Here is a 69,847-nt window from a genome sequence, read left to right as displayed (position 1 = left end):
GGATTCCTGCCCTGACCAAGAGAGTAATGGATCTATGGGTCCCTGGGCTCTTCCCACTTTGAATGCAGGTTAGGATTGCTTGAGAAGAAAGGGAATCCCAGGGATTATCATTTGCCCTTCCTTCTTGCATTTGTCCATGAAGATAATCTTGGCTGCAACTCACAGGTTTCAGCATTTAAACCTCTCCCTCCCTCCAATGTCACTCTGATGCTTCTTTCTTTCTTTCTTTCTTTCTTTCTTTCTTTCTTTCTTTCTTTCTTTCTTTCTTTCTTTCTTTCTTCTTCTTTCTTTTTTTCCTTCTTTCTTTTTTTCCTTCTTTCTTTCTTCTTTTTTTCTCTCTCACTCACTCACTCATTCATTCATTCATTTATTTCACATGCTCTGTACCCAAAAAGACGCTTACAATGGCATTTGGGGAGGGGCATTTGCACCTTGTGCATTTTGTGGCTGTGAATATTACTGTCTACTTGCTTTGCCTAACCCACAAGGAGAATTTGGAAACGAGCATCATTTTACTACCACGGATACAATAGTTCTCATTTAAGGTCTGTCTCATTTAGTGACCGTTTGTAGTTACAATAGCAATGAAAAATAAAATTGCAACCAGTCCTCCCCCACCTTTACAATCTTTGCAGGTCTATAAAGCAAAGAAAAACTGAAGTCAGGTGGTAAGCATACTTGTAGTTCCGCTTAGCAACTGCTTCACTTAATAGCTGAGTTGCTAGCTCCAATTATGATTACTAAATGAGGACTGATTGAAGGAATCTTATTTCAGAACAAAACATAGAAATGACTTGCCCCATCTCCACACCCAGAAGGCAACATGAATAATAAGTCTGTGCCAGGTGAACAGGGTTTTTGCTCCTCCACAGAACTGTCTGTTCTTCCTCACATGGCGCGTGTGGCCCGTGGTGTAGGGGGCAGGAGAGGACTGGGGCGTGTGAAAGTAATGGAAAAGCAGTGGGGAGATGTGGTGAGGTACTTAGTCGGAAACCTTGTCTCAAGCTCCATGAGCAATCCATGGCGATTCCATGAACAGCCGCAAGCAGCCATCTTGTTCGCTTGAGTCGTGTATCAGTGGAGTGCCACAGGGATTTTATTCAAAAACACCTTAACAAAAACAACAAGAGCAGAAGCCTTCCTTTAAGTCCCAGGAAAGAAGAGAACGTTAGGAAGAAATTTAGGCCGGCTCCTCCCTGAGTTACAGGGTATCAAAAGGATGGATAGAAAATCTATTAACAAAGTCTACCTTAATCAAGCTTAGGTCTAAGCTTCTTGGGGAGTTTATTTCTTGTTAAGACAATCTTGAAGGGAGCAACTCACCAGTCATCTCATAAAGATACCATTCATCTAGCACAGGGGTCAGCAACCTGCGGCTCTGGAGCCGCATGTGGCTCTTTCATCCCTCTGCGGCGGCTCTCTGTCACTCAAAATATGCGTCACAACCGCCAACGTGCAACACCCACTGGCACATGATTTATTGAGCTTTTCAACTCCTGGTAGGCCAACCATGGATAAATCCAAGAAAAGAAAAATGTCAGAAGAAAACAGAATGTTTAATTCAACTACATATGCTAATTTTGTGGCTGCTCAGGAAATAGTCAGGCACGGGAAGGGTTTTGTGGCTCCCGGTGTTTTATTTTCTGTGGCGCGCATTCACCTTGTGACCTACTAGAACAGCCACAACTTTTTTGCATTAGAACAAATCCAGATCTCCCCATTCCTAACTGTATGCATGAATGTGTACGTGTACACATTCATACACATATACACAAGTCAGGACTTGATATTTCTGCTGCTAAATTTCATTCTGGATTGAGTGTTTTTCTGTTTCGTTAGTTTGTTTTGTTTGGGAGGGAGGTCCCAGTGTAAAATATGTATAGATCTTTTTGAAATGTATTTTTCTCCCTAAACTGTTAGCCTGAGTTTTGAGTCATCTGTAAATTTGATAATCGTCCTTTCAACCCATTCATCCAGATCATTAATAGAAAGGTTGAACAGCATAGGGCCCAGGACAGAGTCCTGCAGTACTTCACCTGAGCCAGCTGAAGTGGCACCATTAACAAGCACTCTTTGGGTGCAGCTGATCGCATCTAACTGAAGCTTCATCTAGCCCAGATGTTACCACGTTATTAATGATGTTGTCTACAGTAAACTGCCTTTGTCAACTTATGCAGAGTGGAAGTATGGAGGAGATTATGCCAGCAGGCCTTTGGGACTTACCTGAAATCCATTTAGAGAGGGTCTGGGACAGTCAATCATCACCCAACTCCTCCTCAAATCTGTTGGATGGGGATTTGCCCAATATGTCTGACTCCCCTAAAGAGATAAGAGGTGAGAAATGAAGGTGTGTCTTGATTTTTTTCCCCCCTGTTTCTGTTGTCATGACAGACTAGCCCAAAAACATGGTCCTGATATCATTGATGATGACAGCAAAGACAACATAACCATCTTCACACGCATCCTGGATCGTCTGTTAGATGGCTATGATAACCGACTGAGACCTGGTCTCGGAGGTAAATCCACTTTACCTGTATTTTCTTGTGGTTTCTTGACATCCATAAACTAAAAAACTATTTCAAGCTTCTTTGCACTCTTTGTACATGAGATGTTTCTGTTATTTGAATTTAGATACAACCAATTCTTGGTGACTTACTTTGTTCTGTGCTCATGAGCAGCTGTTCCTGCCTGGGGGGAGGAGAGGCGCTGAAGCCTTCAGCAACACAACCTGTGGGTACAGTGCTGGCCATGTGGGGCATTCACTCTCTACTTCCTCAAGTCGCATCTGCACTTATCTGGGCAGGTGTTCTGGCGCCCTCTGATCGTGGGTGAGAAGTCCCTCCTTGAAGAACTGGGAACAAGGCATCTCCCTTCTTGATGGTCTGTGAAGCTTGGAGAGCTCAGGGGTCACTGTGGTTATCTCACCTGCTCTTTCTTGTCTATAAGGTGCAACCCAAGTCACTGGCAGGACCAGCAAAACCACTACCAAGCTTTGATTCTCCAAGTCATCTTGACACAAAATTGGTTTGTGCTTAATTTTGAATTGATGGGGATTTACATTCACCCAGTTGTGGCTGGGATGTATGCTCTTCATCTCTTTTATGTTCTTAATCTATTTCTGAAATATAGAACATTATCCTTCTTTCTTTCCAGCTGAAACAGGGCTGCAAGTTCTCTGGATCTTAAAATTAAGCAGGCTTAATTTTAGAGAATCTGTCTTTCAAAAAAACCTTTTCCCACATTGATTTGGGCTTTATAAGCCATGGCTGGTGTTTTATAGTGAGTCTGTCCAATATTCAGTGGAAAGATGTAGGGCAAGGAAGCACAAGGTCTTCTTAACTGGTTAGCTATCTCTTGTAAAGCATGTTCCACTGTTTAAATAGCATCAAGCTGTAAAATATGTGTTATCACAGTGCAGTCCAACACTGGAAGGGAGAGTAAAGCTGGCCCATGTTATTAGTTATGCAGCTAGCCTTTTGGCCACCACTAAGCACTATTCTCATTCAAGAGAAAACTATCGAGCTAGTGTGACTCTACAAAGACAAGGATAAACATGGCCAAAAAATGTGGGCTTTCCCCCCAACACTCCACCAGATCAAGTGCTCTTCTCAGTGCTGATCCTTCTCCTGCCTCGGTTGCATTTGTTCCCAGTTGCCAATGGAGCTTGATTTTCCTCCAAGGTGACAAAGCCTAACAGACTTTATGTAACTTGAGTTTGCCCTTGGATGTGGCAGAGTAAGGGGAAAACATTGTTTTAATGCCAGTGCAATGAAGAATGACTTAAACTTCTCTCACGGATGGGCTGGGCACCTAGTACTGCTCAAGGCATGCATGACTCCATAGTTGTATGGTATATTTAGCATAGCCCATCCCTTTCTCATCCCTGACAGTGCCCTCCCATCTCTCGGGAAGGAAAGGCTGGGTTTTCCGTTCTTTTCTTACCCTGGGCATCATGTCCAGGGATGACCAAGGCTTGTTACCCTTTTCTGCATTGCCACTAATTGAGCTCAGATATACACACACACCACTCAGGGGATTTCTATTTTCCTGTCTCCAGAAGAATACATGGATCTGTCTGGCTTCCTCAATTCTGGCCTGAGGATGGTGTCATGGCAACATAACTGCTCACTCGAGAGAAATCCTGAGAATTAATGGACAAGGTTGGCCTACCCTCACAACATGGGAAAAGGCTTATGTGGAGCCACAGGGGGAGCACATTGATTGGTAGGCCTTGCTCACCTTCTAAGGTGCATCCAGCTTTCTAAACCTTTGCCTATGCACAGAGGTGGGTTTCAGCAAGTTCTGACCAGTTCTGGAGAACCGGTTGCAGAAATTTTGAGTAGTTCGGAGAACACCTCTGACTGGCCCCACCCCCATCTATTCTCTGCCTCCCAAGTTCCAGCTGATCGGGAGGAAATGGGGATTTTGCAGTAACCTTCCCCTGGAGTGGGGAAAGAATGGAGATTTTACAGTAACTTTCCCCTGCCATGTCCACCAAGCCACGCCCATCAAGCCATGCCTTGCCCACCAAGCCACACCCACAGAACCGGTAGTAAAACAATTTGAAACCCACCACTGCCTATGCAGTGAGGAGGGGCTTGGTATCTTTGAGCAAGAGCGCTCGCAAGTCCACCCTCCATAGTACAAGCTCCCAGTCTCACTCCACATCCTTGTCAAGATACCCCTTTGTGCAAACCTCCATTCCTTTCTGTCCCAGAGAGAATGTCTAGGGAAAAACTGTAACCTTGGGTGCCTTCTATCTGGGGAATTGTGCAGCTCACTTGGCTGTTACTAAAATAAAGAAAGTGTAATTACCTGACTGGAAGTTGTAGGCCATATGCTAGAAAGGAAGTAGGGGTGCAGGAGAAGGAGGACACTCCTCCCAGGTTTGGCCAGGACTACAGAGGGCAGCTTGGCTTGTGCTCAAACCCCTTCCTACTCATCCTCCCTCCCTTGCCTTCTGGATAAACTCCTCTCTTCAATGAGAGATCCTTTGGTTTCCACCCACCTATTGTGGAAGGGCTGCAAAAGAATGGCAGAGCAGAATTGGAGCAAAGCAGAAGCTGTGGGCAAGGGGGATCGCCTGAGCTGCCTGACTATGCTGCAGAATAAGCCAGAGTCATTGGCTGACCTGGCAAGATGGCCAGCAGGAGGACTGGCAAACCAGTGAGGCCAAATAAATTGATCTTGAACTGATTTGTACCAGGTTCAAAGCTGGATCAGTGGAGTTTGCTCTCCATGGCCCCAAGCAAGAAACAGGGAGCCTGCATGAAGTCGTCATAAGAGTATGGGCTAGAGGGGCTCTGTGTGTCAGAGGCAGATACTACAAACATAATAAGGAAGAAAATAAAATGAGTAAATGCATCTCTGCCTGTCTAGCAGGGGTGAAATCCAGCAGGTTCTGACAGGTTCTGGAGAACCGGTAGCGGAAATTTAGAGCAGTTCGGAGAACCAGCAAATACCACCTCTGACTGGCCCCAGAATGGGGTGGGAATAGAGATTTTGCAGTATCCTTCCCCCAGGAGTGGGGAGGGAATGGGGATTTTGCAGTATCTTCCCCCTGCCATGCCCACCAAGCCACACCCACCAAGCCACCCCACGCCCACCAAGCCACGCCCACAGAACCAGTAGTAAAAAAAAAATGGAATTCACCACTGCTGTTTAGGTTACCTGTCTAGGAATCTCTAAACTGCCCAAGAGGCAGCACTGAGAGAGGAAACCAAAATATCTTGCCCCAGTGCTTGGAATTAAAACATGTGGTGCTTTCAGGGGCGGGGGGGAATGGTTAGACTGGACTTGGGGAAAGTAAGTTCTCTGTGCCACAAATTTCTCTATGAAAGTGGCACAAAGTAGGGAAGGTACCTCTTCAAGAGGTCCGATACTTATCACTGGGATGACTTGGATTCAAAAGGAATGGGAGAAAAAAGACCTAAGCTGCCCATTTCACTATATATTTTAGTCTCACCAGGCATAACAAGCCTTTTATGGCTGCTTTGATATATTGTCAGAATGCAAGTAGTTGCCAAACCTTTGGATGCTGCAGGTTGAGGGAGATATTTAACTGAAAAGATGATTGGCCTCTTTCCAAGGGAACGACTCTTCTTGTAGCAAGGTTATATGCTTGGAGGGCAAAAACCTGAAGGGGTGTCCATGTAGAAAAGCCCTTGGCTTGAAGTACTGAATAGGGAGGCATTAATGGGTAGCTTCATGGCCTGCCTTGGTGGGGTGGAAAGTCCCAGTCCAGGTCTGCAGGCCCCGGATCTTGTTGGGGCAGGACTGCAGCCCATCCCATTGCCTGGCTCAAATATTGAATTAATTAATCAAGTTTGCAAACCAGTCTTCAGCAGCAGCCCCATGTGAAGTGTCTGCTTTAAGCAATATGTAGCCTGTGCCATTTAATGGAATTTGAAAACATTATTCTTGGCTGAATGCTGATGGCATGACAGGAGATCCATGGGTCACTTCATGTGTGTATATATATATATATCCTATTAAATTAACAAACATAAAAATGCATTTTTCTGTTTGAATTAAATTCTATCTCTAATTTACTTTCAAGTCATGGGGTTATTTTAGACATCAAAGGATCCCCCAAAGCATGGACATTTCAAACAAAACCCAAGATGCTAATTTTATATCGAGATATGTTTGCTATGTAAATACAACTTGTTTTCAATAGCTATCATGTTTTATGTTGTTTCAGATACAGTAACTGAAGTCAAAACCAACATCTATGTGACAAGTTTTGGCCCTGTCTCAGACACTGACATGGTAGGTGATGCTTTGTTACATCCAAGCTTCCTGAGGGTAAGGGATGCTCTCAGCTAGCAGAGTAGCATTGCCTTAAAAAATATTTTGGTATTATGGCCTCTCCTGCAGTTGGATTTTAGAGGGAGGGCTGGGGAGCGATAGTGGGGTGATTTCTAGCAGGAGCCCATCAGGTTCTGAGGACTGTTCTGAAGGATGAGTAGGTGTTGACGGGCTTGGTAGGACCAGGGGGAATGGCTTCCCATGGCCAATGGAAGAATCCTCCAAGTCCCTGGAGCTAGACTATCAATTCAACTTCTGACCCAGAAGAGCAGGTTGGTAAAGGTTGCCCCTGGAAGTGCTATCATTGGTTGGCAGCAAAGAGGTCTGTGGGGCTGCAGACTCTAGTGGGGAAAGGAAGGGAAAGGAAGGGAAGGGAAGGGAAGGGAAGGGAAGGGAAGGGAAGGGAAGGGAAGGGAAGGGAAGGGAAGGGAAGGGAAGGGAAGGGAAGGGAAGGGAAGGGAAGGGAAGGGAACTGGATAGCCCTTGAGTGGAAATAGGAATGAGATAGCTGAAATCTGAACAATCTCCACTATAAATAAATACAGCCAGGAAATAAAATCCCATTCATGTGAAGAAAACAGAATTAGTTTTCCATTCCCTCTATGTTGGGGAATTCTTCCTGGGATTCTCTGGCTAATACAGACTGAGCCTGCTGGCAGACTGGAATTCTCTGGTTTGTTTGGGTTGCAAGTCTGACTTCCTCTGCCCCAGAGAGAAGCTCTTGGCGGAGACAGCTGGCTCATCGGTACCTATTTGCTGGGATCTGAACCTGCCTCCTTCCTGAGTCCAGGGAACAGAATTTGCCTCCCTCAGGCAAATTCCACCTGGGCCTGTGGGATGGGACATTTGAGTCCCTCTGAAGTCATCAGCCCTGCTCAGTCTGTCTGTGGCCTTCAGCAGCATAGTAGGTTTAACAGGCTTTCTCCAGGCCAGCATAATTGCTCTGCTTCTACAATTGTAAATAAAGCAGGAAGGAGTCTCTGCTGCTGCTCTGCCAAATGGTTGACTCACAGCACCTGATCTATAAGGTGGTCATGAAGGTGCTAAAGCATCCAGTTACCCCAGGTATGTCAATCAGGCACTGCAAACCAATGGTATGGTGCAGGGGAAGAGATGCTGGGTAGATTCAGGGTTACCCTGGCTTAAAAGCAAATGCTTCACTTTGACACCCCATCAGGAAGCTCCAAAATCTGGACAGCTGCCACCCTTGCAAAGAAAGTTAACTCCATTTCATTTGGGACTGCGCTCTCTCTCACTCTCTCGCTCTGTCTTTCTCCCTCCCTCCCTCTCCCTTTCTCCCTCTCCTTCCCTCTCTATCTCCCTCTCCCTCCCTCCCTCCCTCCCTCTCCCTTTCTCTCTCCCTCTCCCCCTCCCTCCCTCTCTCCCTATCTCTCTATCTCCCTCCCTTTCTCCCTCCCTCCCTTTCTCTCTCCCTCTCTCTCTCTCCCCTCCTTCTCTCCCTTTCTCTCTCCCTCTCTCTCTCCCCCCTCCTTCTCTCCCTCTCCCTCCCTCTCTCCCTCCCTCTCCCTCCCTCTCTCTCTCCCTCCCTCTCTCTCTCTCTCCCTCTCCCTCCCTCCCCCCCTCTCTCTCCCTTTCTCTCTGTCCCTCCCTCCCTCCCTCCCTCTCTCTGCCTTATTGTTGCACAATAAGCCAAGAACCTTAATATATTCAATCATTCCACCTTCAGGGAGTACCTTGTCATTACTATAAAGTTAAGCATATTTGATTAAGTGAGCATGTATAATGAACTGTGAAGAAAGGAGAAATCAAAAGAGTTGAAAATAAATTGCATTTTCTACTGCTACGTGATCTTACAAAATTTACTCAGCGGAAGATGGATAAAGTCGAATGTGAAGTGGTTGCTTCACTTCTGCACAAATCCTCCTCCTTAGCCAGCGCATCTCATCCATCGACCTTTTTTTGGCGGCCCCTTTGTCCTCCCCTCCCTCAGGGGACCGCCCAGGGGCAGGAGCTGGCTGGAGAGGGAACAGCCTTTCCCTTCCACAGGGCTATGGGCCAAGGACCCTGGGGGCTAGCTAAGCTTTTCTGGGGGAAGGGGAGAGCAACTGCTGCTGTAGCTGGCAGCGCTCTGCATCCATTATCATTAGTGCTCCTTGCCACATGATTGTTGCTATGGCAACTGCTGGGAGGGGGTCTGTTTTTCTGCACTTGTTGCTGGGCCTTTTCTCCTTATTATGATGGGGAGGGGGCTTGGAAACACCCAGAGAACAGCACATCCTCCTGAGCCTACATAGTCCTGCTGCCCAGCCCAGAGTGAGGGTTCAGAAGGAGAAGGTTTGATGATTGCCTCCCTCCCCTGTAAACTGGCTTCTGGAAAGAGCAGCTGATGTTCTGTCAGGTTCCTGCAATCTCTTCTTCCAGCTGCCTCCACACTTAGGGCAAAATCCCACACAGACCCTTTCGTGCTCTGAGAGGAACCCAGCAACTGGGCATCTCCTGAGAGCTCTCACCATTTTGCTGCTCCTGCCAGTTAGTTTTTCTTCCCAAGAAGGTTTGAAAACTCAGCACCCACAGCCTTCGCTGCACTTGAGCTGCTTCTAGAGACAAGAGCGTAACTAGGGCGCCCCTGAGTGACCTTGGATTTCTTTAGCCACCCCATGTCCGGCCACAGGCCAAATCAATCATGTGAGGGCATCACAGAGACAGCAAGACAGTTACAGTAGCAGAAGCCGCCTGCAGCAAACAGGGCAGAAGTGACCAGGGTGGGGGGCAGAAAGGCAGGATCATGAGTGATCTCAGGGTGCAGGACATGTGGACCGCATTGTATGATGCTGGGGTGGTGGCCTCTTTGGATTCTTCACTCTGTGGGGTTCTGAGGTGCCAATTCTGGTGTGAACAGCCAAGACCGAGGCAGGCATTGAACAGAGGCCCTCGAGGCGTGTGCCATGGTTTCCCCTTGTGAAGTCTGTTGGGTCCAGGATTCTTCTTTATTGTGAGCAGCCTCGTCTTCAGCTCTTTTCTTCTCTGGCAGGAGTACACTATTGATGTCTTCTTCCGGCAATCCTGGAGAGATGAGCGGTTGAAATTTGATGGTCCAATGAAGATTTTGCCCTTGAATAACTTGCTAGCCAGTAAGATCTGGACCCCAGACACCTTTTTCCACAATGGAAAAAAATCAGTGGCCCACAACATGACCACACCAAACAAATTGCTTCGACTGGTAGATAATGGCACTCTCCTCTACACCATGAGGTGAGTTGGGGTCTCTGGGGTAGGGCGTTCTTTGGGTTGTGGCATGGGTTGCCCTGCCAGGAACCTCTTGGCCTTGATGAACCGTTGCTGTGACTCTGGAAGCAGCAGGAGGCAACCTCAGATTGGCCACTGAGAGGTCAGATGGAGGGACTGAATTAACCACACCTTACAATGGAGCTTCCCTCTCAACACCGCTTGCGGAATGTGACAATGGACTTTTGCACACTCCATTGCACAATGCGGTGCATCTTAGTGGAATAGCAGTATAGGGCTATCGAGGCAGTTTTAAAAGCATACATTTTATGAGTCAACGCCGTCTCTGGTGGAAAGACAAATTGTGATAGCTGAGAAAGAAACCGATCAAAGGGTTTGCCATAGGTCTCGGAGCTAAGCCCCAGGAGTCTCCTGCTTGACAGTGGGTCCTCTCCTTTGCAGATTGACTATTCACGCAGAGTGCCCCATGCATCTGGAGGATTTCCCCATGGATGTACATGCCTGCCCACTGAAGTTTGGGAGCTGTAAGTACTTCATTGTTCTTTAGCTTGAAGGGAAGGGAGGCTTTTGCCTGCTTAAACTCGCATAGGTTGTGGTGACATTACGGTCTGCATCTACAGATGGAGGTGGAAACTAGCCTGCTTCCACTTCTTCTGATTTAAGAGCTGAAGTTATGTACATGACTGCATTTCCACTCACACTAGTAATACTATTACTAAATTTGCAGCTGATACAACAGTGATGGGACTGATCTCCGGGGGGGCGGGGATGAGTGTGCCTATCAAGATGAAGTGGAATGGTGGGTTTCATGGTGTGGAGACAATAATAATAAGACCAAGGAGGTTATATAGAAGGAATAGATCAGGCATTCAGCCCTTGCTTATCAATGGAGACCAAGTGGAGCAAATGGCCAGTTTTAAGTTTCTTGGTGTTATCATAAAAGAGGACTTGACCTGGGGCACTCACATTGCAGCACTGATCAAAAGGGACCAGCAGAGATTATACTACCTGAGACTTCTCAGGAAACAACAACTGAATGAAACACTGCTAGTGGCCTTCTACCGCTGCACCATAGAGAGTATTTTAACTTACTGCATCTGTGTATGGTTTGTAAATTGCACAATGGCAGATAGGATAGCACTCCAGAGGGTGCTATCATTGCCCAGAGGATCATTGGTTGCCCTCTCCCCTCTTTGGAAGAGCTTTATAGTTCCCACAGCCTTAAGAAAGTTCAAAACATCCTTAAAGATCCATCTCATCGTGGGCACCCTTTTTTTGAACTATTACCATCTGGCAGACGGTACAAGACAATAAAAACAAGGACAAATAGGCTGAAAAACAGCTTCTATCCCAAGGCAATATTGAATTCTATGGTATAGTGCAATATCGGATTTTCAATTTCAATTATATAGAATGTAAAGGATTTATGTTTGTGTTTTTATTTTTATAGTTATAATGTACACTGAAGATGGCATTTAATTTTGTTGTACCATGTGCAATGACACTAAACTAAACAACTAAACTAAACTAAGCTAAACTAAACTAAACTAAACTAAACTAAACTAAACTAAACTAAACTAAACTAAACAAGCTTCTTGGATGAGAAGCGAAATGTTTTCTGTCAGAGAATTGAGCAGCAGCAACTGACCACATGAAGTTGGAGACACTGACACAAACTTGTAGTTTTATATAAATAAATATACTTACATTTATACTCACAGCAGACAAGAGAATCAAGAACATCATGAGGTAAATCATTAGACAGTATGCAGAGCAAACACACACACACACAAAAAAAAAAAGGCGGGAAGAAAAGGAAACTCCCCCTTATACCCACAGCAACCAATCACAGCGCAGATTGCCTCATGAAGGAGCCAGCACTTTCCGACCAATCAACTACAACTGTGTGCTCTGGCCATTGTACACTTTACTGTTCCAGCTACTAAATTTAATATCCTAAGAAAAACCCAAGAAAGTCCGGTTGCCTTTTGGAAAAAGCAGCTCTGGGACTTCATCTTTAGTTTGCTCAGTGTCCCAATGGGGAAGGCAATCTTGCAGATACCCTGAGTTGTATGGGGCTTTGTAGGTCACGAGCAGCAGCCTCTCATATCCAGCATTCGTGTTCCAATGGCAGTAATGGGACATAAGTACTATATAGAGACCGCTGCATTTTGCAGCATTTATTGAAAATGTCTATACACCACTCTTATAACCAACTCAGGGAGGCTCCCAATCAAAAGGTTTGTAGGTGATCATCAAGTAGAGCCCCATCTATAATGAATTGCGGCAAGCCGAAGACATCTTCTTTAGTGCAAACCAGTGGTGGGTTTCAAATTTTTTTACTACCGGTTCTGTGGTTGTGGCTTGGTGGGCGTGGCATGACTTGGTGGGCATGGCTTGGTGGGCGTGGCAGGGGAAGGATACTGTAAAATCTCCATTCCCTCCCCAATCCAGGGGAAGGTTACTGCAAAATCCCCATTTCCTCCCGATCAGCTGGGACTCGGGAGGCAGAGAATAGATGGGGGCGGGACCAGTCAGAGGTGGTATTTACTGGTTTTCCAAACTACTCAAAATTTCCGCTAACGGTTCTCCAGAACTGGTCAGAACCTGCTGAAACCCACCTCTGGTGCAAACCCCTCTGGATGAGGTTGCCACTAGCCCAACCAACCAAAGCTGGGCAAAGGCTTTCTGGCCGTATCTTTCATCTGTTCTGTAATTTTTCCTTCATAGATGCCTACACCACAACAGAAGTCATCTACACTTGGACTCTGGGAAAAGTAGAGGTGGCTGAAGGTGGCTCCCGCCTCAATCAATATGACCTCCTTGGCCATAATGTTGGCAGAGACTCAATTGAGTCTAGCACAGGTAATTCGGGTGGCTGAAGGCACCAAGAAGCAGAGGTGATGCAGGCTGCAGGAATAGAGATCACTTTTATAGAGGGTTAAATGAGTGGGATAGTTTTGGAGAATGGCCCTTACTATTGGATGATCCCCTGAAAAGCATGTTTGATTTCCATAGGGAGAATAGAATAGAATAGAATAGAATAGAATAGAATAGAATAGAATAGAATAGAATAGAATAGAATAGAATAGAATAGAATAGAATAGAGCCTTGATAGTACAGGGGTTTAGTGCACCCTGTTATTAACACAGCTGCCTGCAATTTCTGCTGGTTCGAATCTTTCCAAGGCTCAAGGTTGACTCAGCCTTCCATCCTTTCTAAGGTAGGTGAAATGAGGACCCAGTTTGTGGGGGCAATAAGCTGACTTTGTATAAAAATATACAAAAGAATGAAGGCTATTGCTTAATGCATTGTAAGCCGCCCTGAGTCTCCGGAGAAGGGCGGCATATAAATCAAATTAAAAAAAAAAAATTGAATTGAATTGAATTGAATTGAATTGAATTGAATTGAATTGAATTTTTTATTGGCCAAGTGTGATTGGACACACAAGGAATTTGTCTTGGTGCATAAGCTCTCAGTGTACATAAAAGAAAAGATACGTTCATCAAGAATCATAAGGTACAACACTTAATGATAGTCATAAGGTACAAATAAACAATCAGGAAACAATATCAATACAACAATATTTGTAACACATGGTCCTTCTTGTGGCAAGAAGAAGAAGAAAACCCCTTTCCTCCTGTACATCTAAGCTCAGGGGCTGTGTGGACTGTCACTGTCAGAAGAAGGCAGGACCAGGCAAGGAAATTTGTACCAGTCTCTTAGGGCAGTGATGGCAAACCTTTTCAGCACCGAGTGCCCAAACTGGATGATCTGTCCCCGTCCACACACACACACAAACACAGCCAGCCGAGGGTTAAGGAAGCACTTGGCACACACCCAGTTCTTTATCTCCAACTTGGCAGCGATATACACACCGTCTGCCAAGTGCTTTTATTGCCACAGAAACAGAAAGATAATATACTCAGCGAACAAGAGTCCAATAGAAACAATATTCCTCTCGGCAGCTTCGGACGAGGCTCTAGTGACTATCCAGGGTTTGTTTTTGTTCGTCACAGGGATCACTGGCCACCATCCTCTATTATATAGTCTCTGGGGTGTGGTCCAGTGACTCAGTTCTAATCCCTAGCACGCCTCCTTAGCTGCTGCAATCGTTTATCACGCCTTCGTTGGCGTGCGTCCAGGAATGACGTCTCTCCTTCACTCTCATCCGAGACACCTGTCTCCCGGCTAATCTCCTCTCCCTCGGCCGGCACCTGAGACAGTGCCAGAGGGGAGGGGCCTGGAGAGGGAGGCCTGGCTGACTCCTCTTCCTCATGCTCGGAGCTTTCTTCCTCCGATGGGATAGGCTCAGAGGGCGGGGCCACAACACTGGAATGCATGTGCCAGAGTGCCAGAAACCCAAAGACCAGTTGGCCGGTGCGCATGGGCTCACCGGCCAGATGGCGTTTGGGTTTCCGGCATGTGCAGGCATGCCGGAGAGCTGGTGTTCGCATGCACTGGAGCACCAGAAACCCGAAAACCAGCTGGCGACGGCACGTGTGCCCACAGACAGGGCTCTGTGTGCCACCTCTGGCATGTGTGCCATAGGTGTTGTGACCCAGGTCGAAGTAGGTATTATCAGACGCAATCAGTTCAAAAACAAACAGACTTTATTAGAACAGCTGAGAATTAACTCATTCTCAGCGTAGTCCAAACTAATTCAAAATGAATTCTTCATAACACAATTCTTCAGCCTTATCTCCAACCTTGGTCTAATTAGGCAACCTGCCAAATGCTTTTCTTGGCAAAAGTTCAGAAGCAGAAGATGCCGACAAGAAATAAATGCAGCACAAGAAACAAATCTATCAATGTTGTTTTCCGACAAAGAGCCCAAGAGCCGTTGCTGGTCTTTTAAGCCTTTTGGGAGGGGCCAATCATCTCTTGGCCCTACTCCCAAGTCATCCTTTTTGCTTTAGCTACTCTTGCCTTCTGGCAGTTCTTCTCATGCGTGCACTAGGAACAGGCTCCTCCTGTTCCTTTGCCTCTCTGCTGTCATCCTCTGGAGGCTCCAGAATCTGCACATCACTCGCAGATGGCCCTCGCCCCATCTCTGCCTTCGACGCAGAGCCCTCATCTGTGCCTTCCTCAGCCTCCAGGACTGGCCCATGTTCTTCATCTGCCTCCTCACTGTCTGACTCCACTGCCAGTTCCGCAGGCTGCTGGCGGACCACAACAATAGGTTCACCTTCACAATCTTAGGGCAATAATTCAAGTAATTTAAGTATGTGAACCAATTCACTGAGTGGACTTGACAACTCCATCCGGTTTCATGAAAGGAGAATGTAGAAGACCCTGAGAAGGGCATTGCCAGCTATTTCATTTCCCTAGATCGATGGCATCACATGAGACCAAAAGACCATTTTTACAAAACAATTACAGATGTAGTATGTGAAAGGCAGATTTTTAAATTGTGAAGATACAGATTTAGGTGCACCACAATTGTTAACTGTGATTGGTCACTCCAGTGAGCAGTTTTCCTGCACATTTATAAGGAGGGCAGCTGAACTAACACATTGCTGTCTGGATTGTCCACAAGATATTAGTATCACTGTATTGTGGCCTTTTTCTTTCCAGGAACCTACATTGTGATGACCACTTACTTCCATCTCAAGCGCAAGATCGGATACTTTGTGATCCAGACTTACTTGCCCTGCATCATGACAGTCATTCTCTCCCAGGTTTCCTTCTGGCTCAACAGGGAGAGTGTCCCAGCCCGAACAGTGTTCGGTGAGTGTGTCCTTGAGCAGGCTGCAGGGAGAAGAGAGCCAGCAGGCACTCACAGCCTGGGCCTTTCTGTCTTACTTGCCTGGACACTGCCGCTCCTCCACCTCCTCCTTCCTCCTCCTCCTCTTTCAAGGTGAAAAGATAATCACAAGAAAAACGTATTACAAGAACAGGAAAAGCCAGGGTCAAAATTCACCCCATATAAGTGCATAGGCTGCCTTGGGAAGTATAGAGATCCTTATTATGTGTAAGTATGTAAATCTATCAGACACTTATCGTGTGGGGTTCTCTAGGATTCGGATCTCTCTCTCTCCTATTTAGCATTTTCATGAAGTTGCTGGTGGAAGTCATCGGTTTTATTGTTTTTAAATTGTATGGGGTTTTTAATTGTTATTGTGTTGGACACCACCCCGAATCATGTGCCTGTGAGATGAGCAGCTACTGTGTATGAGTATGCTAATTAATTAATTAATTAACAAAATACTCTATTACACCAGCATTATAGATTCTTATTCAAAATGGTAAGGATCATTAACATAGCAGATAAACAGTGCCTGAATTTGTCATTCATTATAGAGGTTTTCAAACCTCATTGATGCTGTATTTTGAAAGATTGCTGAGTGATTTCCCAACTTAAGGGGGGGAAAAAACAAGACAAAAGAAAATCCTGCTAGCCTGGACAGAAGAGAGCCTGAGGATGGGAAGCCTGCCTTCTTCAGCTGCCTCTGATCTGTTCTTCCTTTCACAGGTGTCACTACAGTGCTGACCATGACCACCCTGAGCATCAGCGCACGGAATTCCCTCCCCAAGGTAGCCTACGCAACGGCTATGGACTGGTTTATGGCGGTGTGTTATGCCTTCGTCTTTTCTGCACTGATTGAATTTGCTGCTGTCAATTATTTCACTAAGCGCAGCTGGGCCTGGGAAGGCAAGAAGGTGCTGGAGGCTCAGGAGATGAAGGTGAGAAGGGAGAGGCAGAGGGGAAGGGAAGGGAAGGGAAGGCAGTTGGGCTCTTTTTGTCATGGTACTTTAAAGAGCAGAGTAGGCACCAAAGTTCTCACATTTGCATCAGAAAACACCACCAAGAGAGGGTCCCCTATTCTAAAAATTAGAAGTTCATTTCTGAAGCGCCTGGGTTCCAGGAGGTACTCAGTTCCAAAAGGTTGTGCCCTTCTGGCCCTTTCTCTTCCAGAATGGAGATCCGTGTTAGGGTCAAATCAGAGCAGCAGCAGCAGCAGCCCTTTTTCTTAGATTTCGATTCCCAGAGGCAAATATCTTTGGATGCATCAATACCATTGGGCCATTAGCTCACCGTCTTTGCTTCTCCTCTCAGAAGAAAGAGCCAGCCACATTGGCTAAGAAAACCAACAACACCTACAACATTGTGGGGACCACGTACGCTCTCAATATCACCAAGGAGCCTACCCTCCCAACCATTGCCAAGAGTGCGGCTGCTCCCACAGCCACACCTGCTGCCGTGGTGGTCCCTGCCGTCAAGGTGCCCCGATTGGAAGAGAAGCCTCTGGAGAACAGGAAGACCTACAACAGTGTCAGCAAGGTAGACAAAATGTCTCGCATTGTCTTTCCGGTCTTATTTGCCATTTTCAACATGGTGTACTGGGCAACGTATGTCAACCGGGAGTCAGCCATCAAGGATATGATCCCCAAGGATTGAAACTAGCTGTGCACCCTCCATATGTCCATGCAATTCCGGACAGAGGAGCCCTGGGGGGGGGTGCTTTGGTCCCCCTGCTGATACTATAATCATTTTTACCTTTTATTATGATTAATATTATTCAGCTGACTTCCTTCCTCTCCTTTGTGAATCAAACTTTGATTTTAAAAAAGAAAACAAAACAAAATCAAGAATGTTATTGGATGTATTACATTTACTGTTTGGGGCAGGGGATGTCCCTGAGAGACCCACGGGGGGAAAGTGTGTCTATCTTAGAGTCTGACATCCCTTTGCTCCAATCTTGTTGACTCCTCTCCAACTTGCCAGGAGCCAGTTTCCTATCTTGCTCATCTTGTGTGAGACATACCGAGGGGCTCCTGATGCCCATGGCCTCTGGGGAGCTGAAGGGAGGGGCCTTTCTCACTGGAGTGCCTGGGGTTTCACTGAGAAAGATGTCCCTCATTTGGAGAACAAGTTAGGTCCTCTTGGGGCGACTTGGCTGTTCGGAAAATGTGATGAGAGCAGAAGGGGTAACTTTGCCTAGCAGGCATATGAAGGACAGCCACTCACAGAGTCCAGGCAGGTCCTGGACTCAATACTTGCACGTTCTCACAAAAGCTGTTAGGATATAACAGGAACAGCAGGTGTCAATACTGAACAGGTGTCTGTTTCAGGAACTTTGCAGTTTTATCATGACAGACTTTGTCCTCCATGGGTTATTTTTCTGAATTTTTCACTGGATCTATGGTTCAGAATTATTTGTTTCCGGTCCTATAGCAGTACTCTATATAGCAGATTTTATTATCTGTTGTTATCTAAATTGGATTTTGAAAATTTTTAAATATTAAGTAAGCATAATTAGCCGATGCAGCATTTCTCTGTTCTTTCAGAGAGATTATTTTTTCATTTCCTTCATTAAGTCATGTGCATGGATAAATGTGCACATTAAAACATAGTGCACAGTGGTTTCTTGAGAATGCATTTGTGGAATGAATTAATCAACATACGCATTTCAATTTTATTTCACCATCGATATACACATGCAATAAATGTGCATTTATAGTCTTTTGAAATATTGCCAGTACACAAAAAGCACTCGAGCTTATTGGAAGCATTTCCTGCGAAAATGAGCAGATCGACTGCAAGCCTGAATTGCTTCCTTTTGAGGAGAAGAGAAAGAAGCTGATCTACCTTTCAGTTTAAAGAATAGTTTAAATCAAAAGGAGTGCAGGCACTTTTCCATCTTCTGGCCCTCCAGCCAGCAGGAAAATCAGAAACTATCCTTGACTTGGAAGTGATCAAGCAAAAAGGGGAGAAACCTATCCACATACTCTGTGGATCCCCACAGGCTTCTTCTGCAGACCTGGCCTCTTGGCCAATATTTTGAAAGGGAGCCCAAGTTCATTCCAGATTCAACCACAGCTGGAGGAAAGGGAGCTGCTTAAATCTCTATGGAGCCACCCCCACAGCAGGACAAGGTGTGCAATTGCACGCTCCTGCACATTGCACCGTACCCGTATTGAAAGATGAGGATTATTTCAGGGTTGAGGTTTCTGCAGCCTCCTTATTATAGGCTACTTGTGAAGACAGAAGGTGTACAAATAGAAACAAGCTGCACTGAACAGTAGTTGCAAATTTTAAAACATGTGAAATTGGTAAAGATAAGAACAAAACACAGTACGAAACCAAATTGCAAAGAATAACCAAGAAAAACATGGTAAGAAAATGGTGGAATTTCTGATATGCCTAAAAATAATAATTACCACTGAACAAGTAAAAAGGAAACTAAATACAAAATAGAAGGATGAAAATATAAAGAATGGCCAAATGCCTTTCCCAGTCTTTTGGCCAGAAGAGGAACTCCTCCCTGTCTACTCTCCATTTGATGGCTGGGGAGCCCTTCTGCTTGACTCTTGTTCTTTGGCATCTGGCAGCCTTTCTCTGTTTCTCACGGAACAATTTTCTTGAGAAGGCTTGGGGCTTGATATTTAAGTTTTGAACATATGGGCATAAAATATGTAATTCTTCATTTCCCTTAATTGTCACAATGGTCTGGATTTAAATTGTTCTGTTTTGTATACGCACATGTTGAAGCATTTCCATTTGAACCCTTAACCAAAAGCCCACTTTTAAAGACATCTCTTCATTCTCAGCCCCTTTAATAGTGCATCCAGCACTTGCTATCCTGAGTCTTGCCCTTCTGTCTCTCCTGCTTGGCTCTCCAAAGCCTCTTCGGGGATGGAGGTACAAGAAGGAAGCCCCAAGAGCTCAGCTGAGCATCTGCCTTGCCTGAAAAGCCTTTTCCTGCTCCTGGAACTCTTCACCTGGAGAATCTGAGGCTGGAACATTGGGAGCAGCCATCGGTGGGGAGGGAGGGAGTTGATTAGATAACTTCCATGAAGCTTGCAAAAACCTACATAAAAACAATCATCCAAATATGCTTAAAAATAAGAAATATTAAATATTGAAGCATTCCAACCATAAGCATTTGAACACAAAAAAAGCCTGGTTATAAGATCCTAGCTCCACTCTACCGCAAAGTGTAATAAGGGGGAAAATTCCCCCGTGCAGGATTCAAAGGAAAGTCCTTCCAAGGGCAGCTCCTCTGGCCAACCAACCGCAGTGGAGCTGACTTCACCCTGCTGCTTTGGTCCTGCTCCTTCTCGCCTGCCCCTCTGCATTCCTGGCCAGGGACAGTTGCTGGATCCTCTTTAAGGACTGGCCATATTGCAATAGCTGGAATGTGAACCAGTGTCTGTCTACGGAGAATCTCAATCAACCAAGTCATGGTTGTCCCAAAGATGCTTTTCAAAAGGCAACTGGTAAAGTCCAAGAACGTCCAGTTGCCTTTTGAAAAACACCTTTGGGATCTACCGATGAACGGCTTGTCAATGGGCACATTGCTTCTGATGTTCTGTGGCCACACAGACCCAGGAAGAAAAGCAGATGGCAACCTTCTTCTCCTTTTGTGAGAGAGCAACCAGATGTGCTACTGCATAGTAGGATAAAGACAACGGACCAGAGATTTGCTGCTGGGGTGGAAAAGCATCTAAACACATGAGCCACATCCTCTGTTACAGCCAGTAGACAGCACAAAAAGGAAGTCTAGTCTGAGAGCGCCAGGACAAAGTTGTAAAAGGTTTTAAAATAGTCCTTTCCTCACTTATGTAGAAGTCCCTCTGGTAATGAAGAAAGCAGAGCAATGGCTGGCAAAGAAAAGTCATTCCCAAACCAATCATGAAAAAAATTAGGTATCATACATCGTTTGAAAAAGCTTTGCCAAACTTCAACCAATGGCTTGTTGCTCAGCAGTATCTCAGACCATTGAGTGAGAGTTTTAGAGAGTTTTTGTATTACCTGGCTACCATTTTGCAATTGTCCAGAGTTCTGCATTCAAGATATGATCGTCCTACTGTGGGATCAGCCATGCTGGCTTATTCAGGAGAGGCTTTGCCCCTCATCTCTCAGTGCTCAAGAAGCCCAAATGAAGCCACACTGAGTCTGGTGTGAGGAATTGGGGCACCTTCACCCATAGAAAAATCCATTCTCTTTTGGTGGGGAAGAATTGAAGCCATGAAGTGGGTGGGGATGAACTTGCCATAGTTTCATTCTTCAGCTCCTAAAAAATATATTTCCTAGAATTATTTCCCAAATATTATTGAGGTTCAGATTCACTAGCTTTAGTAACTTCAAACATTTTGTTTTCAACTTAGTTAGTTAGTTCATTCATATTTGTTGTTGGATTTGTTATCTATTGAATCTGCCGTTAATCACTACAGTCTGGATTTGCTAAATGCAAACAAATGTTGTCTTAGAGGTTATTTTTTAAAATCATCTTCAAGGCAATTATACAAAATATCCCAAACTCAGTAGATATGCAGCATCTTTTTCTTTTCATAAAAATCTCTCATTGGGTTGTAAATATAATTGTGAATGTTTAGAAAAAATAAAACAGGGATTGGTGGTCCAAATCTCTTTCTGATCAGCCTTTTTGTGTATAATTGTTATCTGCCTGAGAGGCACCCACCTTGAAAGACTGCTTGTTGGGGCAGGGGGCATCAATGCTTTGGAATGCCCCCCCCCCAAAGTGGAGGAGCTCCTACAAGTTAGCAAGTTTCAAAGTCCTCTAGAAGACCATCAAGATATCACTGTTTACCACTGTTACCTTATGGTGTGAACTGTTACTTTTGTTTCTGTTTTTGTAGGATTGCATTGTATTATGATGTTGGGAGTTCGATTTCTTGCTATATGTTATTGTCTTTATGTTAATATTCTTACTACAGATATATGTTATTATAATTTTATACCGTAAGGCTCCGTGAGACTTGATAATTTGGAATGCTCCTCCTACTCCTCCTATAATAATAATATCCAAGAGGGTAGCCAGAGATCATCAGGAGGTTCCAGTTGTCCCCAGGGAATTGAATCATAGAGATGAACTGATGATCCTGGCTATCACAAAAAATAAGCCCAGGAACGGGAAATTTTGCTTGAGAACAAGACGTGAGGAAGAAAAAACATAATTCCAGACATGTCCCAAACTCTGACTCAAATGAAAGACCAGAGAAAGCACTGGTTGAATTAGATAGAAGGAGGCCTACACAGCCTATTTTTAACAAATAGGGAAACTCAGAAACAGGGACTAGTTGTGCAATTGAGTCAAAGTTGACACAGTCTTCCATCCTTCCGAGGTTGGTAAAATGAGGGCCCAGATTGTTTGGGGTGGGGGGAGGCAAGAGGCAGACTCTGTAAAGCTGTAAAGCACTGTGAAGTGGTATATAAGTCTTAAGTGCTAATTGGCAAAATGGGAAGGGGAAGCAAGAGAAGAAAAGAGGAAGAGAAAAAGATGTGATTGCTGAGAATGTCTCCAGTGGAGAAAAAAAGCAGGAGTGCCAGGAGCAAGGCAGAAGAGAGAGCAGCAGAAGGCAAAAGGGAGGTGGGAGCCATGCAAGCATCATTGGGCAGACTCTAAGCACCTCCACAGAAGCTGAGAGAGCAGCAAGCTGGAGAAGGCAGGGCCTGGTTTCTCTGGAGAACTTCTAAGCTAGTGGTGGACTTCTGGACCCATCTGCCTCCCACCTCCAAGCCTTTACAATGCCCCCCAAAGTCAAGGCAACCCTTGTTGTATATGCAAGGTGAAACTATGAACTGCCATGCTGTCTAAGGTGGACAGCCAGAAAATAGATTTAGCATTTGACCCCATTATCGTTTTGGCAGCAAGATGCTACCAGGAGTCTACTTTTAACATCTTTAGCTTCAGAGCATGAGAACCAGTTTGATATAGTGATTAAGAACATTTAGGTACAACCTGTGAGACCCCAAATTCTAGCCCATCTTGGACACAAAACCAGCTGAATGACCTTAGGCCAGTCACTCTCTCTATCAGCCCTAAGAAAGAATGGCAAACCACTTCTGAAATACCTTGCCAAGAAAATTTTAGGGATTTGTCCAGGCAGTCTCTGAGAACTGAAATGATGGAATGGAAAGAAGGGGAAAAACTTCAGGGAACTAAGAAAAGGTTACAGCTGCTATAATGATGCTTGGAAAATCTGCCAAATAGGAAATTAAAGTAAGGGCATGGCATGTGCATTGTCCCAATGTGCCTTTGGCCCGGATTGATCATGACGGCCATTGCTGGTATTATTGTTTATACTATTGTCCTGTTCTCTTTTATTGTTTCTATCCTGTTTGCTCCCCAGAGGCCCTTTGGATTGGACTGGATTATAAATATTGTTAAATAAATAAATAAATAAACAAATAAATAAATAAACAAATAAGAATAGCTGTTCCTTTCAGCATCAAAAAAAAAAAACTCCTTGGGAGAGATATAGTTGTCTTTTCCACCAAAGGACACAGGGCTGCCAAGACCAAATTCATGGCTAAGGGAAGACGGATTTCAACTGACGTCACCTTTCCATTTATGATAGGCACAAAATTTAGGTTCTTCTGGAAAAATTGTGTCACTTTCAGAACATTTACAAACTGAGCAAAGGACCTGTCTACTAAAACCTGAAGTCAAATGGTGGCACATGAGGCACTCGTCTGCAATCTCACATTAGCAAAAACTAGCTAGAAAGCCTGCTTTTGCCTTGTTCTGCTATGTTACTTATCCTGGCATCTCTGTAGTGCTCACAGATCAGAGGGCATGACTGACTATTGGGCACAGATGGAGCCCTCCATTAATCAAGGCAGGTGGAGGAGTGCCAAGCACTATTTTCACTCTTTGTGACTGAAAAAATTTGTTGCCAGGATAAGGAAAAGAAGTGCTCCCATTTCTGTTTCTTGTCATGTGCATTCAGACAGGGATGAGTCCAGGTGTTGAGAGGACTCTCCCTTCCACTCCGGGAGGGTTTGGAGCTAGACTGGAAGCAGGGAGACATGCGGAGCAAGAAAGGTTTTCCTGAGTTAGGCCATTTCTCCTGGTTTGCTACTCAGACCAGCTTGCAGGTAATCCTCAATTAGTGACCACAACTGGACCCCATTAAGTGAAGGAGTTGCAAAATATAACCCTGACTGTGCTTATTATCTTACTCCAACTGTACTTTACAGATCAGCAAAAGTTGTAAATGTGAGGCTTGGTGGCAAACTTATTTTTTCATCACCATTGTAATTGTGAATGGTCGCTAAATGAGGTGGTCACAAAATGAAGACTACCCATAACTGAGAAAATGATATAGGATGAATTTTCCAGTCTTTCCCCTCACACCAGTTTTAATTTTTTTACTTAAACAGCAAGGGGCTTTAGGAAGACAGAAATCTTGAAATGAACAAAATAGTGGAATTAACCAATTAGCTAACCATACTAGAAGTCAAACAAAATGCCACCCTTACCAACCTCAACCATTTTTGTTCTTGAGAAATCAAGAGGGGGCCCATTCAGGGGTGAAATGCAGCAGGTTCTGACAAGTTCTGGAGAACCGGTAGCGAAGATTTTGAGCAGTTCAGAGAACTGGCAAATACCACCTCTGGCTGGCCCCAGAGTGGGGTGGGAGTAGAGATTTTGCAGTATCCTTCCCCTGGAGTGGGAAGGGAATGGAGATTTTGCAGTATCCTTCCCCTTCCACGTCCACCAAGCCATACTCACCAAGCCACACTACGCCCACCAAGCCATGCCCACAGAACCAGTAATAAAAAAAATTGGATTTCACCACTGGGCCCATGATCCCTTGACATAAATCTGATAATTGCAATAACCTAGTTGGTGGCTGCAAGGCACCATTCTTTATGCTTCTAACAAGAATTTGAAGCTTTCCAGAATACTGCTGACTTGAGAGTTTTAGCATCAGTTGATGCACCATGGAAGAGGGCAGCCAGGAGCCCTGGCATTCACTTTTCAGGTAATCTTGCTTCATTAGGCATTCCATCTGTGTGAGAGCTGGAGATTCAGCCATTGTGCCTGAGGGTTTGGTTATTCTTGTTGTTTGAGGCGGCTCATCTTTTTTCAAATGAATAACTTAGTTGTACAGAATCCAGAATCAGAATCAAACAGATTAAGATTCTAGATAACTATACTCCTCAAAGTCTGGTTCTACTAGCAAAATTCAAGTTGCCATTTCTGTCTACCACCCTCTACTAGAACTCAGTAATGACTGCACTTCAGCTTGCCCAGCAAACCCTGCCAGCAGCAGAAGAATCTTTTAACCAGGCATTCTAATACCCTTTACATTTCTTCATCAGCATCCAACCTGCAGTCACATACAACTTTGATAAGGGCCTTTTTCTGACACAATTGCTAGGAAGTTCTATTGGAAACCCAAGAAAACAGCAAAACATGACATTTTATGACAGGAGGTCCGTCTGTGTCTCGGACTGCCAGAGAGGAATGACTGCCAGATTCCAGGAACCGAGGTCAGAGTACAGAAAAGAAGATCTGAGCAGAAAAGATCCTCGGCCTGTGCCAGAGCAGGAGGATGCGCTGAAGGAGCTCTACTGTCAACTCAAAAGGTGCTTTTCAAAAGGCAACTGGACTTCCTTGGTTTTATCCTTGAAAACATTTTGCTTTTCATCCATTCATTCATTTCTTCAGTCTTGGATGAGAAGTAAAATGTTTTCAAGGAAAAAATGAAGAAAGTCCAGTTGCCTTCTGAAAAGAACCTTTGGGACAATCACAACATGGATGATTGAGAATCTCCATAGTATTGTCAACAGAAAGAACCAGCATTCAGAGAAGATATCCCACTATTCCTTTGAATTAGCAAACCTCCAGTTCTCAAATTCCAGGTGGAGCACTCTTTCCCAAGCTGATCCTTAAAGGTGGGCTAATTCTCAAAGGAGGGCTTTTCTGCAAGGGATCAGAGGAAACATTCCAGACTCTGGTCCTGCATCTCCCTGAGAAATACAGTTGGCCTGATTATCCCTTCAGGGCCAAGGAAGGATAAATGGGAGGAGGAGAAGCCTTAGATTAGAAGAAAAATTCCCAGAGGATACATCTTGGTGTGTCTTGGGGCATTCTGGAGGAGAAAGACAGTTATAATGCATGCGTAATTAATTGTGAAAGTGAGAGAGAACATTTCACAACTAATTATATTTTAAGCATTAACAGCTGATGGTGATAACAGCTAAACCCTAGTCTACAAATTTCTGCATTTCAAAAATTAGCACGTAAAGAAGAATAGAGAAGTTGGCCAAAGACCTGGGAGAAAAGTGGGGAGGCCCTCTTGGCCAATGAGCCCTTTGGCGAGAGCCCAGCTGAAGAGAGCAGCTTTTCCCCTTCAGGATACCATTGTGGGAACCCTCCTGGGTATCTCTGTCCCCCTTCCATGCCAGAAAGTGCCCTCAGATGTGAGGCAGGAGTACATCCACATCGCCCCTTCTATGGGCGGAGAGGAGCCTTTTTGTCCCATGGAGCCTGCTGGCCTTGGGCAGGTGAAAGAGACTGTGGATCATGGCAGCCCAGCACACACAGGTGAGTCAAATGGCACTTCAGTTGGCCTCCACTTGTGGAAGCCAATGTTGTATCCTGGGGCAATGATAGGCCAATGGAATCTGGCAAAAGGAGATCTCCGATTCAAACCAGAAGAAGAGATGTCTGAAGAGGTGGGTGACTCTCCGTTTAAAAGGTATCCATGTTCCATATGTGAATCACTGATTCCAGATACCTGGAAGAAGCAGGTCAGAGAGAACAGGTTGTCTTCGTCTTTAGGAACTATACCGGAGGACAATACCAGCAATCTGGGGGGTGCTAGACAGTGGTGAAATCCAAATATTTTTACTACCGGTTCTGTGTGTGTGGCTTGGTGGGCATGGTGTGGCTTGATGGGCATGGCTTGCTGGTGGGCAGGGGAAGGATACTGCAAAATCCCCATTCCCTCCCCACTCCTGGGGAAGGATACTGCAAAATCCCCATTCCCTTCCCACTCCTGGGGGAAGGATATTGCAAAATTTCTGTTCCCACCTCACTCTGGGACCAGCCAGAGGTGGTATTTGCCGGAACTGCTCAAAATTTCCGCTACCGGTTCTCCAGAACCTGTTAGAACCTGATAGCTTCCACCCCTGGTGCTAGATTAGGTGATCTTTAGGCCCACCAGGCGACGGGAACCTGTTTTTCTCTCGCTCCGCGCTGCAGCTCTCGCGGGACTGGCTTCCTCGACCAGCAACTCGGGGCGGCCGCTGCCTCCGCTTCTGCTCCTCCACCCTGACCGCACGGAGAGACCGGGGCCGAGGGTCGCCCTGGCCTTCCGGACCAGTCCAGAGGAAAGCAGGGGCTCGGTTTGCAAGCCTTCTTGATGGAGCTGAAAAGCCCCGGGAGCACCCGTAATGGCGGGGAGCAGACAGCTGGGAGGGCAGACCTTGGCTCCATAGTCCGCCGCTTTTACAGAAAAACGGGGTGGTCGTTCGGCCCGCCCGGTCAAAACGGACTCAAAATCCGGCCACTTTCGTTGACTCGCTCATTCATCTGCCTGCCCCTCCCTCCGCCGCGTGCTTCTGGCGAGGGACTCCAGGGAATCCTTAAGAGTCGGCAAAAGACCCCTCAGTTCCAAGCAGCAGCAGCAGCAGCAGCAACCAGGGTGCCTCGGGATCATTACCCCCTTTTGGGGCCTGAGGGCAATAATCTTCTCCCTTGAACCCCATTCCTAACCAGAGAGAGCCTCTGAATTTGGAGGTTCTGCACGGCAATAACTATTAATGAATTTAGCCTCTACTACCATATACCTGAACTGTTTTAACTTTGCTTCCAAACTGTAAATTTGGTGGGGGGGGGGGGGCAAGCCTTCTCTTCCTCTATTGCATGAAAAACATTGCAGCTTTACCCAAAATGTTAAGATCCAAACTGGCACACTTCTGGGTGTTGTATTGAGATTGAAAAATATGAAACTTTGGGTTTTGCTGATTAAATAGGTTTCTTGTTATAGAAATGGCTAGTATATGTTAGTATATAACAAGAGTGAAATCCAGCAGGTTCTGACAGGTTCTGGAGAACCAGTACTGGAAATTTTGAGCAGTTTGGAGAACCAGCAAATAGCACCTCTGGCTTGGCCCCAGGAGTGGGGAGGGAATGGAGATTTTGCAATATCCTTCCCCCAGGTAGGGAGGGAATGGGGATTTTGCAGTATCCTTCCCCCAGGAGTGGGGACGGAATGGGGATTTTGCAGTATCCTTCCCCTGCCACGACCACCGAGCCACACCACACCCACCAAGCCACGCCCACAGAACCGATAGTAAAAAAAATGGATTTCACCACTGGTATATAAAAGTTAAAAAGTTAAGACTGTAATGTTAATCTTATTCTACTGTGCTAAAATCATTAGAAGTCTATGCTTTTTCTTCTTTTCCCCTTTTTCCCCTACTTATTTTCCTCCCTTATTTTCCCATCGTTTTCATTTTCCTTTGTATATTACATCCTGATAAATTAATAAAAATTTGATTTAAAAAATAGATTCAAGCTGGCCAGAAATCTAGATTTTTTTTGGGGGGGGGGGAGTTATTGTTGGGAAAGATGGGGATAGACTTTTCCCTTTTCCTTTGAATGGTGCTGGGTTTTGTTTTTTTAAATTTCCTTCTTGGGATGTTTTTAATCTTCCACTTTCTACCCCCTTGGCCTTCCAAGACCCTAGACTGCTTTGTGACCCCAAAGTGTGGCAGATCTTGAATGCTGCTAAATGTGTGAGAGCCTGTGGAAGCTTGAGATCAGGCCCAGGCCATCCTGTGCCCATAACAAAGCCTTTGTGCGCAGGGAGTGGTGCTTCCAGTCTAGAAGGAAAGCAGGACTGGGCTTGCTTTCACCATACAAGAGACCACAAGCAAATGGGATAGAGTTTGGCAGACTGACATGCAGAATAGAACAGCCCTGACAGAGCAAACAAACAAACAAACAGAACAGAACAGACTGACCTGAAAAACCAAGCCAGGCTGTGAAATCCCCAAGAGGATGGCCCTTGGGTGAGCAAAGCCAGGGAGCAGAAAGGGCTGCTGGAGATTGGGACCCTGGTTGATTCCTCTTGGGATTCAGTGCTTCTACTTGGCTGCTCTAGACAGCTGGCTATGATTGAACGGGCTGTGTTTGCACAACGGTCACTCAAAACCCAAGACATCAGCTATATTAATGAAATTGCTGAGCCGCAGGCAGGGAGAGTATGTTATATAGGCCCTCAGAATTTCACCCTGCAATTCTTCAACATCTGAAGAGGTTTCAGTTTTCCTAGATGAGAATTGCTTTGAAAGATGTTAATTCCCATTTACCTTATTTTAATGGGTGTGATAAATTAATGGATGTTCTGCTCTTTTGGCCTTCAAATGTAGACATGGATTGATCGTGAATCCTACTGAAAGCAACTTGTATTCCCATCTCTGATAAGGGCAAAGGAGCCATCATGAAAGCCGTGAGATTATACTCTTGGTATAATTTAAACTGTGCAGTCTTTCTAACCTCTTCCAGCATCAAGATTTAATATCAAGAGCTTCAAAAAAGTAATATTCAGATGCTTTGAAAAGTTTCTGGTTAGGGTTCTTCACTCATCTCCATTGAGAAACTGGATGAGATATACTTACCCAAGGGCAACATTGTACCTGCAATCAGTTCATATTCCCATGAGCCCCATTCTTCGGGTTTTTTAAAAATAATTTTTATTAAGTATTTTAAATCCAAACACAGAATAGCAAAAGAAGTCAAGAGACAAAAAAAAATCAAAAACACACCCACATCAGATGTTAAAATACAATACTAACAACAGATATATACAATTTTACAACTTTCTGCATTGACTTTTGTCTTTACTCTTAGCTATTATTCATAATTAACTGTTTTGTTAGCAGGATCATTATTTACATTTATATCCAGTAAGTTAATATCAAATTTCACCTTATATTCTTATTTCTTAATTTGATTTTTGTTTTCCAACCATGTATAAAACCTATTCCACACTTTATAATAATTTGAGTCTTCTCTTTCTTTGATCTCCATCGTTAATTTATCCATTTTGGTGCATTCGAGGATTTATTTATTATTGTTTCTTCCGATGGTGTATTGGTCGACTTCCACATTTGCGCCAGAGTAATTCTGGCCACCATTAGAATATGCAATATAATATAATAGAGACTTTTTTTCCATTTTTCTATCAATCTATCTTTTGTAGTGTAAGTTTCTGGTTAGAGTTCTTCTCTTATCTCCATTGAGAAACTGGATGAGATATACTCCCCTCCCCCTACCCACCTCCACCCCACCCCCATCCCACCCACCACCCCCACTCCGCAACATTGTACCTGCAATCAGCTCATATTCCCATGAGCCCCACTCTTTGATTATTAACCCCTGATTATTAACAATATTATTAACAATATTATTATTAACAATAGCTGATTTTATGTGGCATCCCAAAACAGTTGCCTGATTCTTTGGTAATCCTAGCTTTCACAAAAGTTAAAATAAGCCCAGGTGAGTCAATAGGCTGAGTCAAGCATCTGATTTCATTTTGTTTATTGTGCTTTATTTTGGTGATACTTCGGAGCCTTTCATTTCTACCAGCCTGAGGCGGCCCTTCTGGGATTGTGCCTTCCCACAGCTGTGGACTGCAGTTGCTGTCCAGAGTGCTGAAATAACTTCCTCCTGGGTGAGTTTTGTGGGTTTTTTAAAAACTATCTTCAGTGCAGATGGATAGCTTGATTTTGTCTTAGCACTATTCTGTCATGAGGGACTGAGCAGTAAAAATGTAGCATTCACCTTTCGTCATTACCGAAGCAAGTCAGAGGCTCTCCTATTTCCCCCGAGGCAAATGGGAAAGAATGACAAAAGCAGCAGAAACAACAAAGCAGATGTTACAAATGCTTGTAGCACAGCTCCCCCCCTTCTCTCAGCTGATGCCTCTATTGTTCTTCTGCCATCCTGAAGCAGAAAGAGCTCCTGTTGCCCTCCTCCCTTCACTGCTGAGTCTTGTGGTGTAAATGTCTCCCATGTGGCTGTTGACCGAAGCAAAAATTCCGGTAATATAACCTGGTCCCAAACCATGAAGGACTTTAAAGGTGACAAGCAGCACCTGGGATTGGCCCCAGAAGCAAATTGGCAGCCAATGCAGCTCTTGCAGGACACACGCCTATCTAGCCTGCACATAACCATGTGAACCACCACTTTTGGACCAATTGAAGCTTCTGTATACTTTTCAAGGGCAGTCCTATGTAGAGCATGTTGCAGTAGTCAAAGACAGGAGGTGACTGAGTGACTGTGAGCAGGGACTGTTGGTCCAGGAAAAGACACAACTGGTGCACAAGCAAGGGCACCACTCCCTCCTGCAAGGAAGCATTAATCACTGCTAGAACCCACCTGCACGTCACCTCCCAAGAAACTTTCACAAGCCAGAAGGGGCATGGATCTAAAACACAGTTGCTTGTGCTCATACTTCCTAGACCCATGATGGCAAACCTATAGTACGTGTACCAGAGGTGGCACGCAGTGCCCTTTCTGATGGCATGCAAGCCGTTGCCCCAGTTCAGCTATGCTGTGCATGCGCGCACCTTCCAGTGGCCAGCTGGTCTTTGGGTCTCTGTTGCGCATGCACAGGGGGCAGGGTACTTGCACAGGAGCTGGGGCACATGTGGGGTGCATGTGCATGCATGGGGGGTGGGGCGCATGCAGGGATGCACATGTGCAGGGGGGTGGGTGCAAGCAGGGGGTGCTCGCACATTGCATTTTGGGGATTTGGGCGCAGACATGCGCATTTGAGCACACTCGCGTGGTTTGAGCACACAGTCCAGAAAAGGTTAGCCATCACTGCCCTAGACCCTGTTTTAGGGAGCAACCAGGTCAAACCATTCCCAGATAACTGGGTAAGAATCTACCCCAGGTTCATCCATCAGTCCAGCAACCACACTGGCAACTAACTGGGGATGAATCTGGGTGATTTTATCTTCTAGAAAATGAGCAGATCTCTCAGCATGCCCCTTCAGGTAGACCTCTACATCCTCCTTCCCCACTTTAAAGAGGATCACTGGCTGATTATCTGCAGATACAATTAGTGTGGGGAAGTACTTATGCTTCTATGCCCAAATCAGCATGCTGATCCAGTTTTGTCCCTTGCCAAGGACAAATGAGAATAGGTTGCTTTAAGGGAAGCCTTGTGCCTGCTGAAGGGCTCAGGAGCCTCTGGAGGGCATCACAAATTTCAGAAATCTATCCTGCAAAACTGTGTTGCTCCATAAACTGTGTTGCTTCTGAAACTTCTATAAGCATGTGGCTTCAGAATATCCACGGACCAAGCTGACCAAATGGAAGAATGAAGTAAGTATATCAAGTTACCCTCATCAGATAAAACCTATCTAGAGAATGGGTTTAACTCTCCAGAAAAAGCAGGAAATGATTGCAAGTTTGCGCCTGGTCATAACTTCACTGGTTCTTTGTTGGGGGGTGTCATTCCCTCAGATGTCCTGTCTTTATTGGCCAACAGCACCCCCTTGTGGCCTATGGTTCCCTTTGTGGACAAGCCACTTCCTGCCATCACTAGAATTGTCTGGCTCTTCTGAGCCATTTTGCTGGGTAAATAAAGCTCCTTTAGAAGATCAGCTTCAACAATTTCAGTGCCCCATTTTCCACTTACAAGAATACACAAGAAAAGAAAAGGCAGCAAGAAAAGAAATCATCCAGATGTATCATTGACACGAGTACTTTATTTTTTTTTAAAAGTATGACCCTGTAACTCTGTTAAATCAAAGCAGACATCTCTTAAAATACACTAAAAGTAGTGCAATATGTAAAGTGACTTTGGGCACACTGCTTTCATCTAAGCATTTTTCTCAGGAACCAGATGACTCCCAACTGGCCTAATCTGCTTTCAGTTCTAGTTAGATCGGGGGTGGGGGGGAGGATTCAAATGCTCTTTATAAAGCTCTTCTTCATTCCCAGCTTCTGAAGCAGGACAGTAGCTCACTCCCGCATCACCTCAAGTAGACCAAGCAAATCTACTTACCACGAGGATGCAAACATTTGTTTCTCCTCCTTAGACAAAGTGCTGATTTTTCTATTATTGTTAGGGCCAAGGACTGAATCCGATCAGGTAAGGAAGCATTGTGCCAAAGCCTTTCCAACTTCAACTTCATTATATGGATCCAGTTCACATTTCCTGCAAAGCACATAATTTTCCCACCCATGATGTTGGAAAGACCCCTGGTTTAAAAAAGGACTAGGCTATAATCATTCGGGATCTGGTGGGCAGCCGTAGGCCTCAGCCCACCAGTATCTATGCTCATTGGATAGCTATTCCCAGTTAATTTCAGATCCTTTTCAAGCTGGATCTAAGTATGAGAAAGGATGGCTGGCCCAGGAAAGATTCTGGACCTGGCCTTTCCTGACTGCCTGAGATATGTGAAGATAATCCCTAAACACCTACTCCGCCCAGGATGGGCTGTATTTTTTGGCACTCAGCGTTGCCTCAGAAGAAATTTCAGTTATCTTCAAAAACAAAGAGAATACACAGCAGGAAAGTTGTTCACAGTTGTTCAGAATTTATAGAATAAAAAGATCCAGGCAGCAAAAACTGAGCTGAAGGGGATTTAGGCACATTTTTCCTCTCTGCAATTTTGAACTATGCAAACCTCACTTAAAGAGATGATTCCATGTCCTGGCTGGTACACAATACCCACCCTACACTCACATGAAATGCGTGTACACGCTTTCCTTCCTTCTGCCTGTGAAATAATATAGACAATAGAATTCCATTGGAAATTGCCTCCAGAATAGGAAGACTTGGGACTATTTTGTTGTCACCAGAATAGAGGTCAAAAGTAGGAGCAGGACAGTCTGGTCTACTTTCAATTTCATGACTGTTTTTCAGAAGGAACATCTAATATCCTGCATTGCCCCATCTTGAAGGGGGCTAGGAAAAGGAATGACGGGAGGGAATTAAGAAAAAAGGGAGACTCCATTATCTGTGAACTAGTGAAAGAAGAAAAGCCTTGGGAGAGAGGTAAGGTCATTGTAAGGGGGGGAGAGCTGTATAAAGAACAGCAGTCTGGAAATGAATCTCATGGTCAGATAATCTGATGAGAATTCAATCTGGGGGGAATAAGTAACACGCAAACAAAGTAAATAAAGTAAATGAGCAGGAAATGGTAGGAAGCAAGACTTCAAGGCTTAGTTTTTTCCTCTTCCCCCAGTGGGCTGATAAAACCCTCAGGGAAAAGCTCCTCCTGCTTGTCTTCCTTCAGTTTGGTTTCCAGAGAAGTAAGGCGCTGCTTGAGCTTCATCTGAGTGGCATCATATTCAGCCAAGAGACGAGAGAAGCGAGCGTTCAGTGTCTCTAGGCTGGTTTCCAACCTGTCCAACTTCTGGCCCACGTCCATCGCTTCCATGCTTTCCGCCGCTGCCGCTTCATCCAGCAACCCCTCTTTGGTGAGGATCTCTCGGCCACGTTCTTCCAGGACCCTCTTGGCATCTGGGTACTCAGTCACAGCCTCCATGAGGTCATCTTTGGACAGGCAGAAGAGGTCAGAGTAGCCAATGCTCCTAATATTCGCTGTTCGCCTGTTCCCCATTTTGCTTCCTTTAATGTTGAGAATGCTGATTTCTCCAAAACAGCAGCCTGCCGTCAGTATAGCGTATTGAGTAATACCATCATCTGCCACCACAGCCAACTTTCCTTCCTTAATGATATACATTTCTTTACCAATATCTCCTTTCCGGCAAATATAATCACCTGGGCTGAAAACCTGAGGGCGAAGCTTGAGCACCAGTTCCACCAAGAGCCCAGCCTCACAGTCCTGGAATATCCGCACTTTCTTCAAGGTTTCCAGGTGGACATTGATAGCTATTTCAGCCCTCAGTTTGTCAGGAAGATTTTTGAGCACTTCCCACTCATCCACAGTTTTCTTGTTGGTCCAAAGATAGTCAAACCACCTGATAACCTTAGCTTCCATTTCTTTGCTTACTTTGCGGAAGTGCATGTAGTGCTTGACAGCATCAATCTTGGCCTGGAATTCTGCCCTGGTGGCATTCATGTTGGAGATCATGGACCCCACGTTTCCCACAATAGTAGCGAAGATGAGAACTCCAATTAGAAAGTCAAAGATGACAAAAAGGTATTCCTCATCCCGCACAGGGGGAGGGGTCTCACCAATGGTAGTCAAGGTCAGCGTGGACCAGTAGAGACAATAGACATACTCCCTGGTCAGATATCCATATTCTGGATCTGAGATATTTGGATAAACCCAGGTATCTTCTCCAAAGCCAATGGCCTTGGAGATGGCGTAGTAAATGCAGGCATTCCAGTGGATGATGACCAAAATGTACATCACCAAATTGCAGATCCTAAAGATGTTTGGGTAACTGGTTCTTGTTTCAGTCCGATCAAAGAATTCAAACATGCGAGGGAAATGCAGCAGCCGATTGAAGCGTAACTCAGGCCGATGGATGCCAACCGCAAAATATGCCAAGTCGGTAGGCAGAATGGATAAGATATCCAACTTGAACTGCAAAGTGGCAAAGTATTTAGCACGCAGTTTCTTGAAGTCTTTAACGAGTAATCCCTGTTCAAGGAAACCTAGCGAGAAAAACACAAAGAGCAGTTCAAATATAGTTACATATATCATTCTTTGCTACTGTTCCTTATACCCAGGGTCCATAGTCTGCCTGTGATCAGTGAAAGAGCTACTCTGGATCGCACAACAACATAAAGGACAACATTTTCCATTCTCACAGTGACGAAGGTTGGCGGGACAAAATATTGAAAGCTACAAGTGCCCCAGTTTGAACATTTATTAATTCAGCTGGCTATCAGAGCAGTGTCATTTCTATGATGGCCACTACTGCCCAGTTTGGTCATTGTTAGCAATAAAGCTTGATAAATCTTTCACTGTTCCCCCCCCCCAAGAACTTCAGGCAAGGAGATTGACTTTTTCATGGTCATTTTCTGCCTGTTGGAGAGACAGGCATCTTTCCCTCAGCTACAGAATGAGCACAAACCGTTTCCAATCCAGATCCAATCTCTTTTCCTTCACCTGTGTTCATCCGGATGACAATGTCCATGATGTAAATGCCATCTGCCAGGTAATCCAGGAGCAGCCAACAGAGCAAGTACCTTCTCTGGAGATCATTGAAACAGGCTCTGCAAAGAGACCAGAGCTAAGGTGCTGCTTAGGAAGCCCTTGAAGAGCCTGTGACAAACAGGGCATAGAGACATGGGGCCACCAGGCATGGCTGTCCAAAGAAAAAACAGGCAAATGATCGCCATAGGGTGGACATTCTTCAAGGTGTATTTTGTGCACCTTCGTTAAAAGCTGAAAATAAGAACCAGTTAGTCTAATGGTGAAGGCACTAGGCTAGAAACCAGGGAACTGTGAGTTCTAGTCCCTCCTTAGCTGTGAAAGCCAGAGGGGTGGTTTGGGCCAGTCTTCTCAGCCCACAACAGTGGTGGGTTTCAAAAATTTTTACTAATGGTTCTGTGGGCATGGCTTGGTGGGCATGGCAGGGGAAGGATACTGCAAAATCCCCATTTCCTCCCGATCAGCTGGGGCTCGGGAGGCAGAGAATAGATGGGGGCGGGGCCAGTCAGAATTTTTACTACCGGTTCTGCGAACTACTCAAAATTTCCACTACTGGTTCTCCAGAACTGGTCAGAACCTGCTGAAACCCACCTCTGGCCCACAACATCAGGCTCAGGCAACAGGCCAGCCAGTCAGTTTCTGTCATGATCAAATGGATCAACATTCAGTTGATCTGGGGAAAAAATGGGCCCTGCACTTGCAGAAAACTGCTAGGAAAGGGCGGGGAGTTAAAGGCTGAAAATCAGTTTGTTAAGAGTGGACCCATAGTGGTAGGAGTGAACATTTTGGATGTTCTGTGCAAGGAACTGGCTAGTATTCCATTGCCTTGAACCAAAAGGGCTTCCTTGATTTGGGGTGGGGGTGTTCCCCAGGAGAGGAAAGACAGCCAGCAAAATTTCCAGGGATAGTTGTTGGGCCTCCATGCATCAGAAGATGACAGCTGTCCACCAGCAAAACATTCCTTCTGATAACAGAGATGTCCGAAAGAACCTCTGCCCCTACATACTCTTCCTCTGCAGCCAGTGGAAGAGAGATACCGTGGCAGGTACGGAAGGAGGCAGCCTGAGTGTGCAATGTCTGCAGTGGCAGATTTATTTATTTATTTATTTATTTATTTATTTATTTATTTATTTATTTATTTATTTATTTATTTATTTATTTATTTAATTTGTATACTGCCCTTCTCCCAGAAGGGACTCAGGGCGGTGAACAGCCAAAATTAAAAAACATACAAATGCAAAAGTTAAGATAATTAAAAGAATTAAATCATGATGATCACATGTGGGGCAGAATAAGGGTTGTGAAAGGGTTTATTTGGGAATCTTTTCTTCCACTCTGCAGTTGCCGGAGCCTGCTTGATTGCTCAATTGGTAGGCCCTGGGGAGGGCAGCCAGGTCACCCCAGCATGTGAGACACACAGGAGGCAAGGCCCAAAACCACACTCCCCACTCACCTGGCAACCAGCATGCACCAATTGTACAGAACTGGTACTGCAATAACCAGGAGCCAGCGGTAGTACCACTTCCCAGCAGGGTCCATCACAAGGACTTTCCATTTCTTCCTGGAAACACAGTCAAAACCTTCTTTTAAAGGAGCCGAGCTGCACTGGGAGAGCAGGGCTGATGAGAGGAAGGATCCGGCTCCAGTTCAGATTGGGGCCCCAGGGTCTGGAGGCTGAGATATGTGTGTGTGAGAGAGAGAAGGTGTGTGTGTGACTTGAGGAAGCCAAAGCACAGCCACTGCCATACTTCTGTCCAGCATCCACTGCCTTGGCTTCAGTAAAGCACATCCTTGGTTAGCCCAGGGGAAGAAAGAGAGAGCGCCAGTCTCTGGCTGAATGGTCTACTTCCTGAACAGATAATGAGAGGACTCTGGAGCTGATTATGACTCACCGCCCTTCAATCTGTTTTGGGTGCATCTAGTTTAATGAAAAGAAGGACCAGGGGAGACATGACAGTAATGTTCCAATATCTAAGGGGCTGCCCCAAAGAAGAGGGGGGTCAATCTATTCTCCAAAGCACCTGAAGGCAGAACAAGAAGCAATGGATGGAAAACAATCAAGGAGAGAAGCAACCTGGAATTAAGAAGAAACTTCCTAACAGGAAAAACAATTAATCAGTGGAACAACTTGTCTCCAGAAGTTGTGGGGGTTCTAACACTGGAGATTTACTAGAAGAGACTGGACAGCCCCTTGTCTGAAATGGTGGAGGCTTTCTTACTTGAGCAGAGGGTTAGACTAGAAAACCTCCAAGGTGCCTTCCAATTCTGTTACTCTGCTTCTGTGGCATTTCAAGGCCTCCCTGGCTGCCCAGGAAAAGGACCCCTTTTGAGAATGCCATCCAGAGGAAGTCAATGCCCTGACAAAGCCTAGCAGCTGGGGCCTGCTGGGCAGTGTGTAGGGATAGGAGTTGGTAGATGGCAGCTGTTCTGTGAGAGGAGGCTCCATTGAGGGACTGAGCAGCAACTGGAGACACTAGCTGCTAGGACATCCCAAGAGATGTTCTGCCATTTTGCCAAATGCCAAAAGATTAGCTCAAATTTTCTGCTATTCCTCCTGAGAGGTTCCAGGCAACATTCCTCAAATGCATTCAGTGCAATATCACCATTCCCTTACCAGGAGGACAAAGGGTGCCCAAGAAGCCACCTCCACAGTAGTAGACGGGCTGCATTCTCTCCTTCTCTCCCAAGTTCCTCTCATTATTCTCAGATGCTCACCTCCCCACCACAGAATGCCCAGCGGCTGTTTTCTGGCATTAACAATCAGGGTCCTCCATCCAAGGCCAAGGCAGCCCTCATTGGTCTCTTTCTTGAGACACTCCTTAGAAAGAAAGCCCCTCCTTCCCCTCTGCAAGCCCAGAAGAGAGAGGTCCCCCCTCTCACCAGGGAGTCAGGCAGACTCACTTCTTCCGCCCCTGTCCTGCAAGGCCATCTCCGCCTGCCGTTGCTGACTCTGATGCTAAAGCCTTCACATCAGGTCCACGGAAGCGCTCAAGGAAGGAGTCCGGTCTCTCCTCTTCTTTTCTACCTTTCTTTGCCCATCCTCGGACAGCCATCACCAGCCGAGCTATCCTAGGGAAGAAGGTTGGTGGGCTGGTTAGTTGGTTGGTTGGTTTGGAGTTGAAAATGTGGCACAGAAAGCTTCAGGGAAACAAACTGGCCATTGTGTTTTTTTTTTCTCCTGCCTGGTTAGGACTGGAAGAGGAAAGCAGTAATGTCCAAAGAGAATACATCCTGACCTTTTGTCATCCCCAAAACGTTGTTACTCCTCCTGCTGAAACATCAGCACATCCTCATATGTTGAACCCAGGAACCATGATTGCATCAGTCTTATTACGCAAACTACAGAATTACTCTTAAAGCGATTGCAGCCCAAAGTTTCCAGCAAAGGATCCACTGATCCCTCCCCCTATTTATTGCCTAGGAAGGGGTGCAGCAGGAATCCCCAATGATTCCAGCAAAAGACTGCTGCATTTCAGGACAAGGAATAAATCCCTGCTGTTATCTAACTCCACTAAAAATGGCCTGCACCTGTTGCTTCAGAAACCTCTGCTCACCTTGCCTTTCCCACCTGGACGATCCTAGCTCGCCAAAGCCATGGGAAGCCTACCTGGAGAGAGCCCCTTTTTTGGGGTGGTCTGCATCCTCCAAGGCAGCCACTCGTTGCAGTTCCGAGGAGACATCGTCATCAACTGAGGGAAGCCTGTAGAGAACCAAACAGCAAGTGGTCCTCCTTGGCTTATGAAGCTAAGCAGGAGCCCACCATCACCCATCATGCTCAGCAAGACCACTCCTCTCTTTCCATGAAAACAAGGCCTTGGTAACTTTCCAAACCCTGAGCTGCTCTCTCAGAGGCACCAAGAACTTCTGCTCTGGGCACAGCAGAGAAACAAAGCCAAGCTGCCTCTCCATTCCCTACACAGACTGGGAATCCATAGTTTGTGCCTTGCCAACCAAGTTTCTGGGGCCCAGTGATCTGGAAAGAAGCTCTTTATTGGCCAAAACAGGTCCTGCTTCTATCAGCCTAGCTTTGATGAAGCAAGAAAAGACTCCAAATCAAGGGGAGGAGAGACCAGGCGCTTTCTGATGAAATGCCATCTCATGGGTCACATGAGGAAGAAAGTTTCCTTGGCATCAGGGCAGCCTCTCCAACCTCTCTAGATGGGGCCGGCAGGTAGAAGACCGCCAGTTAGTGAATTCCACCAGAATAACATAAGCAGCATCGAAGCCTTGAACTGCACATTTTATACATGACTGTAACAGGAAACATGTGCACAAAAGGAGCCAGGTTTGCAGCACACCACAGCCCTGCAGCACCACACTCTTGTTCCATGTCCCCGCACACACATACCAAAATGGACACTATGCATTCAAATATACAGAATGCTATTGTCCTAACCACATAACCAGATGCCCGTCTGGCAAATGGAGGGTCTTGCAGTCTTTCCAAACCCCCAAGTTACCTGCTATCATGGTTGCTGAGCTTGGTCTGCTCCAGGTTACCTTTGGTTTTTACAGAGACCATTCTCTGGTGGTTGGCACCATTGTTCTTTGCCATCATCCTCCATGTGCAGAAGTCACCAACTTTATTCTGCTCCGGAAAAGAGGGAAAATAAAGAAGCCTGTCTGGATATGTGAGAACCTGATAGATGTTTGTTTCTGGGCTGGGTGCTTCACTATGGCTTTATCCAAAGATGACTTTGTTGTACGTGAGAGGGGGCATATGGTTGGAGGAACTGGTACCTTTTTTTCTGAGATCCACTGAAATATGGCATCTTTGCTTGGCAGAGGACTGGCTTATAAGCTTAGGCAACTCCATCTTGCCAAGGCTGTTGCCCAACTTTCCTTGAGCAAAGTCACTGCTTTGGGGCTTTCAAAAATGCATTTTCTCATGTTGGATGGAGCATCATTTGAAACATCTCAGTGAGGTTGCCCTTTCCTCCTGTCAGTTTGACCACCTTTCCCAGGCATCTCCATTGAACTCCTGTCCCCATACATCCCAGGTGTCTCAAGGGAACAATCAGCCTACTTTTTCTTCCTGGCATGACTCACTTTCAGTTTCTGCCCAGGACCAGGGGGAGGAATCAGATCTGGTCCTAGGAAAACACCCAAGAGCCCTGTGGCCAATAGCTGGGATCTAGCTTAATAAGTAACACCACATAAAATCAGTGAGAGCAGAGTTTCTGGAAGCGAGCAGCGTGACTGGTTGGGAAAATACCAAGCTCCGATGAGCCTGGCGAAACCCAGCCAGACGAACCATCGCCGGGGGGTCTTCGGATTAGATCTGTCCTGTAGGGACAGTGAAGAAGAAGAGGCAGCTTGGTAGCTACAGAGGAACAGACAGGTTCCTTGGAAAGCCCGAGAAAACTCTTCGATCTGGCAATGGGGGGGCAGCGATCAGTACAAATCGCCATGAAGCTGGAGCATCCAGAATAATCGTTGTGCAGGAGTGAAGATTTGGACAGAGTACTCATATCGGGTGAGTGATTGGTCAACTCACAAGTAATAAAAGAAAAATTGGAAAATTTTAGAATTACCCCGGAGTGGAAATAGCGGCTAAATAGCAACCGGGGGGGGGGACAACTGATAGAGAAAAAAATAGGGAAGTGACAAGCACTCTATAGGAGAGCCCAACTAAAGATTTAAAATTGAATATGAATGAAAATGTTAACTTGGAATTTGGACTTTTCAGATTTGGATTGGATTATAAACAGATTGATTGGATATAAAAGTTAAAGAAGAAGTGGGAAAACTTTCCTTCTCTCCTTTTTGAATTACAAACAAAATGGATATTTTTTAACTGGCTAAGTGGAATTGTGGATTGCAGAGAGACATCTCCAGGAGAAATGAGAGTATGACATTAAACTTTCTGTTTTGCCAAGAGTTAAACTGAAAATTATGCAAGATGTTCATGAAAGGGGTGGTCTTAAACTTCCAAACCTGAGATTATATTATGAAGCTGTAGCGTTTACACAAGCAAGTGATTGGTTTGGAAGGACAAAGACTGGAATATTAAATATAGAAAGTCACGATCTTGAATTTGGTTGGCATGCATATTTATTTTATGAAAACAAGGTTGACAAAGTATTTAATAGCCATATACTTAGAAGCTCCTTGATGAGAGTATGGAAGAAGCACCGATTCAAATGGGATTACAAAATAACGTTGTGGTTGAATCTTGGTCACATCATACGGAATATAAATATAAAGTCACTCAGGGGGTTTTCATATAAAGAAGTACTTTTTAATGATGGGGGCAGATGGCAACTAAAGATATTGAATACACTGTTGGAAGAAGGGATTAATTTAACTTGGTTACAGTATAATCAACTTCAATTGAGATGGAGAGATGATCAAAAAACCGGTTTAATGTTGCATGAAGAAGAATTGGTTAGACAGATAAAAGAGAAAGGCCCAAAGCATATTAAGAGGATTTATAATGTCTTGTTAGAAAGAGATTCAGAAAATGAATTGGTTAAAGATTGTATGATAAAATGGGCGCAAAATTTTGGAGAACAAGTTATGATGGAAACATGGGAAAAAATATAGGTTCAGAATGTTAAGTTTACACAATCGCAGAATTTAAGGGAAAATTTTTATAAAATGTTTTATAGGTGGCATTTAGATCCCAAGAAACTGTCATGTATGTATCCCAATGTTCAACCGAAATGTTGGAGATGTGATTGTTTAGATGCTACATATTATCATATATGGTGGACATGCAAGAAAGTCAAGGCTTTTTCGATAAAGATTTGGTGGGTTATGCAAAATGTTTTAAAGAAAAAAATTCAATTTTCTCCACATTTGTTTTTACTGGGTATAGTTAAGGGTTTTTCAGTGGGTGAAACAAAACTGATATTGTATATGGTGACAGCAGCCAGGTTACTGATTGGTCAATATTGGAAAAGGGTTGATGTGCCTACAATTCAAGAATGGACTTTGAAGATGGCCAGTTTCGCAGAAATGGCGAAGATATCAGCATACTTAAAAGACTGGACTCAAAAGACTTATGCATGGGAGTGGAAGAATTGGATAGATTGTGTGCAGAATAATTACCAAACTAGGAAGTACCAGATAGCTTTTAGTTAAATGTTGTGTAGAAATGTATAGTTTATAGGGGGCAAAACAGCTTATTGTTATGTAGAAATTTATAGTGCACAGGGAGGAGAATAGAGGGGTGGTAAAGTATGATATAATACAATGTGGATGGATTTCACCTTGGGGAAGTCATGGGGAGGGAGGGTTTGGGGGGTTAGGGAGGGATGGGGGGGAATGGGGGGAAAATTGTTGTTTGTAAAACTTTTTCAATAAAAAATAAACTTTCTGTTTTGAGGGAAAACTTTGAAGCAATGAGAAAAAAAAATAAAACCTTGAAATTTTAAAATAATTAGCTATGAGAACTAAGGAGGATTTGTGTGTCTACAAACAGTTAGAGCGATGATTAAAAAAGGAGGATTATAATGTGGATTTAAATTGGAACAATATCAACCCAGAAAGAATAAAATGGCACAGGAACTTAAGGAAATGATGAAGATGATGTGCTTGGAAATAAAGGAAATGATTACAATCTTGCATGGAAAATCGAAACTTGATGAATCTAAGACTGAGAATACATGGAAGCTGAAAAGGAAATAACCAATGAAAAACAGGAAAGAGAGATCGACAACGAAGAGGAAGACAAAGACAAAGAGACTGACTATGGAAAATTAAACAATGAAATAGGTTGTAATAATACAAGGGGGAACTTTAAAGATTACAGTGGGACTAATAATGGGGAGTATAGAAAAAAGGGAAAGAAACAAGGAAGGAAAAGAGGGTCGAATAGAAAAAATATAAAAAGATTAAATGATTACACTGGGATTTACAGTGGAAGTACAAGAAAGAGGGAAAAGAGATGGGAAATAATGGGAAATAAAGAGCAAAACAAAAGATTTTATGATTTTAAAATACAAAACAAGTATACTGGTATTAACAATGGAAATATAAGAAAAAGGAAGGAGAGAGGAGAAATAATGGAAAATATAGGGCAGATAGGAGAGCTCAGAATCTTAAAACACAAAAGAAAAGAAGGAAAAAGAAAAAGAAATAGAAGAGGAGAAAGGGAGAAAGAAATGAAAGGGAATAAATTTAGAATTGTAAGATTTAACAGATAAGATGAATGTTAGAAAAAAGATAAAATAATAAATTGGAATATTTTAAACTATATATTTGAAATGTAATAAAAAAAGGGAAAGAAGGTGAATTAAGATTAAAATAAGAACTAATTAGATTGAGGCAATTAGAAATGATTAAGATGTGAATTATAAATATATATTGTTAACATTTAAAAAGATAAGAAGAATTTTGAGAAAGATATTTAATAAATGAAAGAAAGGTCAGGGTTGCTTGGACACCATAGTGAAAATATTAAATTGAAAATCTATACAGCAATAGAGAGAGATGGAAGAAGAAGTAGAGAGAAGGGAGAGAAAGGAAGGAGAGAGAGGGATAGAAGAGAGTGGAGGAAGGAAGGGAGGGGAAATCAGAGTAGGAGAGAGGGTTAGTCAGGGAGGAAGAAAGGAGGAGAAGGAGAAAGGAAGGGGAAGTAGTAAGGAGCAGGAGAAGAGGGAAAGAAAGTAAGAAGGAAGGAAGAGAGGGAGAGGGAAGAGACTGAGAAGAAGATTGCTGTATAACAAAAAAGAGGAAATGGAAGAAAGGCAACCCGGAACACACATATGAATATATGAAGATAAAGAAGAAATTGTTAAAAAATAAAAGAGAATAAATGTGAACAAACAGGAAAATTAGAATTTAAGAGAGAATGAAGATGTTGTTTATATAAATAAATATAGAAATATTGAGCTATGAATTAAAGATAAAAATAGGGAAAAAAGGAAGATTTTGGCAAAAATTTTAATTGAGTAAAATTTATTTGAACTCAAAAAATTGTATAAGATAAGAAATGGCCAATACTCTGTTCAAAAAAAAAGATGTGGGTGAATGTGGTGGGGAAAAAATCAATAAAACTTGATTCAAAAAAAAAAAATCAGTGAGAGCTTTGGCTATGAAAGATAGAGGAGAATAATTGCGGACTGGGTGCTAATCATGTGGCACCTACCATAATGCACAGCTGAACTTCCTTGTTCCCTCCATTAATCTGCCCAAGCCCTTACAAACAGCCTGTAGTGACAAATCTCTGCAGATACAATTAATTGCAGAAGTAACAAAAACATCATGTAAATGGTTACATCTTAATAAACAAATTGGATTATTGCAATTGGCAAAGCAAAAAGCCCCATATTCACATTCAAAAATTTGTCTGAATTTGATACTAGTGATTGAGGTAGTGAGAGAATTTCCTCCCATCCTCCTTTCCTTCCCTGCTTCTGCAGCCCCCCCCCCCCCGCCCCTGCCCAGCCTCCGTTTGCTCTAATTCCCCACATGGTTTCTCCATGTTATTATTCAAGGCTTCTCCCAAAGGCTTTCATCTTTGCCATCAGAACCATGGCAACCTCATCAGCGTCAAGATCCTGCCTAACAACAGGTGTGAGATGCTTTCATGGCTTCTCCTCAGCAGGCTCAACGGGGCAACTTGGGAGGAACCAGCCTGGGGAGGCAGCCCCGGGCTGGCCTTCCGGCTTCCCAGGAGGAGCATCACCTAACTCTGCCGGAGGAAGAGCAGTGGGCAGCCTGGCTCATTTAGCCAGAAGGGACAACAGAGCTTCCAACTGACCACAACCAACCAGTTGCAAGAAGCAGCTGTCACAATCTATTATGTCGACATTTTGGTATCTGTTTTAGCCCTCACTAACTTGGGTTGTTTGTTTTGTAATTGGTTTCAGCAAATTTAGCAGTAGTCATAATAAAAACTAAAGTAATGGCAGCACTTGTATCTAACTCAATGGGAGAACCCAGAGTGGGAGAGAAAAGAACCATCAATAAAATAATCATGAATCAAAGGAATAATATTCAAGGACTCGAAGTGTCCTTACACTGCAGAGCTGAGTTGGGGAGACCCACCCACCGACTATGAGCAGAAGCCACATCCCTGACTGAGCTATGTCACCTGGAAAGGGGGAAATGGCAAAGTCCCCGAAGGAATGCAGACTATCTGTATCCACTGTATCACCTCACCTGATTCAAGATGGGCTTCCAAGCCCTTCTTTACAGCTTTTCAAAACCTCCCCACCCAAAACTCCCACTGCTTTCCTGTCTTTGGATAGGTAGCTCAGAAGAAGTGCCAAGCATGATCGTCAACTACCCGGGCTTCTTCTCTCTCTCTTTTTGTTTTTAGTACCTAATTACTCTGGCTGACCATCTGCAAGAACAGACAGATACTTCTTCCTTTATGTCCTCTGAGTTCAGACTCCTGGGGGGGTCAAAGAAGGAGCACAGGCCAGGCAGCCCCCAGGCTCAACAGCAAGCAAGCAAACTGGGTAAAAGGGAGAAGCCAGCTCAGCTGTGCCGATTATGCTGTGCCAGAGAAAGAGCCACCTGGCTGTGGGTGACAGACAGTTGCTGTCATTCCGGAGCAGTTACAAAAGTCAGTTGAAGAAAAAGAAAGAGACAGTTGGAATAGTAGAAGAGAAGTGGGATCTCAGGGCTTATACCCAGTGCAATGTAGTTGTATTATTGACCTTCGTTCTTTTTATTGACCAGCGCTTATTTCTAAATTCTCTGACATCTGTTATCTCTGCCACACTTGAGACTCTGGGCAACTGAAACAGCCTGCCCTCTTGAGTGCCATCCTGCAGATTTGCACACATGTCAATGTTTGTTCCTGTTTAATGGCAAAGCATTTCCAAAGTGCCCTTAATTTAGCCTTCCGGTGATTGCAAGGGTGAAATAAGGGTTTTCTTTGCCAGGGAAGAAGCTGCAGGAAGGCTATTGGCCATTATCCTCAGCCCCATGTAAGTTTCTTCCTCCAGGCCCCCCAACCTAACCCTTCCTCCAGCTAAGTAGACTTAGCCAGCCCTTCCCCTGCTACTCACTAGTCGGGTGCTCTGCCACAGCCGTGTCAGAGGCAGGTGACTGCACTGGAGGTGGGCAGGCCTGGAGGAACAGTAGCAGCTGCTTCCAAGTGATCCTGCAGTCCGTGCTGAGCACCTTCTCTCTGGGCCTCAGGTTCCCTTCGCAGCGTTGCTGGGCATTGCAATTGGGCGGCTGACTTGCTGCTTCAAAGGGTTGCCAGGTGTTCCAAGGAACTAGGAGGTCCTTTGTAGGCTGGGACAGTGATAGGCGACCCACTCATGCAGCCTGTTGTTCAAGAGAAAAGAAGAGCCAAAGAAAGACCCAGGCGCTGTCCACCCAGACTGCATTTGTTCAAACCTCTTTTTGTAGGAGTTCTCAACCCTGCTGCCAATGCTGAACCAAATGCCCTTCAATGACCCATTCCTGCATTGGCTTGGAAGGACCACTTGCCTGCTGCTGAGCCCTTCCTGTGGCTCATTTGGTGTGGAGCTGAGCCCAAAGGAGCTTGCCTTTTCTACTACTTTCTGCTGCTCAGGGACTAGGCTGCTTGCCAAGGTTACCTCCAGCACTAACACAGATTGCTTCGAGCTAACAGGTTTGCTGCTTTTTTTTTCTTTAGAACTGGGGCCTTTCTGCTGAGCTAGTGGGCAAGAAAGTCCAAAGATGTTGGAATCAATCAAATTATCTTGGATGCAAACTCAACAGGCGAACTGCGTCTCCATCTCTCCCACTTGTGGTGCGAGAGCTTGCAGACAGCAAGACAGCCTTCCCAACACCTGGCAAACGATCCCCTCTCAAACTGGACAGATGCCAAGGCTGAACTTGAGACCTTCTGCCTACAAAAGACACCCTCTAAACAGGGAGCAAATACAGAATTTGTGCTATTAACCACTGGTGGCCCCCACAAATAAGGCTGCATTTTTGCAAAACCATTCTTCCTCCAAATTAGAACCTTGAGTTGAAGGTCCTGGGAAGGGGAACTTTGGAAGGAACAGGATTTTCCAGGATAAGGCTTCAAAATCAGAAGATCTGCAAGTAAAATGGCAGCAGGCCAGGCTCAAGAGGCAGTGGCTGCCAGGCCAGCCACCAGCATCCTCCGACACAGGCTCCCTAGTGCACCTATGATGCAAAACACACTTAGCAAAGACACAACAATCTTTTCCCTGGAGAAGGGAGTGGTGGGAAGTGAATGGCAGGGGAAAGGGCAGGAGCCTCCAGGTGCTCCTCAAGGGGAGCCCCATGTAGAGAGCGTTACAGTAGTCCAGGCGGGAAGTGACAATGGCATGAGTGACCGTGCGTAAGAAGTCCCGATCCAGAAAGGGACACAACTGGCTAATCAGGCGGACCTGATAAAAAGTCCTCCCGGCCACAGCTGTCAAATGCCCTTCTAAAGACAGCCGTGAATCCAGGAGGACATCCAAGTTGCGAGCCCTCTCCGTGGGGGCCAATGACTCGCCCCCATAGTCAGTGATGGCACCAACTGACTATATCGGGACGCCGGAAACCACAGCCACTCGGTCTTGGATGGGTTGAGCCTGAGTCTGTTTCTCCCCATCCAGATCCGCACGGCCTCCAGGCACTGGGACATCACTTCAAGGGCATCGTTGGGGTGGTCCAGGGTGGAGATGTACAGCTGAGTATCATCAGCATACTGATGGTACTTCACCCCGAAACCACGGATGATCTCGCCCAGTGGCTTCACATAAATGTTGAACAGGAGAGGCGAGAGGACTGACTCTTGTGGCACCCCACATATAAGGCGCCTCAGGGTCTAATAGGACCAGGACAGAGGAACAACCCCTGTCCCGAGACCTCCAGAGATCATCAATCAACGCAACCAATGCCGTTTCCGTGCTGTACCCAGGCCTGAAGCCTGACTGGAACAGATCCAGATAAACCATTTCATCCAGGTACTGGGGAAGCTGTCGCGCCACCACCCTCTCAACAACCTTCGCCACAAAGCGAAGGTTGGAGACTGGACGATAATTTGCTAACACTGCCGGGTCCAGGGAAGGCTTCTTGAGGAGAGGCCTCACCACCGCCTCTTTCAAGGCAGCGGGAAAGTCACCCTCACTCAATGAAGCATTTATAATCCCCTGGAGCCAGCCTCATGTCATCTCCCGAGAGGCCAGTAGCAACCAGGAGGGACACGGGTCCAATAAACATGTGGCTGCGCTCAGTCTACCCAGAATCCTGTCCACGTCTTTGGGAGTCACAGGATCAAACTCTTCCCAGATAACATTCTCAAGACCTGCCTCCATCATCCCTCCTGAATCTACTCAGTCAGAGTCCAAGTCTTCCTGAATCTGAGCGATTTTGTCATACAGATACTGCACAAAGTCCTCGGCCCTGCCTTCCAAGGGGTCCTCCTGCACTCTCTGGTGGAGCAGGGAGCGGGTCATTCTAAACAGGGCTGCTGGATGATGCAATAAGAGTGGCAAAATAGTTACATTTTGCCGCTTTTATCGCCACTAGGTAAGTCTTAATATGAGATCTTACCAGTGTTCGGTTGGATTCAGAAAGGCTGGCCCTCCAACTGCTCTCCAGACATCTTTTCTGGTGCTTCATCTCCCTCAGCTCCTCGGTGAACCAAGGAGCCAGGTGAGACCGGCGCCAGGTCAGAGGCCGCAAAGGCACGACTGGATCCAAAGCTCCAGCAGCCACCCTATCCCAGGCGACCACTAGGTCTTCAGTCGAGGTGTGAGCCAGAGCCTCAGGGAATGGCCCAAGCTCCATCTGGAACCTATCAGGTTCCATCAGGCACCTGGGGCGGTATCTTCTCATCGGTTCCGCCTCCCTGCGGTGGGGTGTGGCGGTTCGAAGGTCAAAGCAAAGGACAGAGTGATCTGACCATGACAAGGGCTCAGTCGCTATATCCCCTATCTCAAGATCACTCAACCACTGGCAAAAACCAAGTCCAGCGTGTTTCTCCCCGTGTGAGTAGGGCCATGAACTAACTGGGTCAGGTCCATAGCAGTCATGGAAGCCATGAACTCCCGAGCCGCCTCAGAGGTCTCACCGATGGATGGCAAGTTAAAATCCCCCATGACCATAAGCCTGGGGGTATCAACCGCCACCGCGGCTATAACGTTGAGCAGCTCGGGCAGGGCTGCAGCCACGTGGCAGGGTGCCAGGTACGTGATCAGCACCCCCATCTGTACCCCATGACCCCACTTCACAAGGAGGGACTCACATCCGGCAGTCTGAGGCACAGTGACCTCCCTCGGCCCAAGACCTTCTTTAATGACAACCGCCACCCCCCTGCCCCTCCCGTGACCTTGGCTGATGAAATGCGCGAAAACCGAGTGGGCACATTTCAACGAGGGCCCCCCCTCCTGGCCCAACCGGGTCTCCGTAATACCCGCCAGGTCCGCTCCCCCCTCCTGAACAAGATTGCAAATGAGGGGGGCTTTATTTACCACAGACCTGGCATTGCATAACATCAGCCAAAGGCCCAGGCCCTGAGGATCTGTGCAACCCAGGGAACGAGCAGAGCATTGGGGACCGGAGTGCGCAATCGTTCGAACACAACGAGTGCGCACTCCTGACATCTATCTCTCTCCCCTCCCTCCCTCCCCCCCTCTCTCCCTCTGTATCTCTCTATGTCTCTCTCTCTCCCCTTCTCTCTGTATCTCTCTGTCTCTGCCCTGGCTGCTTCTCCATCCCCTGCTGTCACCTAACCTTTTCAGGCCAGGTGAGGAGTGACTGGGAGGGGAGGGTAAGGGGCAGGACCAGCCAGTCGTGGGATCATCTGACAGGGAGCCACAGCAGAGGGCCCAAAGAGCTGGATGTGGCTCCAGAGCCGCAGGTTGCTGACTCCTGCCCTTCCCATAACAGGTGCTTCCCATAACAACTTGCTAGGGCTGGGGGTGAAGATGGCTGGAGTGGAGGGTCAACAGAGCTGGCAGAGCTAGTACAACCCCTGCTCCAGTGGTGGGTTTCAAAACCCACGCCCAGTTCTGTGGGCGTGACTTGGTGGGCGTGGCAGGGAAGGATACTGCAAAATCCCCATTTCCTCCCGATCAGCTGGAACTCAGGAGGCAGAGAATAGATGGGGGCAGGGCCATTCAGAGGTGGTATTTGCCGGTTCTCCAAACTACTCAAAATTTCTGCTACCCGTTCTCCAGAACTGGTCAGAGCCTGCTGAAACCCACCTCTGCACTACTCCAGGGTTCTTGGGCTGATCTTCTTGTCAGATCTTGACATGGAAGTCCTGCCCAGACTGCTACAGAACCCCATAGAGCTTTTCGCAGGAGGGAGCCCCATCCGTGGGTTGAGCAGAATTACAAGATCCAGGCCTTCAGCCCTACTAGTAAGGTTGCTATGATTGCTCTTCTCCTGATATCACAAATGTCCAGCAGAACAACCAAAACGACCACAGAGGAGGTTGATGCCAACCAGAGAGGAATTAATGCTGGAAGCAGCCAAAAGTTGCTAACAGAGCCTGGGCGAATCCCTGGCCCTGCCATGATTGTTATCAATGCAACAGAAATGAAACATTAAAACAGAAAAGGAAGAAAAAAAGACACAAAGGAGCTTTCAATCTTCTTTTACAGCAGTTATAAGTACAATTAAAAATTTTACTCTATGGTTACAACGTATCTTCTTTCTATAATCTATCCGGTCTAATCATCCAAACCATATATGATGAGTTCATTTTTTTCTGTTTCTCACAAAAAGTCTGTAACAGGTTTCCAGTCAGTAATAAATGTAGATATTGTTTTTTTTTTTCTCTGATCAAAGAAGTCAATTTAGCCATGGCAGCTAGTTCCGTCATCTTCACCAGCCATTCTTCCGTGATGGGCAGTGCTGAATCTTTCCATCTTTGTGCATACAACAATCTTGCTGCAGCTATCATGAACAAAAAGTTCCCAAAAATTATATACAAATTAGATACTGAAACCATGCTGCAGTCCCACAAGGCAGAGCAGATCCAGATATTAGCTCCACAGGAAGGCTAAAACTATTTTTTTAATTGAGAGTGACTATAATTACCATCTTGCTCAGCCTTCTTATGTTCCTGTCACCCAGGGCGGTTTCTGTCTGAGCCCCTTCCACATGCCCGTATTTTTCAGAGTATAAGACACACTTTTCTCCCCCCCCAAAAAAGAGAGTGAAAATCTGGGTGTGTCTTATACTCCGAATGTAGCCCCGCCCAGCTTCTCAAACAAAGGTTTCAGAGGCTGAAAAAGGCATCAGAAACGAAGCTTTACAAAAGAAGCCTCCAAATAGAGCTTCAGAGGCTTTTTTTTTCTGAAGCTCTGTTTCAGAGGCTTTCAGAGGCAGAAAAAAAAGCAAAAAAAAAGCAAGGCACAGAGCTCACAGCCAAGGAACCTGTTGCTAAAATTCACCTCTGGGAACAGCTGATTGGGGGTATTCCAGGAGGCCGATCCACCTGCCAATCAGCTTTTTTCTTATTTTCGTCCCCCAAAACTAAAGTGTGTCTTATACTCCGAAAAATAAGGTATTTTTGGTCTGCTGTGGACATAAGGTATAGTTCACCCTTCCCAGCCTTGGTAATGGAGTCTGCATACCTCTATCAAGATGATCTCAATACTTTCTACTATGTCCACAAGAAACAAAAATGGGGAGAATGTGAAAAGAGGCCAGCAGGGAATATGTGCAGAGCCCTCTCAAAATCAGAATTCCAATGTTATCGTGCTCTTAAATGCACAGCACCTCCATATTAGCATCTCTAACTTGGACTGGAGAAGAGTGGAAGAGACGGCAACTCAATGCCACTTCCATGCACACCCCACCCCCCAGGAAAGGCTATGAAAGTAGGAAAAAAAACATTTTCTCCCTCTACAACCCAAGAGGAGCATTGCAGGGAATAACAATAGTAATAAAGATAAAACCTGCTTATGTCTTACAACAGGAACATTAAAAAAAAGAAACTGAAGGGCAGCCTTTCCTCTCCCCTCCTACCAGTGGCGAAATCCAATTTTTTTTTACTACCGATTCTGTGGGTGTGGTTTGGTGGGTGTGGTGTAGTGTGGCTAGGTGGGTGTGGCTTGGTGGGCATGACAGGGGAAGGATACTGCAAAACCCCATTCCCTCCCCACTCCTGGGGGAAAGATATTGCAAAATTTCCATTCCCACCCCACTCTGGGGCCAGCCAGAAGTGATATTTGCCGGTTCTCCGAATTGCTCAAAATTTCCGCTACTAGTTCTCCAGAACCTGCTGGATTTCACCCCTGCCTCCTGGGATGAAATGCTCCTGGTTCGGACTGGATCGCCCTAATCCAGTAGTGATGACGGCGGGTGGTTCAGAGAACCAGTAGCAGAAATCCCTGTCCACCCACCCCCCCATGTCCAGCTGAGCTGCGTGATCATCAGAGGCTTTTTTTTTATTTTTAAAAGCATTTTTTCTACAATTTCTTCGGCCGAAAAAATGCTTTTAAAATTAAAAAAAAGCCTCTGATGATTGCATGGCTCAGCTGGGATCGTCAGAGTCTTTTAAAAGCATTTTTTCTTTTAAGAAAAAATGCTTTTAAAAGTAAAAAAAAAGTTGGCCACGCCCATCAAGTCACATTACCCCCATCACCAAGCCACGCCCATAAAACCGGTAGTAGCAAATTTTACATTTCACCACTGCCTGCCTCTTACCCTTCAGGCCACTAGAGACCAGGAACACTCCCGTTCCCCCGCCCCCGTCCCATCCCGCCCCCATCCCCAATGGCTGGTTTGCAAGTCTTACAGCTAACCGCATGATTTTCCTCTTGTGGCTGTCGTGGGCAAGTCATCTCCTGAGCCACATCCACATGTTAAAGAGCCAGGCAGAGACCAACAAGGCGTAAAGGAACAGCTCCTTCTGGTGCCAACTCCCACTTTGCTCTTCCAGTGCACACAATTGCCAAGAAAGGTCAGACAGCTGCATTTCCAACAGGAGAAAGAAGAGAAAGTGACACAGCCAAGGGAACAAGCCTCTCGCCACATTTCAGGGCTTCAACACAGGTAGTTCCATTTTGGTGGTCTGCCACTTTACCTGCTCCATCATCGTCCTAATCTCCAGGGTGCCAGACTCCTCCAGGGATCCATCTGAGACCAAGTTCACCCCCCAGGCACTAAAGGGAGGAGGCAAAGACAGATAATTCACTGCTGCATGCTGGGAGGGAGAGCAGGGCTAGTCCAAACTGAAAAAGCTGGCAGGTGAGGGGCAGAACAGAGCCATAAATGGTGGCGGGAGCAGGCTGGAGAAAGAGTCCCAGCAAGACTGGTCAACCTTGGGGATGTGGCTGCACCCCCTGAAAAATGACCCACTTCTCAGTGCGCTACATGCAGAGTTCCACGGGGTGGTTGGTAGTACCTGTTTTGAACCCGCCTGGGCCCCCACAGCAGCCGGAACAGCTGGCGCCCCAGGAAATGCAGCACTCGGAGGACGTTCCTGGAGGAGTAGATCCTGCCTTCCCCAAAGAAAGCTGGGCAGCTGGGACACGGGTGCAGAAGGCCTGACTCCAGTCTGCATGGGGCACAGAGACAGAGGCAGAGCTGGAAGCTTAGCAAGCTCTTGCTGGCCCAGAGGGAGGACAGGCACATCTTCCCGTGTCTCAGCCATGAAGGAAGCTCACGTGAAGAAAAGAAACATCCTCAAAGAAGTGGAAGGATTTGCCAAAAAAAGAGAGAGGGACCCCAACACTGGTCCCCTTCTTGCATGCTTTGCCTTTCCACATTCCCAGTGAACTGAATGCACTTCAAACCAGCTGAGACAGATGATGGTCTGCTGCAACAGCTCAACCCAGCAGCCCAGAAGCAACATCAGGTGTTCCTTGGAATCCCCACTGCTCCGGGTTATCCCCCTAGAAGGTGCAGGAAGTCAACAGCTGTGGCCAATGAGGGGCCACCCAGCTTCTTTTTATAAAAATCTCCTAAGGACAGCAACCTCTTCTCATGGCAGTTCCTAAACTTCAACTGACAGAAGTCCCCTTTTTGCAACTGGAATCTTTAATCTAGGCTATCAAAAAGGGGAGACACCAATGCTAACTTAGCCAGCTAGATGGGGAGGCTGTAAATGATCCCGAGAGTTACTTTGCCTTGCTTACCCACTGCCCCACCCATGCAGCCGGTGCTGCCTCTGGTGCCTGTAGAGCAGTGGTGGGTTTCAAATTTTTTTACTACCAGTTCTGTGGGTGTGGCTTGGTGGGCCAAGCATGACTTCTTGGAGGGCGTGGCATGACTTGGTGGGCGTGGCAGGGGAAGGATACTGTAAAATCTCCATTCCCACCCCAATCCAGGGGAAGGTTACTGCAAAATCCCCATTTCCTCCCGATCAGCTGGGATTTGGGAGGCAGAGAATAAATAGGATCTGGGCCAGTCAGAATTTTTACCACCGGTCCTCCGAACTACTCAAAATTTCCACTACTGGTTCTCCAGAACTGGTCAGAATCTGCTGAAACCCACCTCTGCTGTATAGGGCATCTTCAGCTTACAGATGAAATTTCTTCTCCTAGCAGGGCATCCTTTTTCTTACCCGCTCTGCCTCTGCCTGATCCTCTCCACGGTCACCTGAGGGGGCTCGTCGGACATTCCCTCTTCCCAGATTGTATCCGCAAATGCCTGTTGGACACAAGATGCAAAGGAAGGGAACCTGGGCTACCCAGCCACTTCTGCAGTGGCATCAAAGGCCTGCCCTGTAAATGGGCAGATCTTCCTCCCAGGGAGAGTAAAAGCGACCTCGGTCAACAGCCCCACATGGCTCCCTGGCACAGCAAGAGATGCTGCACTAGGCCAACAGGCCTCAGCATCTGTCACAGAACATTGCACAGACTGGAAAAGGGGACCTCAAGCTAGGAAGCATTGTGCTCATATGCACAGCACATACTGGCACACTTGGGAAGGAAGGCATCCTCATTCTTCTCTTCTCTTATTCTCCACCCCCAGCAAGTCACCTCTGTTCTCCCAAGGGCGGAGAGGACAAAGCATTCTCTGTAGCTCTCCCTGGATCCAGAAACCTCTGGATTCAACCCATAGCAAGGACGCTAGGCATGGCTAAAGTCCTGAAAACCCATTCTGTTCCTGTCTATCCCCCACCCCACCCCCAGCTCTGGCCCAGAAGGCAATTTAGTTCCAAACACCACCACCTCCTCAGTGAGACCTCTCTGTCATCTTCCCCTCCCTGGCCTTCTGGTTTACCACTAGGGCATATTCTGCATTCAGTACCAGTTGCTTATTCTTCTGGGGTCCAAGCTGGGAGGCAAAGCTGAGCAACTTGTGCTGGCCATAGTCTGCTTTATGGATGGCTGGTTCCAGGAAAGGTCGATCAGCAAATGGACGAGGCTGCTGCTGTGCCCCAGAAGGTTGGAAACAGAGAGGCTTCATTTCTAAGGTGGGGGGGGGAAGAAAGGTGACCCCATCAGCCCCAGAAAAGGAAACTTTCCTGGCAGTGGTGAAATCCAAATTTTTTTACTAACGGTTCTGTGGGCGTGGCTTGGTGGGCATGGCTTGGTGGGCATGGCAGGGGAAGGATACTACAAAATCTCCATTCCCTCCCCACTCCTGGGGGAAGGATATTGCAAAATCTCCATTCCCACCCCCCTCTGGGGCCAGCCAGAGGTGGTATTTGCCGGTTCTCCGAACTGCTCAAAATTTCCACTACCGGTTCTCCAGAACCTGTCAGAAGCTGCTGGATTTCACCCCTGCTTCCTAGGGCTCTTGGGAGTGAATTCTATCAATTCTCACTTCCTCATGGTCTTGGAGGACCGATGGGTCAATTCAACAAATTAACTGCCATCCCACCCCTGTACTTCAGATCTAGAGCTGGTTAAGAATTATCCTTCCTTAAGCCAAAAATCTTCTCATAAACCCATCAGCTCCTTGCATCGTTCCAGCTGGAAGGAGAGGGCAAAGGGAAAGGAAAAGGAGCGAAAAAAATTCCTGTGCAAAAAGGCTCTTGTGGGAACAGGAAGGCAGGCAGTTTCTCCGCTATCAGTTCCACTCCTACCTCCCAGACTTTGGGCTAACTCGGGTCTACAGTATGACCCAAGTTAGAGAAGTACACGTCAAGTCAATTACTGCATGCCGCCCAGAATTGCTTTTTAGGAGATGGGCATTGGGAGCACATCTTTCTCCTTCTGTCCTGGCCACTTTTTACAGAGGCACAATTGAGAGCGTTTTAACAAACTGTATCACTGTTTGGTTTGGTGGCAGCAGTGCCTCAGATAGAAAGTCTATACCAAAAGTAGTGAGGACAATGGAGAAGATTATAGGAAGCTGCTCCCCACATACCCACTTCAGGGTCTGTTTCTATTGCTTCCCTCTGGGAGGAGGTTTCAAAGTATTTCTAGCAGGACTACCAGATTCTGTAACAGCTTTCTTCCCTAGGCCATCTGTCTGGTAAACTTGCAAGTGTCATTTTTCTTGCCATGTACATGTACTGTATACATCTGAACTAGACTGTGTTGTTTCTCTGAGTCATATAATATATACGGGTATATGCATAATTTTGTATTTATTTGCTTGTTTTGTCACATTGATGTAGAGTATCTTGGAGGTGGTGACCCTTTGAGAACTGTATGCAGTAAAATTTTGTTTTAATGTATGCCAATTAGTGTACATTCAAAGTGACAATAAAGTTATTCTAAGTCTATTGGGCAGCCATATCAATACATTGGATGGATGGACGGACAGACAGGGGAACACCTTGTGGCATGCGTTTTGTCCCCTTACAGCTAGAACCATGCCCCACCTCCAAGTGGCTCTGGTGACTGGATAGACACATCCATTTACTTAAAGGAAGCCATTGTGTGCCTCCTAGGGATTCATTGTGGGTCCACCTATCCTGACAACTTCTGCCTTGCCTCCAGCTTCCCTTTCCGGAAAATGGGTAGAGGTGGTGGTGGTATGCCAGCTACTAAGTGACCTGGAGGAGGCAAGTTACCTGGATTTCTTTCAGTCGGACTGCAAGCCTGGAAATGGGATGGAAAGTGCACGGAAACCAGGATCTGGCTACAAGTGCCCAACTCTGTGGGGGGAACAAATAATGTTGTGTCCTTGCATATATGACTCTGAAATGCACATTAGGCAGAGCAGGCAGGCTAGGAGCCTCTTTAGAAGACCAGAATGAAGTGTTAGCAGGCCAGCCCACAATAAACTCACCCCATGTCATTATCAGATCCGTATTCCTACAGTAATGGTTGCATTATCATTTATATTGCCTTTCCATGCCCTGTGCATCATTTCAGAGGCTATACAGCCTGAAACTTTGTGAGTTTCAGGGTCTCCTGCATTCCCTTGGCAAAAGCCCAGAGATCACTGTGGATATGCATGTTGTCTACGTTTCGACCTATGATTAGTTCATAAGATTATTTACTAAAACATTCTACCTGTAAATAATTAATTTCAACTGTAATAACACAAGGGCCATCAATAGATTTAAACTCAATGTAATTCGCTCAAATCTTAATTGTAGGAAATATGACTTCTGCAATAGAGTAGTAAATGTCTGGAACACTCTACCTGATCCTGTTGTTAGTCGCTCTAATCCCCATACCTTTTACCATAAACTGTCTACCATGGACCTTTCATGTTTCTTAAGAGGTTCCCAAGGGGGCATGCATAAGTGCATCAGCATGCCTACCGTCCAGTGGTGGGTTTCAAAAACTTTTACTACCAGTTTTGTGGGTGTGGCTTGGTGGGCGTGGCATGACTTGGTGGGCGTGGCAGGGGAATACTGTAAAATCTCCATCCCCACCCCACTCCAGGGGAAGGTTATTGCAAAATCGCCATTTCCTCCTGATCAGCTGGGACTTGGGAGGCAGAGGATAGATGGGGGTGGGGCCAGTCAGAATTTTTACTAACGGTTCTCCGAACTACTCAAAATTTCTGCTACCAGTTCTCTAGAACTGGTCAGAACCTGCTGAAACCCACCACTGCTACTGTCCCTGTCCTACTGTTCCCAATTATATGTAATCATGTTACATATAACTGGGTATGTTTTGCCAATTTATATCCTTTTTTTTTGTGCCCAAAATTTTTCATGTTTCTATGTCTGTGTCTATTTTGTTACTTGTTTTATTTGTTGACAAATAAATAAGAATAAGAATAATAAAGAAAAGATGCTATGTTGCCTCTATTTTCCTTGGTTCCAGACTTAAGTGAGCATTTTTGCACAGTAATCTTTTGATCCTCTCTGCAATGTTTGCAAGACCGAGCTGAGGATTTTGTACAGTATCTGGATGATAAAATAACTCAGATTCGGGAAGACTTGGCCGCTGACTGGGTTAGTTCAGACGAGATGACTGAGGCAGGCCTTGAGAGTGTTATCTGGGAGGAGTTCAATCCTGTGGCTCCCGAGGACGTGGACAGGATCTTGGGACGGCTGAACGCCACCACATGTTTATTGGACCCGTGTCCCTCCTGGTTGGTGCTGGCTTCCCGGGAGGTTACACGAGGCTGGCTCCAGGGAATTATCAACGCTTCTTTGAGTGAGGGTGTCCTGCCGGCCGCCTTGAAAGAGGCGGTGGTGAGGCCTCTCCTCAAGAAGCCATCCCTGGATCCGGCTGTTTTGGCTAACTATCGTCCAGTCTCCAACCTTTGCTTTATTGCGAAGGTTGTTGAGAGTGTGGTGGCGCGACAGCTTCCACAGTACCTGGATGAAGCTGTCTATTTGGATCCGCTCCAGTCCGGCTTCAGACCTGGGTACAGCACGGAAACGGCATTGGTCGCGTTGGTGGATGATCTCTGGAGGGCTTGGGATAGGGGTTATTCCTCTATCCTGGTCCTGTTAGACCTCTCAGCGGTTTTGATACCATCGACCATGGTATCATGTTGCGCCGGCTGGAGGGACTGGGAGTGGGGGGCACCGTTTTGCGGTGGTTCTCCTCCTATCTCTCCGACCGGTCGCAATCCGTGTTGACAGGGGGGCAGCAGTCGACCCCGAGGCGCCTTGTTTGTGGGGTGCCAAAAGGGTCGGTCCTCTCGCCCCTCCTGTTCAACATTTATGTGAAGCCACTGGTTTTGGGGTGGAGTTCCATCAGTACGCTGATGATACTCAGCTGTACATCTCCACCCCAGACCATCCCAACGATGCCTTGGAAGTGATGTCCCAGTGCCTGGAGGCCGTGCGGGTCTGGATGGGGAGAAACAGGCTTCGACTCAACCCTTCCAAGACCAAGTGGCTGTGGCTGCCGGCGTCCCGGTATAGCCAGCTGACGCCATCGCTGGTTATTGGGAACGAATCATTGGCCCCCACGGAAAGGGCCCACAACTTGGGCGTCCTCCTGGACGCACGGCTGTCTTTAGAAGGGCATATGACGGCCGTGGCCAGGGGGGCTTTTTATCAGGTTCGCCTGATACGCCAGTTGCGCCCCTTTCTGGATCGGGACTCCCTACGCACAGTCACTCAAGCACTCGTCACCTCTTGTCTGGACTATTGTAACGCTCTCTACATGGGGCTCCCCTTGGGGTACACCCGGAGGCTCCAACTGGTGCAGAATGTGGCTGCGCGGGGGATTATGGGAGCGACGGGGCGCTCCCATGTGACTCCTCTCCTGCGCGAGCTGCATTGGCTTCCGGTGGACTTCCGGGTGCGCTTCAAGGTGTTGGTGATCACCTTTAAAGCGCTCCATGGCTTAGGGCCAGGGTACTTACGGGACCGCCTTCTGCCACCAATAGCCTCCCACCGGCCAGTTCGCTCCCACAGAGAGGGCCTCCTCAGGGTGTCGTCGGCTAGACAATGCCAGCTGGCGACCCCCAGGAGGAGAGCCTTCTCTGTGGTGGCACCTACCCTTTGGAACAATCTACCCCCAGAGATACAAGTGATCTCCGACCTCCGGACTTTTCGTCGGGCCCTAAAAACTCATCTCTTTCAGTTAGCCAGTCTCTCTTGATTTTATGATTTTATGGTTGATTTTAAATTTTGATATGGATTTTAAATTGATAAATTTTAAACTATGAGCCAAATTTAATTATTTTAAATCTATTTTTAATCACACTTTATGTATAAATGTTTTATTTTGGCTGTTCACTGCCCTGAGTCCGAAAGGAGAAGGGTGGTATAGAAATTTGAATAATAATAATAATAATAATAATAATAATAATAATAATAATAATAATAATAATAATAATGTTTGATACCATCAATCATGGCAATCTGGGACCACCACAAGGGCCGGGAGCAATGCTCTGCAGCACGTCTGCTCCCTCCAGTCAGTGAGGAAGGTCAGCTGGGGGGGTTGCTCCCTCAGAGGAGATGCAGGATCCAATCCTCTCTTCCATGGTTGGACGACCACATGAAATCAATCTGACAGTTAAAACCCAAAACCATCTGGCTCTCTGCTCCAATTCCGGACAGGTTTGCATTTCCTCAAAGGAGTGGATTAGGGGGAAAGGGCAATTCACAACTATTGCTAGATTTCAGATAGAGGCCAGCCAGGAAAATATTGTGCATTCCCCAAAAGCTGGGCAATGCCAGTTTGCTTTATGTGTGACGGTCTTTCAAGATCGCAATAACCCACAACTGTGTAGCCCACCTGCTAGCACCTGCAAATTGTTACAGCCATCCAACTGGTTTTGTAAACATTCCATTGGCTTCCAATACCCTGTGTGGCTTTAGCCTGTAAAAGTTTTCTCAGTATCTTCTCCTCCATCCCACAAGGGGCTCCTCAAGCTCTCCTCTACTAGAGCGCCTGGGGAGGGATGCAGGTTTGTTTCTCTCCTTCCCTTTGGAGCAGCCCCTCCCCAGACGTGCAAGGCTGTTAAAAAAGGGGTGTTGATCTGTAATGGCCAGTAATAGGATTGGGGCCACAGTATCACTAAATCCGCAGGGGTCCTCAAACTCAGCAGCTTTAAGACTTGTGGACTTCAACTCTGGCTGGAGAATTCTGGGAGTTGAAGTCCACAAGTCTTAAAGCTGCCAAGTTTGGAGACCCCCGAGTTAACGGATTGTTGAATGGCTTCTTGTGCCTTTTATTTTTTATCAACAGCCAGGACAGTCTGGCGTGTGGCAATACATGGAAACTATGAATTCCCATCCCCTCAACTACTCCCATACCACAAGGTCCCTGCTTTACCTGCCGGAAAAAGCTTTCCAGGGACCTGCATCTGGAAAAAGAGGAGAAAGTCCTCGTCGACTGCCACCTTCAGCCGGCTGGGGACCCGCATGAGCCGGCTGATGGCTTCGCTGAACTCCGCCTCTCGGTTGGCTTCGTCCAGCTGCGCAGACCGCATAGCCCGCTCTTCTGCCTTCTGTAACGGGAGCGATTGCCCAAATGCTCAGCAATTCAAACTCTTGGGTGGGGGGAGGAAGGAGAGCGCCCCCCGGTGCGCAAAAGAGATCTTGCGACGCCATTCAGACCCCAGAAGAAAGACCTCTCCCCAGGTCGCGGCCGCAAAAGCTCCGCCGGGGCCCCCGCGCTCCAGGCGAAGATTCTCACCAGCCAGTCCCGGCAAAGCCTCGGTATTAAATAGCTCTTCCCTTTGCACAGCCCTGCAAGCACACCCGCCAGAGGGGCCTGGCGGCAGGGGAGACCCCCCAGCGCCCAAAGAACGGGTCGGAGTCTTGCATACGCGCGCGGGCCCACCGACCCCCACACCTACCCACGGGGCCTTTCTGGGGCTCGCAGGAAGGTCAGTTCACAGAGGCGCTTGAAAGAGTTTGCACCAGGCAAGGAATGCTCCAGAGTAGCAGGAGGCGGCTGGGAAGGGCGAGGGGGACAAAAGCGGCGGACTGCTCGCAGCCCCGCCTGACCTCTGTCCCGCCCGGGAACTTCCTTTTCCCTTGGGCCCGACTTCAGGGCCCGCCAGTCAGCGCCCTCTGTCCGCGATTGGCCTGCAGTGGTCCGCCCCCAGCTGCGGCCCGCGCAGCGGTCGTGCGCTCGGCCGAAGGCGCTGAATCCCAGTCAGCTGAGCCGGCCAGCCTGCGAACCTTACCTGTTGCCCGGAGGCTCCGGCTCGCCTCTCGCGTGTTGACCCGAAAGGGAGGGCCCCCGGTTGCTCTGCCTGCCGCGCCCAAGGGCTCATCTCCGCCCGCCTGCCGCTTCTCTAGAGCAGCTTCAAGCCGAGGTGCCCGAAAGAGGCTTAGCTTCAGCGGCATCGGTACCTAATCTCGTTAGGCTTTGCTCTCATGAAGAGCGCAGCATATAATCCAAGCCTTTAAAAGGCAATCTGGCCCCAGCAGCCCGATTGCTCCCTTCATGTCTACCTCATGGGAAGGGCTTCTCCAACTTGACATCTGCCAAAAGCTTGAAAAGTACAATCTCAGAGCGTGCACATGCGCGCACACGCACACACACACACACCAACATGTGGCACACAATCCAGCTCATGGCGCATGGAGTGCCAGGCTGGAGAAGGCTAATTTAGACTTTGAAATACAGCAATTGGAGCAGAATGTGACAAGCAGACATGGTGTTTAAATATGTCCATTGCCCAAACCATTTCTTTGGGCAAAATCACACCATTACCCACCACCACAAAACCCTTGGACCATCCAGCAGGGACAAAGCCTGGGCAGTGTCATCCTTCACTTTCAGGTTCTTCTGAAGGGAGAGCTGTTCAGAAGAAGGTGTGCAGATTGGGGTCTCAGGAAAGATCCCGAGGTTTCACAAGCAGCATGGAAGATGCCAACCTCTCTCCGCTAATGACCCCAAGACCCCATCTGCCTGTTCCAGGCTCACTGGGCTCTCAACGGGCGGAATGGGACAAGTTGCCACAGGCACCAGTCACCCTGGGCTCAGGGTGGTTGATACCAGCTTGGTCGGCAGCTCTTCTTCTTAACAGAGAGGTAAAATCTCCCTGTAAGGCAGGCAGTGAAGGGAGAAGGAGAGTTACAATGTTTGGTGTCTTTTTTTAAAAAAAACCCTTTTGCCACTGTCCACATCTAAATTCATGGCTGATCATGATCTGGCTTTGATAACAGTGCAAGAAACAATCTACTACCCATGAGAAATGACATTTCTTTCCGTTTAAACAAAATGTATAAATACAGTAAAGCAGCATACAGAGTGTCACACAAGGAGAGAATACCTGGCTATGCATTAGCACCATTGAGAAAGAAGTGTGAAAGAGAGAGTGTGTGCTTTGTCCAGGGGAGTGAAAACATCAAGCAGCTGTTCCTTCTGGCAAGGAGAAATCTCCAGGGAATCCCAGTGAAAGGAAGGGAGCTGTGTGGCGAGGGGAGACACAGAGCACTGAGGGCAGGAGGAACAGGATGCCCCCCTCCATTCAACAGGGAAAAGGGCCAAAGGGAAAGTCAACTGTTGGGGCAGAATCCCACCAGAGGAGGAAGTGCTGTTGCAGCAGAAGGGGGTCCCCAGCCACAGATGCCCATCCAGAATCATCTTTGGCAGCGTGTTGCTCCCAGGGTCTACCTTTGGACAGCCTCAAGGAGAGGAAGACACAGATTGGGCCAGTGGGATAAGCCTGAAGGGCGAGAAAATGTCCTGATGTGTTTCTGGGAGGGAGGGGCTCAGTCCTTCTCTTCTGCCCTCCATATGCACATAGAAATTACATGCACAGACATAGACATACAACCTTCCAGTGCAAGAGGTACATCAGAAAATGGCAATTGCCAAAGCATTGGCTTTGTGAATATAAAATTTCACTTTTGCTTTGGGCTGCTTCTCTTTGGAGAAGGAGGCCTCACATCAAGGCTTAATCCACAGACAAAGGCAGCATTCCACAGGGAGAGCAAACAGAGAGGTGGGTTTTCTTCCCCTCCGTTGGTTGAACAAAGCAGTGTTGGGTAGAAAGATAAAGTGAGCTGAGCATGAAAGAAGGACTGGCATTTTCCCATGTCAGATACATGCCAAAAAGGCATACCTGCCCTCCTCCTCCTCAGCACCATCCCAGGTGGCTGGAAAGAGTGGTAAAGCCCCCACCCCACCCAATCCACCATCAGCACCCAACCAAGCTCTTGCCAAAAGGGTGGACATCAAAAGTGCTGAATGCCCCCCTGTAGCAGTAGGGCCCAGTCTCCTCCCTGGGAAGCCACCCAAACCGCCGCTCAGCCGTCTTCCTGTAAAGAGACCCCTGGGGCACGTTCAGCCATGCTTTCTACCATATCCCTGCAACTAGAACTGCTCCAGTTGAGGGTCCCAGCAACAGCCCAGCAGAAAGAGTGAAGGGGGTGAATGGCATCAGCCACCTATGGAGCACTTGGTGAGGGTGGAGGATAAGGCTGTTCTGTGATAGCATCACCTGGCCGAGAGGATCCGGGGCTGCTACTTCCCAGGAGCGTGAAGGGGATTCATAATCTCCTCGTATTTGGGAGGTGGGTCACTGTAGGACACGTTGGGCTCCTCTGCGCCACTGCTGCCAGCACAGTCGGGCTGCCCCGTCACTTCTTCGTAGGAGGGGGGAGGAGTGGCACTGCACAGTCTAGACAGGGGGGGAGCCATGTGCTCAGGCTCAACAAGCGTCCTGGCCAGCTGACTGGGTGACCCCTGCCCCCAATCGCCATTGGAAGTCCCTCTGCCACTTGGGTCCTGCTGGCAATGGGTTTGGCTTTGGCTGGGAGGAGCCTCACGGTGCACCCTCACCCTTGGCAAACTGCAAGCAGCTCGGCTGGCCAGGCCCCTATTTTGGGGGTAGGAGGGACGGTGGTGCATGACTTTTTGCAGCTGGCAGCGCCAGATGATGAAGAGACCAATGACAATGAGCAATGCTACGCCTAGCAGGGGCACCACGACGTACATGGCATCAGACCGGTCTGTCCCGTCGGAGGCATCTTTGACGGAGTAGGCATAGCCCTTCCAGAACTCCATCTGCCAGGAATGGGAGACACCAGTCAGCAACCATCCACCCTCCCCCCTTAATCCCCCCTGAAATTGGTTAGCTCAAAGGTGCCTAAGGATTTGGGCCATGTGCCAGGAGCACTTCATATGTAATCCCTCAGTCCCATCACTAGGAGGCAGTGCGAATGGCCCTGCTGCCTGGAGAAATTACCAAAAGACTACCCAATATACTTAGTCCTCTGACTTAAAGTGCACTCTTTTTCTTTGGGCTTTAATTGGCGCACAGCTTCTTTGTTTTCCAATCCCCCAACTATTTGCCCATTTTGCTTTCCTCCTGCAAAATTCACCCTGTTGCCCTGCTGCCCACTCCTCACTTTTACACCATGGAGCCTCTTATTCCTTGATCAAGTGAATAATAAGCCTTTTCAGACACTTGGAACAAATGGAACAGATGTTATGCTGAGCACCTGAAATTAACATGCCGGTTCCCCCCCTTAATGACTGAAGCCCCCATCCAGATTATCCACATCTTTGGAGCAAAGTGGGGAAACCTGGTGCAAGGGAGTTTGTGGGTGAAAGACAAGGGATGCCCCACCCCACTCCCGCTGTTCCCTCCCAGACCCACCTACCGTCTTCTCCTTGTTCTCAAAGACCTCCTTTACTTCCTCATAGCTGCAGACCTCCTCCACGCACTCACGCTCAATGGTGCCCTGGCGAAACTCTTCCAGAAAGCCATTGGCCCGTGGAAAGCGCTTCAGGACGGAATGGGCTTTCGGAGCTGTGAGGAAGGCTGGAAGACAGGCACCAACACGGTCACTTTAAGAGGCTGGGAATTGGCCAAAATGTCTGCCAGTTCCCATTCTTCTTCCATGGTGGAGGTCTTGTTGCTTTATTGCAGAGCAAGATCAGGCAAGCCCCTCCCACCCAAATCTCCAGTGGCAGAAGAAGCAAGTACCGCTCCTTCTCTTTAACCTCTGGCGGGCAAGACTGGGCTCGTGTGGGCTGGTAGCCCAATTCACTTGGCCACGGCATCAACCGTGTTGATGCAAAAAGGGAAAACATTACCTTAAAACTGGAACAGCTAAAAATAACCTCCATCAGCCTCAGTTGTGGGCTGAGGCATTTGGAAAGGCTACCCATCCTGCCCTTAGAGAAGATAAACCACAGGTAAGGGTGAGTAGGCCCCTCCTGGAAAGGTAACCTCAGATTAGGGTGGTTCCAGTAGTGGCTGAAACGTCCTCAAGACTCCCCAATTTGAACAGCCTAAGAAAAGCCCTCCTCCCCTTCCTCTCTGTGTATTTTTAAGCCAATTTGAGAATGTAGAAGAAACCCAGCCAGCCACATGTGGCACAGGGGGCCTTTGAGCCTTCTCCCCAGGATGGGTGGAAAACATGCCTCCCCTCCAGCAAAGAATTCACCTACTTGCCATGTTAGGTCTTCACTCTTATCAGTTAAGGGTCTCAGCCAACTGTTAGGAAGAGAGCAAACCAGTTAAAAATCCTCGGGTTTAATTCTCACATTCTTCCCTTCCACCAATCATCCTTGAAGGTGCTTGAGACCCAGTCCCAAAGCTGCCCTTCTTCCTCCAGATAATACCAGCAACTGTAACTGTAACTGTAATGGAAAAACATCTCCAGAAGCAGATTTGGACAGATTTGTTGGGAGGAAGGAGGGGGCCCTGAAGGCAGGTCCCTGCATATATATATATATATATATATGGTTCTACATCAGATGATGGAAGAGAAGCGTAATCCCTCCCCGGGTGTCACCCCCCAACATTGCACAATGCAGGGCTTCTGCGCAAGGAGGGGAGTGGCAATCCCACAGTCCAAACAGGCTCTGCATTTCAGTTACAGGCGTCGCAACTGGTGAGTCAAACGCCCCACCTCCAACCTCCCAGGCACCCTCCCGGGGCCCCCCGCCCCGCCCCCCCTCGCAGTTTGGCTCGCAGGTGCCAGCGCTGAGCGAGGAGTAAGTTTTGCCGAGGCAGCAGGAACGGGGATCTGGTCCCCAACACGCGCGGGGAGACTGGGTCGGGGAGGAGTTTCTGCAGTGGGAGCGAGCACCAGGCGAGCCGGCCACAGGAACCACTCCGCGCACACTCCCTTCCGCGTCTTCCAAACGGGGAGAGAGCCCTTTCTCAAGCGCACGAAGGCCGCGAGGAGCCCGATCCCTTACCTCTGCCGTCGGGGAAGAGGTTGCCATGGCAACAGCGAGGAGGCGTACGGGATGCAGCGACGATGCTGCTGACGTCATGCGCGCCACCTCCAGGCATCGGGGGCAGCCACGGGTAACGGGCCTGCCAGAGCGCGCCCCTCTTGCCCGGCTCGCCGGAAAAACCGAAAGCGCCTTCGAGAGAACAGAGCCAGCCTCCGCCGCCGCTTCTAGGAGCGAGAGGGGCAACGCCGAGGCAGCCACTCTGCCCGTCCTCCGTTAGAGCCTCCGAGGCGACCCCTGCTCCGCGACCATCTTCCCGGATCTCGCTTTGCTCGCTCGGCTTCTGGCGGCGGCTGTCCGAGGAGCCCTGCAGAAGCTCGGCGGATTCAGCCGCCAGCCGCGGCCCGTCGGAGGCGCCAAGGGGCGGGGCTTGCCGCGCGCCCTAGCCAGCCACGCTCTAGAGGCGGAGCTCGCACGCATCCCCCGCTCACTCGCTGCGTTATCTACTGGTCGGGCCAGCAAACTGGAGGCGGGCCGGCTGCCCATGCATGCTCTAAATTTAACCTGACTAGGTGGCTCAGTGGTTTTGACACTGAGCTTGTCGATCAGAAAGGTCGGCGGTTCGAATGCCTAGTACAGGTCTCCTGCGTGAGCAGGGGGTTGGACTAGATGACCTCCAAGGTCCCTTCCAACTCTGTTCCTGTTATAACCAAATGAGAAAGTCAGTGGGGGGCCTAAAAGGGACCTTTCCTTCTTGCTTGGCCTTCTGGGAAGCGTGGTCCGGGGGAGGACGAGCCTCTCCTGTGGCCGACTCAGGGCTGAGCGCGCCTGCGCCCGCCCGTCCCAATCCCCGGGGAATTTCTTTCTGAGCCAGGGTCTTCCCATCGCCGACTTGGCTCAGGACGCTGCTGAGGAGAGGCGGTGTCCCGCTCCGTAGAGAGAATTCCCCAACCGCTTCCTTGGCGGCTCCCAGGCGGCTGCCCACCCCCACCCCGCCAATTAAGCGAAAGAGAACGGGGTGGGGGGAGGGGCAGGCTGTTTCGCTGAGCCTCCACTCAGTAGACTAGAATAGAATAGAATAGAATAGAATAGAATAGAATAGAATAGAATAGAATTTTTTATTGCCCAAGTCTGATTGGACACACAAGGGATTTGTCTTGGTGCATACACTCTCGGTGTACATAAAAGAAAAGATACGTTCGTCAAGAATTATAAGATACAACACTTAATGATAGTCATAGGGTACAAATAAGCAATCAGGAAACAATATCAATATAAATCGTAAGGATACAAGCAACAAGGTTACAGTCCTAAGTGGGAGGAGATGGGCAATGGAAATGGCGCCTTCAGGCAAAGCCAGGGAGAAGAGGTTCCGTCGAGGGAGCCGCTCGTGCCCGCCCGCTACCCCAGGGTTTGGGAAGTCCTGCCCCGACTAGGTGGCAGCCCGGCGGAGCTCAATGCCAGTTTGTGGCCGAACCGCCCTCTGTCGAAGGCTCCAGCCGGGCAAAGGCTGCTCGAGGCCAGGGGAGGGGGCCGCCGTGCTCCGACCTCGGCAAGATTGGGCCGATCCCCCTCGGAGCCTTGCGAGAGTTGAGGGAGCCACCATGGCGCCCCTGAGGAGAACCTTTAGGACGCCCTGGAGCCTGATGGCGTTGCTGTAGGTGGGCAAGGCCACCGTCACATTGCCGGCCAGGCGAGTTGGATGGCAGCCCGCCCCTGCCTGCCTGGAAGCCTGGCCAAGCAGTGGGAGAGAAGCCCGCAGGTGGCTCGGGCGAGACCTTGGCTTGCTTATCAATCGTCCAGATGCTACAACCGCGTTTCAGTTGCCTTGCAAGACTGGGGGGGGGGTTGTCTTAGAGCTCTCCGAGCTTGATTGTTTTCTTGCAGACGTTTCAACCAAGCTTGAAGAGCACAAAAAAACCCACACTTCACCTCCTAGCTACAAATATCCCCTTCTGTCTGTATTGCAGGAGGGCTGGAGGGCAGCAGGAAACACCACTGTCCCCCACCCACCCAACCTCTTGGCTTTTTTGCACCAAAAACAGAGAATAAATCGGGGCATTTGTGACACGCACATACCCCAGCAACCCTGCTGCCGATCAGTGCAGGCTTGGTGGGCTCCATTCCCACCCCACTCCAGGGGAAGGATATTGCAAAATCCCCATTCCCACCCCACTCCAGGGGAAGGATA

General features: G+C 47.1%; 4 protein-coding genes across 7 annotated transcripts in view; 1 reads left to right on the top strand and 3 right to left on the bottom strand.

Moving 5' to 3' along the window:
* Positions 1-17,419, top strand: part of LOC139322905 (gamma-aminobutyric acid receptor subunit alpha-3-like) — an 18,009-nt gene extending 590 nt beyond the window's left edge. The window contains exons 2-9 of the mRNA XM_070952157.1: positions 2,392-2,516; positions 6,704-6,771; positions 9,803-10,023; positions 10,459-10,541; positions 12,748-12,882; positions 15,595-15,747; positions 16,493-16,704; positions 17,078-17,419. Of these exons, the coding sequence (XP_070808258.1) occupies positions 2,392-2,516; positions 6,704-6,771; positions 9,803-10,023; positions 10,459-10,541; positions 12,748-12,882; positions 15,595-15,747; positions 16,493-16,704; positions 17,078-17,419 (1,339 nt within the window). The remainder of the gene's footprint in view (positions 1-2,391; positions 2,517-6,703; positions 6,772-9,802; positions 10,024-10,458; positions 10,542-12,747; positions 12,883-15,594; positions 15,748-16,492; positions 16,705-17,077) is intronic.
* A 16,548-nt stretch (positions 17,420-33,967) lies between these two features.
* LOC139322675 (cyclic nucleotide-gated channel alpha-2-like) lies at positions 33,968-39,790 on the bottom strand. Its single transcript, XM_070951856.1, is given in 7 exon segments — positions 33,968-35,379; positions 35,837-35,943; positions 37,335-37,442; positions 38,783-38,950; positions 39,489-39,591; positions 39,594-39,678; positions 39,680-39,790. Coding segments are annotated over 7 exon segments (2,094 nt in total).
* An 11,597-nt stretch (positions 39,791-51,387) lies between these two features.
* On the bottom strand, positions 51,388-62,511 carry LOC139322677 (mitochondrial fission factor-like). 4 transcript variants are annotated; one of them, XM_070951857.1, is made up of 8 exons: positions 62,363-62,511; positions 61,837-62,011; positions 55,988-56,148; positions 55,299-55,384; positions 54,138-54,290; positions 53,817-53,895; positions 53,529-53,702; positions 51,388-51,679 (listed from the first exon to the last, which is right to left on the bottom strand). In XM_070951857.1, exons 2-7 carry the CDS (start codon positions 61,991-61,993, stop codon positions 53,571-53,573), a joined length of 768 nt encoding a protein of 255 aa, XP_070807958.1. In that variant the 5' UTR covers positions 61,994-62,011; positions 62,363-62,511; the 3' UTR covers positions 51,388-51,679; positions 53,529-53,570. The 4 variants fall into 4 exon arrangements, with proteins under 4 accessions (XP_070807958.1, XP_070807960.1, XP_070807959.1 ...); XM_070951859.1 differs by having other exon boundaries at positions 61,837-61,867; positions 62,363-62,510; XM_070951858.1 differs by lacking the exons at positions 61,837-62,011; positions 62,363-62,511 and adding exons at positions 57,705-57,788; positions 60,902-61,064.
* Positions 62,512-63,736: 1,225 nt separating this feature from the next.
* PRRG3 (proline rich and Gla domain 3) lies at positions 63,737-67,809 on the bottom strand. The gene is made up of 4 exons (XM_070951861.1): positions 67,678-67,809; positions 66,922-66,967; positions 66,129-66,289; positions 63,737-65,529 (listed from the first exon to the last, which is right to left on the bottom strand). Exons 2-4 carry the CDS (start codon positions 66,926-66,928, stop codon positions 64,987-64,989), a joined length of 711 nt encoding a protein of 236 aa, XP_070807962.1. The 5' UTR covers positions 66,929-66,967; positions 67,678-67,809; the 3' UTR covers positions 63,737-64,986.
* Positions 67,810-69,847: the final 2,038 nt, after the last annotated feature.

The sequence above is a fragment of the Pituophis catenifer genome, unplaced genomic scaffold (assembly GCF_029215685.1).
Source record: "Pituophis catenifer annectens isolate HBS135680 unplaced genomic scaffold, rPitCat1.0.hap2 SCAF_11, whole genome shotgun sequence".
NCBI lineage: Eukaryota > Metazoa > Chordata > Lepidosauria > Squamata > Colubridae > Pituophis > Pituophis catenifer.
Note: the sequence above shows the minus strand (reverse complement) of the source record. Positions and strands in the feature narration are given on the sequence as shown.

What these genes read in the sequence shown, in the direction of transcription:
- LOC139322677 (XM_070951857.1), bottom strand. Translation starts at nt 61,993, where the DNA reads ATGCGGTCTGCGCAGCTGGACGAAGCCAACCGAGAGGCGGAGTTCAGC. An exon ending in TGGAAAGCTTTTTCCGGCAG is followed by an intron (nt 56,149 to 61,836) that starts GTAAAGCAGGGA and finishes CCCCCACCTTAG; the next exon opens with AAATGAAGCCTCTCTGTTTC. An exon ending in CCCAGAAGAATAAGCAACTG is followed by an intron (nt 55,385 to 55,987) that starts GTACTGAATGCA and finishes TGTGTCCAACAG; the next exon opens with GCATTTGCGGATACAATCTG.
- PRRG3 (XM_070951861.1), bottom strand. An exon ending in TTGAGAACAAGGAGAAGACG is followed by an intron (nt 65,530 to 66,128) that starts GTAGGTGGGTCT and finishes CATTCCTGGCAG; the next exon opens with ATGGAGTTCTGGAAGGGCTA.